The sequence below is a fragment of the Erythrolamprus reginae genome, chromosome 8 (genome assembly GCF_031021105.1).
Source record: "Erythrolamprus reginae isolate rEryReg1 chromosome 8, rEryReg1.hap1, whole genome shotgun sequence".
Lineage (NCBI taxonomy): Eukaryota > Metazoa > Chordata > Lepidosauria > Squamata > Dipsadidae > Erythrolamprus > Erythrolamprus reginae.
In genome coordinates this window covers 11,678,228-11,749,994 of record NC_091957.1, presented here as the reverse complement: position 1 = coordinate 11,749,994, position 71,767 = coordinate 11,678,228, and the positions used below count along the sequence as shown (strand labels likewise).

Genomic DNA, 71,767 nt, shown 5'->3' with positions numbered 1-71,767 from the left:
TTTAGTTTTAGTTTTAGTTTTAGTTTTAGTTTTAGTTTTAGTTTTTGTTTTTGTTTTTGTTTTTGTTTTTGTTTTAGTTTTAGTTTTTGTTTTTGTTTTTGTTTTTGTTTTAGTTTTAGTTTTAGTTTTAGTTTTAGTTTTTGTTTTTGTTTTTGTTTTTGTTTTTGTTTTTGTTTTTGTTTTAGTTTTTGTTTTTGTTTTTGTTTTTGTTTTAGTTTTAGTTTTAGTTTTTGTTTTTGTTTTTGTTTTTGTTTTTGTTTTTGTTTTTGTTTTTGTTTTTGTTTTTGTTTTTGTTTTTGTTTTTGTTTTTGTTTTTGTTTTTGTTTTTGTTTTTGTTTTTGTTTTTGTTTTTGTTTTTGTTTTTGTTTTTGTTTTTGTTTTTGTTTTTGTTTTTGTTTTTGTTTTTGTTTTTGTTTTTGTTTTTGTTTTTGTTTTTGTTTTTGTTTTTGTTTTTGTTTTTGTTTTTGTTTTTGTTTTTGTTTTTGTTTTTGTTTGTATGCCGCCCCTCTCCGCAGACTCGGGGCGGCTCACAGCAATCATAAGAACAATATATAGTAACAAATCTAATATTAAAATCTAAAATAACAATTTTACATTAAAAAGCCTAAAACCCCCAGAATATAAAAAACATACACACAAAGATATCATACATAAAACTACATAGGCAAGGGGGAGATGTCTCAGTTCCCCCATGCCTGACTCTCTCTCTCTTTCTCTCTCTCTCTCTGTGTCTGTCTCTCTCTGTCTCTCTGTCTCTCTCTCTCTCTGTCTTTCTCTCTGTGTGTCTCTCTGTCTCTCTCTCTCTGTGTCTTTCTCCCTCTCTATGTCTCTCTGTCTTTCTCTCTGTCTGTCTCTCTCCCTCTCTCTCCCTCCCTCTCTCTCCATCGTCCATCTCAGCATCCCCCTCCCCCAAACCCCCTCATAAACACACCCTGAACTTATGTTCCTGAGTTGATCTTTAAACAATCCCCTGGGTGGCAATAGAGACTTCGTTGAGTCTCTCGGTAACTTAAGCCGGCAGTAGAAACTGGTTAGAAATTGAGGGACAGAAAAGGTAACATCTGGACAGGTTTTTCCCACCACAAAAGGTTTTGATTTTCTGACTTGGTGCCCCTCCAGTAAACAATTCCCTCGGGGTCCATTTGTGTGCAACCGGAGCAGAGCCATGGTGGCTGTGACACACAAGAAGGAAGTATATTTCAAACAAAGCCCTGATTCCCTTTCATGCAAGGTGTGATTCTTTTATGCCAGCACTTCTCTAGAGGTGTGATGGTGATGCAGGAGCTTAAATCATCCTCTTTTAACACCAACACCGCCCCAATAAACCCTTGCGGGGAGGAGTCTGGGCAACTGAATGGAGCTAGCCTAGTGTTTACTGGCCCATTGCTCTTCCTGTCACCAATGCGGAGTTTTGTTCAGCAGATATATTCTCATTGCCCAAAGAGAGAAATATCTGCCTCTACTTAGGACTGAACCCACAACCTCCTGACGGTGAGGTGAGAGCTCCACTTCTGGGTCACTGAACCGCGCATGACAGAGCTTAAATGATGTGTTCTGTCCCAGCGCCGAGCCTTCCAGAAATCAGATGGACACAGTGAAGGGCCGCTATTTCCTGGCGCTCCCGGCCCAAGATGTTTAGAAGTCAAATCTCGGGCAAGATTTCACCAATTTTCAGCATTTTTTACTCCCACGCTTGCGCGGAAGCAAAAAAACCAGCTGAAACATGTTGTACATACTCCTGGTCAGTTGGAGGATGATGAAGATATTGAGGACTCGGATTCAGATAATGTTTATGAAAGTGGGGGGCCCGGGGTTACAGGTAGTGGAACAGGTGGGAGGCCAGCCACAGGATGGGGCTATGAGTTCAGGATCTAGCGAGGGAGAATCAGATGCTCGCTGGGTTAACCCTAAATTCAGAAGGGCCCAAAAAGGTAGAGAACAGGTGTCTGGAAGAAGATATTAAGGAGACGAATGGGTTAAATACTGTAGTGATGTATTTGGCACGTCAGGGGGTCAGTGGGGAAGAAGGATGGAGTTTCAACGTTGCCGAAGACAAAAATTGAGGTTTTTCTTGCCGCTCCCAAGTAAGCAAAAGTATTCTGTGTTGATTAACAGTCAGAGCTGCTGTTTTTAGAAATCATGTTGTTAGGAAAATAAATCTTGTTAAGTGGAGAAGGAGAAGGAATGTGAGAAATGCAGTTAAGGGAGATAACGGACCAACAGATAAGTGCCTGTATGAAATGTGTTTGAATTCCAGAAGAGCAGAGAAATAAATGGAGTTTCTTTATTCATGAAATAATGCATTTAATAAGAGTTATTTGTAATTGCTAAATTTCTATCAGAAACCAGAACAAAAAACAGCAAAAAATGGCTGCTGATGCAGCTCGGAGGCCTCTCGGAGCAGAAAAGCCTTCTCCTCACAGGTAAAAGACCTCCGGTCACCCCTGCCACTCGTTCTGGCCACACCCGACTGTTCCCCTCCATGTCTCCATCGTTTGTTCCAGCTGCCCCCACTCATTTCCTGCTGTGTCCCCACCACTACTGGAGCATAGCACCTGATAATTCCAGTAGCAGCCCATCACTGGAGTGGGCATCCACACCGAGGAAAAAAGGTTCACCATCACTGGCATAGGATTTCCTTCTAGAGCATGGAATGAACGAATAGAATAGAATAGAATGGAATGGAATGGAATAAATAGAATGGAATGGAATAAATAGAATTAAAAGAATGGAATGGAATGGAATAAATAGAATGGAATGGAATGGAATAAATATAATGGAATGGAATAAATAGAATGGAATGGAATGGAATAAATAGAATGGAATGGAATAAATAGAATGGAATGGAATGGAATAAATGGAATGGAATGGAATAAATAGAATAGAATAGAATGGAATGGAATGGAATAGAATAGAATAGAATTATTTTATTGGCCAAGTGTGATTGGACACACAAGCAATTTGTCTTGGTGGAGATGCTCTCAATGTACATTAAATATATAGAGAGATTTGTCAAGAAACATGTGTTACAACAATTAGTGATTGTCATGGGGGTCAAATAAGCAATGAAGCAATGAATCAATATTAATAAAAATCTTCGGACACAAGCAACAAGTTACAGTCATACAGTCATTAGTGGGAGGGAAAGGATGATAGGAATGATGAGAAAAAACTAGTAGTAATAATAGTGCAGACTTAGGGAAAAGTTTGACAGCGTGGAAGGAATTATTTGTTTAGCCGAGTGATGGCGTTCGGGGAAAAAACTGTTCTTGTGTCTAGTTGTCTTGGTGTGCAGTGCTCTGTAGCGACGTTTTGAGGGTAGGAGTTGAAACAGTTTGTGTTCAGGATGTGAGGGGTCAGTAAATATTGTCCCCGCCCTCTTTTTGACTCATGCAGTCTACAGGTCCCTAATAGAAGTCAGGTTGGCAGCATTGTTTTTTCTGCAGTTCTGATTCTCCTCTGAAGTCCGTGTTGGTCTTGTTGGGTTGCAGAACCAAACCCAACAGTTATAGAGGTGCAGATGACAGACTCAATTATTCCTCTGTAGAACTGGATCAGCAGCTCCTTGGGCAGGTTGAGCTTCCTGAGTTGGCGCAGAAAGAACATTCTTCGGTGTGCTTTTTTGATAACATCACTGATGTTAGGTGACCATTCTATGTCTTGAGATATGCCACCAAACCGGAAGAGAGATAATAATGACAGATCCCAAGTTTGTTTTCAGGATGTGAGGGGTCTGTCAATATTTTCACCACCCTCTATTTAACTCGTGCAGTCTGCAGGTCCCCAATGGAAGGCAGGTTGGCAGCCATTGTTTTTTCTGCAGTTCTGATTCTCCTCTGAAGTCCGTGTCGGTCTTGTTGGGTTGCGGAACCAAACAAGACATTTCTAGAGGTGCAGATGACAGACTCAATGACCTCACAAGGTCCCTTCCAACTCGGTTACCCTGATCGCTCGTGCCTCACGGAGGAGAAACCCCCCCCCCCGGTTTCTGCTAGCTTCCCAGCCAGCACCTCCACCCCACGCGCCTTCAATTAAACCAGCATCCGTTTGGCGTCGCGCAGCGGAAGGGATAAACCAGGGGAACGACTCTGCCTTCTGCCAACGTATCCACAATATCGCTGACACCGATCTGTAGCCGTGACTGTCTGTTTTGAATAAACATGATGTCACTCACGTTCCATTCATCCACTTTTTGGACAGCTGCTGTCAAGCACAGCCAGAGAAAAATGCCACCTTCCCAGTGACAGCTGCCATTGCCGTTGCTTTGTGGTGGAGCCCTCACTAGCAGACGAGAGGAAGGAGGGACCGGGTGGGAGGAGCAGGGGGCTCCAGAGATGATATTTAAAAGAGGCTGTGTTGCTGGCTGAGGCTTATGGGAACCCGGGCTCTACCAGCTTCCAAAAACATCTGGCTGGATCGGGCGCTCTCTGGCAGGCAAAAGGACCCTTTTCCTTCAAGCGGTGGCCTTAAAAGTCAGAAGACATAAAATAGAATGTCTGAATTGGTCCCCCTTGTTTCGATTTCAATCAGAATAAAGCTGGAAGGGACCTTAGAGGTCTTCTAGTCCAACCTGCTCAGACAGGAGACCCTTTCTTTCTTTCTTTCTTTCTTTCTTTCTTTCTTTCTTTCTTTCTTTCTTTCTTGAAACATAGAAACAAAAAAGATAGATAGATGATAGATAGATAGATACATATATGATACATAGATAGATAGATAGATAGATAGATTAAATAGATACATAGATACATAGATACATAGATACATAGATACATAGATGATACATAGATAGATAGATAGATAGATAGATAGATAGATAGATAGATAGATAGATAGATGATAGATAGATAGATAGATATGCAGACAGATAGGCAGGCAGGCACACAGACAGATAAACAAACAAACAAACAAACAATCCAACCTTCCAAGTGTGTTCTTCTATTATTCTATTATCCATAATCAAGGATTTTGGAAACGCTACGCTGAATCCAGCAGGCCAGATCTGGTCCAAGGGTTGGTAGCTGCTGCTCGGAGGGGGGACTTGAACTCGCTGCAGAAGGATTCGCCATCCAGCAGGGCCCTTCTGCTAATTGCTTTGCCCCCGATTCCCAACAGACCAGGGTCTGGCAGTTCCCCCAGTCCTCCTCACCCTTTCTACTTCCGTGCAAACCTTTGCGGGTTGGAAGGGAGCCTCAAACCGAAGAGGTGGTGAGCCAAGTGCCAGCTTGGCTCATTTCCAAGGAACCTTTTTAAACTCCCCCGTCCATGCCAAGAGCCGTAGCAACTCTGCAGGATAGATGTGAAACCAACTCTTTTTCTCAAAGTAGAGTTCAGGGCCAACAAGCTTTAGTGGGCAAAAAAAAAGCAGCGGCAACACCCCAAATTTCATAGAAACATAGAAAATAGAAACATAGAAGTCTGACGGCAGAAAAAGACCTCATGGTCCATCTAGTCTGCCCTTATACTATTTTCTGTATTTTATCTTAGGATGGATATATGTTTATCCCAGGCATGTTTAAAATCAGTTACTGTGGATTTATCTACCACGTCTGCTGGAAGTTTGTTCCAAGGATCTACTACTCTTTCAGTAAAATAATATTTTCTCATGTTGCTTTTGATCTTTTTCCCAACTAATTTGCCCCCATCTTGTCTGCCCTTATACTATTTCCTGTATTTTATCTTACAATGGATATATGTTTATCCCAGGCATGTTTAAATTCAGTTACTGTGGATTTACCAACCACGTCTGCTGGAAGTTTGTTCCAAGGATCTACTACTCTTTCAGTAAAATAATATTTTCTCATGTTGCCTTTGATCATTCCCCCAACTAACTTCAGATTGTGTCCCCTTGTTCTTGTGTTCACTTTCCTATTAAAAACAATTCCCTCCTGAACCTTATTTAACCCTTTAACATATTTAAATGTTTCGATCATGTCCCCCCTTTTCCTTCTGTCCTCCAGACTATACAGATTGAGTTCATGAAGTCTTTCCTGATACGTTTTATGCTTAAGACCTTTATGCTCATAACCCAGAAAGTTGGCTTTCGTATAAAAAATAAACTGGAATCACTCTATAATGATAATATAATATAATCACTCTATACCTGTAAACTGTGCAAGTCAAAAAGGGGGCGGTGAAAATATTGACTGACCCTCACATCCTGCACATAAACTCTTTCAACTCCTACCCTCAAAATGTCACTACAGACCACTGTGCACCAAGACAACTAGACACAAGAAGAGTTTTTCCCCGAACGCCCTCACTCTGATAAACAAATAATTCCCTCAACACTGTCAAACTATTTACTAAGTCTGCACTTCTATTTCTACTAGTTTTTTTATCATCATTCCTACCCCCCATTTCCTCCCACTTAGGACAATATGACTGTAACTTTTTGCTTGTATCCTAAATTTTTTATTAATATTGATTGTTTCTTCATTGATTATTTGACCCCTATGACAGTCATTAAGTGTTGTACATCATGATCCTTGACAAATGTATCTTTTTCTTTTATGTACGCTGAGAGCATCTGCACCAAAGGCAAATTCCTTGTGTGTCCAATCACACTTGGCCAATAAAATAATTCTATTCTATTTGTAAATGTGGTAATGTTCTTGGTTTAAAATAATACTAAAAAGTAGACCTTCATTTTGGTGGAGGGGTCAAAATGAATTATGTTGAGTGGTGGGAGCACACATTTATGTAGTGTGTATCGGTTATTATTAAAAGGAACAACGGCTGGAAGCTGACCAAGGAGAGATTCAACTTCCTGACGGTCAGAACGATCAACCAGTGGAACAACCTACCAGCGGACATTGTGAACTCCAATACTCTGGACATTTTTAAGAGGAAATTAGAGTGCCATTTGGCTAGGATGCTATAGGGTTCCTGCTTAGGCAGGGGGTTGCACTTGATGACCCGCATGGTCCCTTCCAACTCTAACAATAAATAAATAAAAAATAAAAAATAAAAAATAAAAAATAAATAAATAAATAAAATAAATAAATAAATAAATAAATAAATGAACGAGCGAGCGAACGAACGAACGAACAAACGAACGAACGAATGAATAAATAAATAAATATTAATAAAATTAATTTTAAAAAAGAAAGAAATTTGGCATTCCAGGATTAAAGACTGCCAAACCGTAGAGTCGAACATGCCGAGTTTCCTCCTCTATACTTTCTAGCAGGGAAACAGCTGCAGAACTGGAGGCCAGCCAGATGTGCATTGAACATAGAAATTTTGGGAATGGCAGCAATGGAGCAGCCCTGCCAAGCCAGGCATTTTCCTCTACGTGAGCAAAGAAGGGAAGGATTTGCCCTCCGTCCTGAATCAAATTCCTCGACCGATTCCTTCAAAATCACGTGAAGTGTTAGTACCGCTTTGATAACGTTGTTTGTCCATTGTGTTCATCCTGATATTTAACAGGTGGTGGGCTACCCACAATGTGTCCGCAAGTGGCTGGATGAGGCCACAACAACACAAGAGCACACAACAGATTTAAACTTAATATTAACCGCTCCAAACTTGACTGTAAAAAATATGACTTCAGTAACCGAGTTGTCGAAGCGTGGAACTCATTACCGGACTCCATAGTGTCATCCCCAAACCCTCAACACTTTACCCTTAGATTATTTACGGTTGACCTATCCAGATTCCTAAGAGGTCAGTAAGGGGCGAGTACAAGTGCACTAGAGTGCCTTCCGTCCCCTGTCCTATTGCTCTCCTATATCTCCTATACCTTTCTTCTATTCCTATATCTCTTCTTCTATTCTTTCATTGATATGTTCTATTACTATACCTTCTTTTCTATTCTTTCTTAGATATATTTTACTATGAGAGATACCTTCATCATGTATTTTACTATGTGTATATAGATATATACCCACTAAAACCCTCATTCTGTATTGGACAAAATAAATAAATAAAATAAATAAAATGTTCTGCCACATGTTGGGCAAACCCAGTGAAGGGCTGCAAAAAATTTTACTATCACACTGTGGGCATGGCTTATTTTACGGGTGTGGCCTTGACGGCCATGTGACCAGGTGGGATTGGCTTGTTGATCATGTGACCAGGGGTGGCTTAAAGGTCATGTGACTGGCTGAAAAGTGGCCAACTTGGCCGTCACTCATGTCAAGGGTTAGGGTTAGGGTGACCGACCTCTCCTCGCCTCCAAGAGATAAAATTCCCCTTTCTATTTACTACTACTGAACATCCAAAATATACTGTTTAATTCTATGTCTATATGCCATGTGTGTACATACATATTACACACAGGCACACAAAAATAAACAGTATCTACTATATAAACTGTATGTGTATGTACACACACACACAAACACACAGCTCTTCTAAAATTATACACGTTCAACCTCATTGACTGCGATAGGAAAAACATACCCAGAGCCCAGAAGGGGAAAAAAGAATTTTTTTTTTAGAATTCTGGTAAAAATTACCATTTTTTTTTTTGCTGATGGAGGAGTGCTCGGGAGGGGAAGCGGTGGGGGGAAATGGGCAGGGCAGGTGGGGGGAATTACTTACCTGCTTTTTGCTGTTTTGGGCCTTTTTTGCTTCTGTGCATTCGTGGAAGCACCATGAAGCAGGATATTAGTCTAAATGCTAATGCTATCTTCCTTCCTTCCTTCCTTTCCTTCCTTCATTCCCTTCCTTCCCTCTTTCCTTCTTTCCTTCCTTCCTTCCTTCCTTTCCTTCCTTCCTTCCCTCCATCCCTCTTTCCTTCCTTCCTTCCCTCCATCCCTCTTTCCTTCCTTCCTTCCCTCCATCCCTCTTTCCTTCCTTCCTTCCCTCCATCCCTCTTTCCTTCCATCCTTCCTTCCTTCCCAGTGATTAGAATGCAGAATTGCAGGCTAACTCTGCCCACTGCCAGCAGTTCAATCCTGGCTGGCTCAAGGTTGACTCAGCCTTCCATCCTTCCCAGGTGGGTCAAATGAAGACCCAGATTGTTGGGGGGCAAGAGGCTGACTCTGTAAACTGCTTAGGAAGGGCTGTAAAAGCACTATGTAAAAGTGGGATATAAGTCGAAGTGCTATTGCTACTTCTCTTCTTGAAAACCTGCAGGGATGAAGCTCCCACAAATTCTCAACAGCCTTAAGACTGTTCTCATTGTCAGAGAATTCCTCCTTATTTCCAGGTCGAATCTCTCCTGGTTCAGTTTCCATCCATTATTCCTTGTCTGGTTTTTGGGTGTCTTGGAAAATGACTTGACATCACACACACCCTCCTCTCTGTGGCAGAAGTGACCACGTTAATCGCCATTCCTGGGGAAGGGGATTTCTCTTCCTCTGGAGGCTTGTTTGAAGAGTTGCAAGGTGCCAAAAAAAGAGAAGGTTGTCAGGTTAGTGATGCAACCCCGAGCTGTTGTTTCAACAAAGTCCGTCGGCTACAAAAGCCTTCAGGGCTCCAGGCTGGTGTGGGTGGGGAGGCTGTAGCAGTCTTATTCCTGGAGCTGGGGGTCTCCCGGGAGAGAAACGAGACAATCAGAACCAGGAAAGGGACCACGTCAGGAAGGAAAGCAGGTGGCTTTCAAAAATGAGGCAAGAGATGATTAGCGAAGGCAAATCCCAGGGGACCCTAAAAGAAGCAATCAGCCCCGGCTACAATTTCACTCGCCCGAATCTCAGTCCCTCTCACTTCCTGCTCTTGGTAGCAATAGCATGTGGATTTATATCCCGCTCCACAGTACTTTTACAGCCCTCTCTAAGCGGTTTAGAGTCAGCCTCTTGTCCCCAACAATCTGGGTCCTCCTTTGTCGTACCAAGGAAGGAAGGAAGGAAGGAAGGAAGGAAGGAAGGGAGGGAGAGAGGGAGGAAGAATGGAAGGAAGGAAGGAAGAATGGAAGGAAGGGAGGGAGGAAGGAAGAATGGAAGGAAGGAAGGAGATAGAGAAAATGAAATTCAAGAGGAAAGAAGGAAGGAAGTGGTTTATACAGTCAGCCTCTTCGCCAAACAATCCGGACCTTCATTTGACCCACCTGGGAAGGATGGAAGGCTGAGTCCACCTTGATTCAGCCAGGATTGAACTGCTGGCAGTGGGCAAAGTTAGCCTGCAATCGTGCATTTTAATCAGTGGGAAGGAAGAAAAGAAAGGAAGGAAGGAACAGAGGGAGGGAGTAAGGGAGGGAGGGAAGGAAGGGAGAGAGGGAGGGAGGGAGGAAGGGAGGAAAGAAAGGAACGGAGGGAGGGAAGGAAGGAAAGAAAGAAAGAAAGGAATGGAGGGAGGGAGGGAAGGGAGGGAGGAAGGAAGGAGTAGCAATAGCATTTGGACTTATATACCGCTTCCTAGTGCTTTTACAGCCCTCTCTAAGCAGTTTACAGAATCAGCCTTGCCCCCAACAATCTGGGTCCTCATTTGACCCACCTCGGAAGGACAGAAGGCTGAGTCAATCTTGAGCTGGTGGTGAGATCTGAACTGGTGAACTACAGCTAGCAATTAGCTGAAGTAGCCTGCAGTGCTGCACTCTAACCACTGCACCAAACTAGCTCTCCCCATCCAACCCTGGGTCTCTCCCACCCTGGTGGAGAAGCAACCTCCCTCGCCTCCACTCTCAAAGACACAACTCTTTCTTCCACGTGTATCTTTAGGGTTGTTAATAGCCCTCTGTGGATGTTCTCAAATGGGTTGAGTTCAGTTGCTGGTGGGAGTTTTTTGGAGGGGGAAATCATGAAACAAAACTAAAAAAATATATAAGAAAGATGGTGAAACACCAGCAGGGATTCACTTAGGACATAGAAACATAGAAGCAATTCGTCAAATAAAAGAATATTCAAGGACAAGGGAAAATTCTCTGATCGAACATTCAAAAAAGAATTGGGGAAACTTTTGTTTCCCAAATGTTGTATTTATATGTTTTGTTGTGTATTTATTGTTATGTGATACTTATTGTATTCTTTCCTCTTTTTGTTTTAATTCTGTTTACTTGTTATTTGGTTTATTTATCTATGTCAAAATAATAATAATAATAATAATAATAATAATAATAATAATAATAATAATAATAATAATAGAAACATAGAAGATTGACGGCAGAAAAAGAGCTCATGGTCCATCTAGTCTGCCCTTATACTATTTCCTGTATTTTATCTTAGGATGGATCTATGTTTATCCCAGGCATGTTCAGTGACTGTGGATTTACCAACCACGTCTGCTGGAAGTTTCCTCCAAGCATCTAATACTCCTTCAGTCAAATAATATTTTCCCACGTTGCTTCTGAGCTTTCCCCCAACTGACCTCAGATTGTGCCTCCTTGTTCCTGGATTCACTTTCCTATTAAAGGACATTACGTGAATAAATGTATGCAGAAGCTGTGTTTGGATGGCTGCAGTTGCACACACCCGGTGCGATCCTGAGCGACCTGGCAGCAAACGGATCCAGAAGGCACCCCTGAGGAATGGTGTTCACTTACCTTACTTACTGGTTCGCAAAGGTGAGCGTGCGCCTTCCATGTGAAAACATGGATAAATGGGACTTGACCGGGTGTTCGGGTGGGTGGCGCTACCAGTTTGCCTGAACTGGATAGAACTGGCTGATGTTTTGGCCTAGCCTGATGGGTGTTGTAGTCCAAGGATATGAAGGGCATCAGAGTGTTGAAAAAGGGTAAACATTCCATCAGAATGAAGATCTCTCTGTTTGGGAAGTGAAGAATGGGGGAAAGTCCTAGCTTCTTCTCAATCTTAGGGTGGAGAGTGGTCCAAAAATGATTCCTGGGGGTTTCTCCATCTTTTCCTTCTCTTGCCCTCCCCCCTTTCCACCATTTCTTCCTCTTCTCTTTCTCCTCAACCTTCTCCTCCTCTTCTTCCTCCCTTTCAACTGTTCCTTCATCTCCTCCTCCCCCTTTTCACCATTCATTCATCTCCTCCTCCATTTCCACCGTTTCTTCCTCTCTTCCTTCCCCTTCTCCTCCTCCTCCCTTTCTTCTCCTTCTCCTCCTTCTCCTCCCTTTCCACTGTTCCTTCCCTTCTTCTTCCTCTTCCTCCTCCTCTTCCTCCCACTTTCCACCATTCTGTGATATCTCATTGTGTTGAGTTATTTTACTGGGAAACATTCATCTCGTATCAGCAAAGTAAAAAGTGGTTGAATCGTCCCCGGTTCTACATGTTGCTTCTACATGCTGGGTTACTCAGTGGAGAACAAAGCCCCTCTGGAATGCTCTCTCCAAATACCCATCATCCCAGGTCAGAGCCAATAGGAATACACAGAAGTGTCACAAATAAAACTACATAACCCAGAGTACATTTTGCCTAATGCAATGTCTTAAAGAAACATGTCTAAATACAATCTAACTATTTCTGCCTGTGGTGACAGCACACTTTCCCTTCTCTTTCTCCTCAACCTTCTCCTCCTCCTCTTCTTCCATTGTTCCTTCCTCTCCTCCTCCTGCTTTCCACCGTTCCTTCCTTTTCTCTTTCTCCTCAACCTTCTCCTCCTCCTCCTCCTCTTCTTCTTCTTCCTTTTCCATTGTTCCTTCCTCTCCTCCTCCACTCTTTCCACCATTCCCCCTCTTCTTCCTCCTCCTGCTTTCCACCATTCCTTCCACTTTCCTTCTCCTCAACCTTTTCCTTCTTCTTCCTCTCTTTCCACCATTCCTCCTCTCTTCCTCCTCCTCCAGCTTTCCACCATTCCTTCCTCTTCTTTTTCTCAACATTCTCCTCCTCCTTTTCTTCCATGGTTCCTTCCTCTCCTCCTCCTGCTTTCCACTATTCCTTCCTTTTCTTTCTCCTCAACCTTCTCCTCCTCCTCTTCTTCTTTCTCTTCCTTTTCCATTGTTCCTTCCTCTTCTCCTCCACCCTTGCCACCATTACTCCTCTTCTTCTTCCTCCTCTCTTTTCACCATTCCTTTTTCTTTCTCCTCAACCTTTTCCTCCTCTTCTTCCTCCTCTCTTTCCACCATTCCTCCTCTCTTCCTTCTCCTCCAGCTTTCCACCATTCCTTCCTCTTCTCTTTCTCCTCAACCTTCTCCTCCTCTTCTTCCATTGTTCCTTCCTCTCCTCCTCCTGCTTTCCACCATTCCTTCCTTTTCTTTCTCCTCAACCTTCTCCTCCTCTTCTTCTTCTTCTTCTTTCTTTTCCATTGTTCCTTCCTCTTCTCCTCCTCCCCTTCCACCATTCCTCCTCTTCTTCTTCCTCCTCTCTTTTCACCATTCCTTCCTCTTTCTTTCTCCTCAACCTTTTCCTCCTCTTCTTCCTCCTCTCTTTCCACCATTCCTCCTCTCTTCCTTCTCCTCCAGCTTTCCACCATTCCTTCCTCTTCTCTTTCTCCTCAACCTTCTCCTCCTCTTCTTCCTTTGTTCCTTCCTCTCCTCCTCCTGCTTTCCACCATTCCTTCCTTTTTTCTCCTCAACCTTCTCCTCCTCCTCCTCTTCTTCTTCTTTCTTTTCCATTGTTCCTTCCTCTTCTCCTCCACCCCTTCCACCATTCCTCCTCTTCTTCTTCCTCCTCTCTTTTCACCATTCCTTTTTCTTTCTCCTCAACCTTTTCCTCCTCTTCTTCCTCCTCTCTTTCCACCATTCCTCCTCTCTTCCTTCTCCTCCAGCTTTCCACCATTCCTTCCTCTTCTCTTTCTCCTCAACCTTCTCCTCCTCTTCTTCCATTGTTCCTTCCTCTCCTCCTCCTGCTTTCCACCATTCCTTCCTTTTCTTTCTCCTCAACCTTCTCCTCTTCTTCTTCTTCTTCTTCTTCTTCTTCTTCTTCTTCTTCTTTCTTTTCCATTGTTCCTTCCTCTTCTCCTCCTCCCCTTCCACCATTCCTCCTCTTCTTCTTCCTCCTCTCTTTTCACCATTCCTTCCTCTTTCTTTCTCCTCAACCTTTTCCTCCTCTTCTTCCTCCTCTCTTTCCACCATTCCTCCTCTCTTCCTTCTCCTCCAGCTTTCCACCATTCCTTCCTCTTCTCTTTCTCCTCAACCTTCTCCTCCTCTTCTTCCTTTGTTCCTTCCTCTCCTCCTCCTGCTTTCCACCATTCCTTCCTTTTCTTTCTCCTCAACCTTCTCCTCCTCCTCCTCTTCTTCTTCTTTCTTTTCCATTGTTCCTTCCTCTTCTCCTCCACCCCTTCCACCATTCCTCCTCTTCTTCTTCCTCCTCTCTTTTCACCATTCCTTCCTCTTTCTTTCTCAACCTTTTCCTCCTCTTCTTCCTCCTCTCTTTCCACCATTCCTCCTCTCTTCCTTCTCCTACTGATTTCCACCATTCCTTCCTCTTCTCTTTCTCCTCAACCTTCTCCTCCTCCTCTTCTTCCATTGTTACTTCCTCTCCTCCTCCTGCTTTCCACCATTCCTTCCTTTTCTCTTTCTCCTCAACCTTCTCCTCCTCCTCTCCTTCTTCTTCCTTTTCCATTGTTCCTTCCTCTTCTCCTCCACCCTTTTCACCATTCCTCCTCTTTCCTTTTCCTCAACCTTTTCCTCCTCTTCTTCCTCCTCTCTTTCCACCATTCCTCCTCTCTTCCTCCTCCTCCAGCTTTCCACCATTCCTTCCTCTTTCCTTCTCCTCAACCTTCTCCTCCTCCTCTTCCATTGTTACTTCCTCTCCTCCTGATTTCCACCGTTCCTTCCTTTTCTCTTTCTCCTCAACTTTCTCTTCCTCCTCCTCCTCTTCTTCCTCTTCTTTTTCCATTGTTCCTTCCTCTTCTCCTCCACCCTTTCCACCATTCCTCCTCTTCTTCCTCCTCCTGCTTTCTACCATTCCTTCCTCTTGCCTTCTCCTCAACCTTCTCCTCCTCCTCTTCTTCCATTGTTCCTCCTCTCATCCTCCTACTTTCCACGGTTCCTTCCTCTTCTCTTTCTTCTCAACCTCCTCCTCCTCCTCTTCTTTCTCCTCCCTTTTCACTGTTCCTTCCTCTCTTCCTCCTCCTCCCGCTTTCAACCATTCCTTCTCCTTTTCCTCCTCCTCCTCACCGAAATCCAGATTCTCTCATCTTTCATTGCAAGGGCAACTAATGTGGAGGTAGTTTCCATTAAGTGGCTTTATTACTGGTTAGAGATTTTTTTTCTTTTTTTTCTTTTTTTACAAATTTTGATAGCGGAACAAACATGTCACTTCTTTTTGAGTTTAAATTCTAAGATATCAGAACGACCGGTTGAAAGGTGGGTTGTTGTTGGGTTGGTTTTTTCCCCCAAACCCTGAAAGGTTGAAGGACTTAATTTAAAGTAGCAAAACTCGTATTAACATTTTCACTCCTCTCCCCCGCCCCCTCCCGCTCCCCGAATTATTATTTTTTTTGTAGTTTTGCAAGTGGTCTCGGACGTTGTCATAAATATACAGAGAGAGAGAGGGAGAACAAAAAAAATGAAAAAGAAGAGAGGCCGGGGCAGGAGAAAAGGAATGGACGGTAAATAAGGCACGTGGCAGTCTCTGGAAAAATTACACAAGCTTCAGCCAACTTAAATTAATTGCCATTTCCCTGGCCCAATCCATAAAACTGTACATTGACACAAATGTTGTGTGGGCAGTTGTCATTCCAAGTCACGACTCCTCCAATCCACGGGTGGCTTTTCAGACCCGGCTGGACTTGAGCATGGAGCTCCAACCCAACGCTGAAAATGTTCCCAAAGTTTGTTCGTGGGTTTATTATTATTTTTTTGTTTTTTAAAAAAATCCATTTGGAATTTGACTAAGGATATTTTCTCTCCTTTCCAAAGGAGACTCCCGGGAGAGAGGGAAATTGAGTGGTCATCAGAAAAGGTTGGTCAGCGTCGTCTGTGAAGGGCTGCGGGATTCGTGGACGTCCAAGCTGCCGGAAACGGAGCTCAAGACCGAAGTCACGGAAGGCATGCTAGGGTTCGTCAGATCTGTGAGGGTGGTGGGCGTCCTGGAGGGGCTCAGGGAGGTGTTGGAGATCTCCGAGGCTGGTCCTGATGGGGTGCCCACTTGGAGGGTTGGATCGGAGGACTTGTCCACTCCCGTGTTCTCCTGGCGTAAAAGGTTCCGTCGGAATTTGGCTCGGGCATTCTGGAACCAGACCTAGAAGCATTCCATGGGAAGGAAGGAAGGACGGAAGGGAGGGAGGGAGGGAGGAGGAATAAAAAACAGGAAAGGTAAGAGAGAAAAAGTTGGGAAGGAGAAAAGAAAGGGAGGAAGGAAGGAAGGAAGGAAGGAAAGAGGAATAAAGAAAAGGAAAGGTAGGAGAGAAAGAGTTGGGAAGGAGAAATGGAAGGAAGGGAGGAATAAAAAACAGGAAAGGCAGGAGAGAAGGAGTTGGGAAGGAGAAATAGGGAAGAAAAGAAGGAAGCAGATGGGAAGGAAGGAAATGGGAAGAAGGAAGGAAGGAGATGGGAAGGAAGGAACGAAGGAAGGAGATAGGAAGGAAGGAAGGAAGGAAGGAAGGAGATGGGAAGGAAGGAAGGAGATGGAATAAAAAACAGGAAAGGAAGGATGGAAGGAAGAAAGGAAGGAAGGAAGGAAGGAAGGATGGAAGGAAGAAAGGAGATGGAAATGAGAGGGAAGGAAGGAGGAAAAGAGAAAGGAATGTGATGAAATGAGAAGCAGGGAGGGAAAGAAAGGAAGAAAGAACAGAAGAACGGAAGAAAGGAAGAAAGAAAGAAAGAAAGAAAGAACAAATGAATAAATGCAAGGTAGGTAGATAGGTACATTTAACATTGGCCCCCAACCTTTTGGGCACCAGAGACTGGTGTCTGTCCATGTACCGGGGGTTGGGGGGCCCTGCTTTTAAAACATGTAAAAATTGTCCCATTCCCACTATAGATTGATTGGCATTGAGATCCTCCTTTATTCCCCAAGAATAAACCAGACTTTCTGGTTTTTCTTTGAAAATGTTTCGCTTCTCATCCAGAAAACTTCTTCAGCTTCTTATTTACCTGTTTTCAAGTCTTAACGTCTTGAAAAATCTCATGTCGACCAATACCATCAGCGGTGGGATTCTGCCGATTCGGGAGTAGCGACCCGCTCGAGCACAATCCCATCCTATATCGCTGTGGTTTTGATTCCATACACAAGTGTGGACAGCGTGCACAAGTGGATTTCTGTGTTGTTTCACATCGCACACATGCCCAGATGCACAAACTCACATTTCTGGTGCTGGGCGAACCAGCAGGTATACAGTACTGTATTTTTTTTGGACGATTAGACGTGCCGGTGTATAAGACACACCAAGATTTGAAAGAGGTAAGTAAGGAAAAAAGTTTTTGTCTTCTCCAGGCCAGCCAGGGGCTGCCACTCCCATGCTCCACATCTCCAGTGAGTGCGCATATGCCTCCAAGCAAGATTTTGCTTCTGTACATGCACAGGAAGCAAAATCTCTCGAGGGGACGCGTGCGAGAGAGAGATTTCAGTCCATGCCCAAGCCCAGTTCAGTGAAGGGGTAGCATCAGGACGTATTAATATAAGACAACTGGCAGTCAAAACAGAGTACTTTTCAGGTGGGGAGGGGAAGTAGAACATCTAATTCCTTAGCATCAGAGCACACTAATATAATACTGTATAAGAAATACTAGTGATTTGATGGTCATTTTGAAAAATCCTTTCTTAGCAAGCACCTAGAAGCCAGGAGGGAGATATATGCCAAGTTTCAGGTTTGTAGGTTTTACAGTTGTGCAGATTCCGTGATGATGCATGAGTGGTATTTGGCTTTTATATATATAGACTACCTGATACCCATGCTTCACTACAAAACTATGTGATTGGGCCTGATAAAGTGACAGTTAAAGCCTGAAAATTAATGAGTAGCTATGATTGGGCTTGATACATTGACACATAAAGCGTGAAAATCTATGTAGAATGTATAACCCCTTAGCATCACAGTGTGTTAATAAAAGGCAACTGGCAGTTGGAACAGAGTTCTTTTCAAGTGGGGAGGGGGAGTAGAATGTCTAAATTCCCAGCCCGCAGGCTGAATGAGTCATGTACTGGCCTTGTCCACCCTCAAGTTTAGCGAAAGGGTAGCATCATGTTTATATAAGGCAACTGCCAATCAGAACAGCGTTCTTTTCAGGTGGGGAGGGGAAGTAGAACATCTAACTCCTTAGCATTAGAGAATGCTAATATATTACTGTATAAGAAATACTAATGATATGATGGTAATTTTGAAAAATTCTTTCTTAGCAAGCACCTAGAAGCCAAGAAGAACATATGTGCCAAAGTTCAAGTTTGTAGGCTTTACAGTTCTGGAGATTTTGCGATGAGTGGGCGATATTTGGCTTTTATATAGAGAAAGTACATCTTCTGCCCACCTGCTTATCCAAAAGCGATTCTGGGTTCAAATACTGGGCAGCCAATCGTACGATTTTGTAAACTACCAAATGGTGTGAAATGTTTCCTTTTCGTTGCGCTGTTGATCGATATTTAAATATTAATATTTATTTTTTAATGAGTGCATTTAGATCAGGCATCAGATTGTTTTGGAAGAACTGCCAGCCTTACATGCAAAGATAAATTATTAATACTTTAAAAATAATAACACAGAGGGGGGGGGAGAAGAATCATATTTAACATCTGGAGTAGTTCAGAGGAATGCGAGGCGGTGGATCCAATTAAGCGGGATTATTAATAATAGAAACCCTCCAAGTTGCATTCTCAGGGCTTCCCCATAAGGCATTCACCTGCTGCAGAATAAGGATTTTTAAATAAATATGGGTAGTCCTTGATTTGCGACCACAACTGAACACAAAATTTCCGTCGCTAAGTGAGACACTTGTTAAGTGAGATTGCTTTGTTTTACAACCCAGCTTGCCACAGTTCTTAGGTAAATCATTGTGGTTATTAAATTAGTAACCATGTCTAAAACAGGGTATTCCACTGCCTACATCGCTCCATGTAGATGTACAGTGTTTCCTCGATTTTCGTGCGTTCGAACTTCGCGAGAAGCCTATATCACGGTTTTTCAAAAATATTAATTAAAAAATACTTCGCATATTTTTTTCCCTATACCACGTTTTTTCCCGCCTGAAGACGTCATATGTCATCGCCAAACTTTCATCTGCCTTTAATAAATATTTTTTTAATAAACTTTAATAAATAAACATGGTGAGTAATAATCGAAATGGTTGCTAAGGGAATGGGAAATTGCTATTTAGGGGTTTAAAGTGTTAAGGGAAGGCTTGTGATACCGTTCATAGCCAAAAATAGTGTATTTACTTCCGCATCTCTACTTCGCGGAAATTCGACTTTTGCGGGCGGTCTTGGAACGCATCCCCTGTGAAAATTGAGAGAACACTGTAGTTCCATTGAGCATTACACATTGAGTGTGGTTGGTTAGCCAGTTTTTAATCCATCTGGTGGTATTGCTGTCCATCCCACTATTAAGTTATGGTCTACTTTGTCAAAAGCCTTACTGAAGTCCAAGTAACCCACATCAACAGCATTCTGGTCCGATGTGGGACCGCTTTCTGCCGCACGAATCCCAGGGACCGATTAGGTCCCACAGAGTTGGTCTTCTCCAGGTCCCATCGAGTAAATGATGTCGTCTGGCAGGACCTAGGGGAAGAGCCTTCTCTTTGGCGGCTCTAGCCCTCTGGAATCAACTCCCCCTGGAGATTCAAACTGCTCCCACCCTCCTCGCCTTCCACAAGATTTTGAAAACCCATCTATGTCGCCAGGCATGGGATAATTGACGTGTCCCTTTGGCTAGTAAGATTTATGTATGGTTATGATTGAGTAGTATTGTCTGTTTTTTAATAATAAAGGATTTTTAGCCATAGTTTTTAATTATTGGATTTGTTTTACATTGTTTATTGTTGCTATGAGCCACCCCGAGTCTTCGGAGAGGGGCGGCATACAAATCTAATAAATTATTATTATTATTATTATTATTATTATTATTATTATTATTCCCTTAATATTCCACTAATTTTGTCACTTTGTCGAAGAATGCAATAAGATTAGACTGGACCGATGCCATGTAGGGCTTTATAGGTCATTACCAACACTTTGAATTGTCACCGGAAACTAATCGGGAGCCAATGCAGGCCGCAGAGTGTTGGAGAGACATGGGCAAATCTAGGTAGCCCAACGATAGCTCTCGCGGCCACGTTCTGCATGATCTGAAGTTTCTGAGCACTCTTCAAAGGTAGCCCCATGTAGAGAGCATTGAAATAGTCGAATCTCGAGGTGATGAGGGCATGAGCGACTGTGAGCAGAGACTCCCTGTCCAAATAGGGAAGCAACTGTTGCACCAGGGGAACATGGGCAAATACCCCCCTCGCCACAGCTGAAAGATGGTTCTCTAAAGTCAGCTGTGGATCGAGGAGGACACCCAAGTTGCGGACCCTCTCCGAGAGGGTCAATAATTCCCCCCCCAGGGTAATGGACGGACATTCCCTGGAGCAGGGGGAGGGTAAAAGCACCCTCCCTACCCCCTCCGGAGGCTCTCTGGAAGCCAAAAATGCCCTGCCAGGGCCACATAAAGTGTGAAAATTTATGTAGAATGTATAACCCCTTAGCATCACAGTGTGTTAATAAAAGGCAACTGGCAGTTGGAACAGAGTTCTTTTCAAGTGGGGAGGGGGAGTAGAATGTTTAAACTCCCAGCCTGTAGGCTGAATGAGTCATATACTGGCCATGTCCACACCCAAGCCACACCCAAGTTTAGCAAAAGGGTAGCATTGTGTTTATATAAGGCTCTCTGGAAGCCAAAAATGCCCTCCCAGAGCCTCTTTGCCAGCCAAAAATCACTGGCCAGCATACACATGCACGTTGGAGCTGAGCTAGGGAAACCGCTCGCGTTCCAGAAGATGTGGCTCCATGTGCCAACTGTGACACCTGTGTCATAGGTTCGCCATCACTGGAAAGGAAGGACATGACAGCAGTGTCCCAATATTTGAGGGGCTGCCACAAAGAGGAGGGGGGTTAATTTATTTTCCAAAGCCCCAGGTTGAAAAGAAGAAACAACGTATGGAAACTAATCAAGGAGAGAAGAGCTTGGAATTAGAGAAAAACTTCCTGACTGGACAATTAATGGAAACTTGTTTTCAGACGCTTGTGGGTGTTTCATCATTGGAGGTTTAAAAAAATAAATAAAAAAATAGTAACCCGGTCGTTAAGTAAATCCAATTCTCCCCCCATCAGTGTTGCTTGTCAGAAGGTCACAAAAGGGGATCACGGATGCTGCAAACTGTCAAATTGTCAGTTGCCAATCATTGAGTCTATGGAAACTGTCAAATTGTCAGTTGCCAATCAACTGAGTCTACGAAAAGGGGCGGCATACAAATCTAATAAATAAATAATAAATAAATTGGATTTTTGATCCCATGAACTATGGGGGAGTGCGCAAGCCGTCGTTAAGTATGGAAAAAGCAATCATAAATGACATTTATTTTCGTGCCGTTGTAACTTTGAACAGCCACTAAATGATGCGTCATAACTCGAGGACTACCTATATGTGATTCAGGCTGGAAGGAATTGAAATGGAAGGAGTAAAAAATCATAATAATTCTGTTTGAACTTCTGATGCCTGCATGGAAATTCGCAACAGGTTTTTCTATTTTCCAGGCCATCGGCCAAGGTGAAATAAAACAATTTTGTAGGGTTGAATAAATTCTTGGCTTCAGAAAATGCTAATTTTCCTCCCCCCCCCAGCAAGGATGACCTGATAGGCCGGCAGAAAATTTTGTTAAGGCAGTAAAAAAAAAAAAAACATCCCACAAACATCAGAAAAACAACTATTGTTTGGATTTTCTTTGCAGTGGAAAAGCGAATTCAGAAGCTAATTCCAAGGAAGGAAAGAATCCGTCCTATAAATGATCTTCTTTTGAGTTGCATAATATCTTTCCAGCAACATTTCGCAATGCAAACTTTTTCATTTCTTGGGGTGGAGGAAAACAGAATTGTGCATTCGTTTCTTAAAGGGACAACAACTCTCTCTCTTCCTCTCCCTTTCTCTCTCTCTCTTTCCCTCTCTCTCCCTCTTTCTCTCTCTCTTTCTCCCTTTCTTTCTCTCTTTCTCTTTCTCCTCTTTCTCTTTCTCTCTTTCTCCATTTCTTTTTCTCTTTCTCTCTCCTTCTCTTTCTTTCTCTCTTTCACCCTTTCTTTCTCTCTCCCTTTCTCTCTCTCTTTTTCTCTCTTTCCCTCTCTCTCCCTCTCTTTCTTTCTCTCTCTTTTTCTCCCTTTCTTTCTCTCTTGCTCTTTTTCTCTTTCTTTCTCCATTTCCTTTTCTCTTTCTCTCTCTCCCTCTCCCTTTCTTTCTCCCTCCCTCCCTTTCTCTCTCTCTTTTTCTCTCTTTCTTTCTCTTTCTTTCTCCCTTTCTTTCTCTCTCTTTCTCCCTTTCTTTCTCCCTTGCTCTCTTTCTCTTTCTCTCTCCATTTCTTTTTCTCTTTCCCTCTCCTCTTTCTTTCTCTCTCTCTCCATCTCTCCCTCTTTCTCTTTTCTCTCTCTCTCTTTATCTCTCTCTCTTTCTCTCTTTTTCTCTTTCTCTCCCTCTCTCGCTTTCTCTCTCCCCCTCTCTATTTCTCTCTCTTTCTCTCTCTCCCTCTCTTTCTCTCTCTCTCTCTCTCTCAAGAGGTAAATCTCATGTGCAACATTATTCCTCTGGGAGAAACTGAGGCAGGGAAACAAAGCAGCAACGGGAGGAGGAGTTAACCACAGAAGCCTGCATTTGCAAACAAGCTTGGCATTGTTAGATCCTATTTCTTCCCAGGTGCCCCCTTGCAAAATTAGGTGCCGGATCTGAAATGATTAAATAAAAAATCAGGGAACCCTAACCCATAAAACTAACACCATGGCATCCGGCCCTCTCAATTCCTGGCAAATAAGATTGGGGGGGGGGGAACGAAGGTAGCGACAGATTTTATTTCCCTGGGCTCCAAGTTCACCGCAGATGGGGACTCTGCAGTCAAGGAATTAAAAGATGCTTGCTCCTGGGGAGGAAAGCCATGACGAATCTAGGCAGCATATTAAAAAAAGCAGCTCATCACCCTGCCAACAAGAGCGCGTCTAGCCAAGGCTACGGTTTTCCCAGTTGCAATGGATGTTTATTAAGTTTATTACGTATTTATTTATTTATTTATTGGATATGTATGCTGCTCCTCTCCGTGGACTCGTGGCGGCTCACAACAAACATAGAATACATAATAGAACAATTTGATCCAATTAATAACAGTTAAAAAACATCCTAAAAGCTTTAAAACATTCCATTCTCATTCACTCAATCTATAGATTAATCCAAACACATTTGTTGGTCAGGGGGGGGGATCTAATGGCCCCAGGCCTGTTGGCAAAGATGAGTCTTTCAACGTTTTTAGAAAGTAAGGAAGGTGGGAGCAGTGCAAATCTCTGGAGGGAGCTGGTTCCAGAAGGCCGGGGGCCCCCACAGAGAAGGCTCTTCACCTAGGCCCCGCCAGCCAGCATTGTCTGGTTGACGGGACCCTGAGAAGATCAACTCTGTGGGACCTCACCGGATGCTCGGATTTGTGCGGCAGAAGGCGGCCTCGGAGATAATCTGGTCCTAGGCCATGTAGGGCTTTATAGGTCATAACCAATACTGTGAAAGTTGGACCATAAGGAAAGCTGAGCACTAGGATAGCTTTTGCCCACAAATGGAAAGACTTTGAGACCCCAAAAGAAACAGATATATTTAAGAAAGTTTTAGAATGCGCTGAGCTTGATATGATGATGAGAAGGTTGAAAAATCAAGAAGAATCAGAATTTTATGAGGTTTGGCAAAAGGTAGACATCTGGTGGGATACAAAGAAATAGAGATAACCTTATTTTTGCACTATTTTAAATATATTTCTATCTAGTAGTTATATTGTATTAGACAGTGATTATTTACAATATAAAGATAAACTCTTTCTTCTTTTTTCCCCTTCATAGTTCATTTTAGGTTATAATTTTAAAATTTCTATATACTTTTAAATGTTTTAGATGTGTTTCTACTTATTATCTTATAATTGATATATCTAAGTATTTTATAACAATGATAGAGTTAGGTTTCCCCCCCTCTTTTTTAGTTATTACAAATATAATGATGACTTCTACTTTGAGAGGAGCGATTGTTGCTCCACTAAATGTTACATGTAATGTATGTTTTGTCTGTCTTTGCAATTTAATTATATATATATATATATATTGTTCTGAGTTCGGGTTTTGCCCTGTGTAATATTTTGCACGTCTATGCGACGTTTCGGCGAAATCACATTCACCATCATCAGGCTGAAGTTCCAATCTTTGTGTTGTTGTAAAATGGAATGTTAGTAACTGTCATTTCTTCCTAGTATATAGTGTGGGGGTGGAGATTTGTTTTGAATGTAGCAAATAGATTGGGTGATTATGTTTCAGTGATCTGATTGGTTGGTGTAATCATAATTATTAGAAGGAATGACATGGAGATTTTTATGAAGTGTTTTGTTTAAGGCTGATTTCCAAATATAAAATTCTAAAATCATAATTATTAGAAGGATTGACATGCTGATTATTATGAAGTGTTTTTTTTGTTTAAGGCTGGTTTCCAAATTTCTGGTAGGCGGGACGTGTCATCTCTTTTATTTATGCAAAGGGGTCTCCTCTCAATTTCTATAGCTTCTAGAGAAATTCTTCTATATAAATTCTCTGTTTTGTGGAGTAATTTAGTTTTTTCAAAGTCAATTTCGTGCCCTGTTTTTTTAATGTGCTGGACAAAGGAGGAGGTCTTTTCTTCTTTTTTGACTGCATTCACATGTTCTGCTATGCGTTGGCTCACTCTTCTGTTAGTTTGTATATATATATTTAAAGGAAAGCTGAGCACCAAAGCTGAGCACCAAAGAATGGAGACTCTGGTGATGGAGAAGACTCCTGCAAGTGCCTTGGACTGCAAGGGGATCCAACCCGTCAGTCCTAGAGGAGATCCACCCTGACTGCTCTTTAGAAGGCCAGATCCTGAAGATGAAACTCAAAGACTTTGGCCACCTAATGAGAAAGAAGGACTGCCTGGAGAAGAAGAGCCTGATGCTGGGAACAATGGAGAGAGAAGGAGGTGGCTGGACAGAGTCACTGAAGCAACCAGCATGAGATTAAATGGACTCCAGAAGATGGTAGAGGACAGGAAATCCTGGAGGAATGTTGTCCATGGGGTCGCAATGGGTCGGACACAACTTCCCAACTAACAACAACACCCTTTTGCAAAGCTTGTCTGTATATCCACTGTTGCACACAAATGTTCCTCGCCAAACACGTACTGAAAAAGGTTTGCAGCTGATTCTAGCCACTGGACTATAGATAGTCCAGAAGTTATTGGCCTCGCTGAAGTCCAGCCACAGACGCCTTTGAAAATCGTCCCACATTGAAATAATAAGATCCTCAATGTAATCTTTCAGGGTGACCAGCTGCCCAACTTCCAGCTGTGCTGCTAAGCATTCAACCTCAGCCTGACGGACAAACATTTAGCCACTGCGGTTCTATCTATCTATCTATCTATCTATCTATCTATCTATCTATCTATCTATCTATCTATCTATCTATCTATCTATCATCTAAAGTACCTATCATCTGTCTGTCTGTCTGTCTGTCTGTCTGTCTGTCTGTCTGTCTGTCTGTTTATCTATCTATCTATCTATCTATCTATCTATCTATTTATCTATCTATCTATCTATCTATCTCTATCTATCTTCTATCTCTATCTTGATCCATCTATCTATTTCTATCTATCTATATCTTATCTCTCTATCTCTCTATCTCTCTATCTCTCTATCTATCTATCTATGTCTATCTCTATATCTATCTATCTATCTATCTATCTATCTTTCAATCTATCTATCTATCTATCTATCTATCTATCTATCTATCTATCTATCTAATCTATTGCCCCCCCCCCTCCAATCTTACTATAGGGTAACTTTGGGTGGCACAGAGTTACATATCAGCTAAAACATGAAAAGTTAACAACAAATCTTAAAAGCAAAGACGGATGATCTTCAAAATATTTCAGATTGAAACAGACTACAGTTAGAACCTCTGGTCACAAACACTTCTAACTATTGGATCAAATCAGTTCCGACCAAAAAAAAATCCCAATTTTTTCCCCCCACAGCCGATTTCTCTTTTCAAAACTGCCCCCTTTTTTTGTAAGTGCCGAATTTCCAAAATTAGGTTCTGGTCATGACCAGGTGAATTTATGACCAAAGTTATGGAACGAATGATGGTTGTGACCAGAGATTCTACTGTATATACTTTTTGTTTTTAAAGTCCAGTGGTCCCTTGTTCCTGGACCTCTTTGTCATTTCCATCAACATAGCTGCTGGCCAAAACATGCACACACACACCAAAAATGTTTTTCTCTGCAAATCAGTCACACTTGGCTTTTGAGAATAAGCTGAGGACCTTCCATTCTCCTCCAAACACCCCAAAAACTAAACAAAAAGGACCCAGGCGGGGGTTTCTATTTACTGCTTCTACCGATGTGCTCCGCGCACAGCTCCAGATGATTGGCATATGCATGCATGCGTCTGAGCGAGATTTCACTTCTGCGCATGAGCAGGAAGCAAAATCTCACGAGGGGATTGTCAGAAATAAGTCTATTTCTGGAGATAATATTACAATGCAAGTAAATGGTTTGTAACCATAGGAAAGGCTGCTGCAAGCCATAATCAGCATGTAATCATGGGGTTTGCTAACTGTGCTGCAACCTGATTGGCTGTAACCTATATAATAGGAGGAGCACCCTTGCATGGGTGTGGTTTGTTATAGAGTGGTTTGTACTGAGTGGTTTGTTATAGAGTGGTTTTGTGCTGGGTGGTTTGCAGTTAATGGTTAGCGCTTAGTGGTCGCAGTGGTGGATGCATTAAGAGTTATATTATAATAATAATAATAATAATAATAATAATAATAATAATAATAATAATTATTATTATTATTATTATTATTATTATTAACTAGATTTGTATGCCGCCCCTCTCCGAAGACTCGGGGCAGCTCACAACAATAGTAAAAGATAATATAACAGTAAGACAAATCTAATATTTAAAAAAAAGATATAAAAAAACACCAACAATTAAAAAACCATACAAAACATACATACCAAACATAAAATATAAAAGCCTGGGGGAGGTGTCTCAGTCCCCCCATGCCTGGCGATATAGGTGGGTCTTGAGTAATTTGTGAAAGACAAGGAGGGAGTGGGCTGCTCTAATCTCCGGGGGCAGTTGATTCCAGAGGGCCGGGGCCGCCACAGAGAAGGCTCTTCCCCTGGGGCCCGCCAAACGACATTGTTTGGTCGACGGGACCCGGAGAAGGCCAACTCTATAGTATTGTGGATAGTTTATTATGGTGGTTAAATGTAAAAGTGATAGTTTATTTAGAGAAATATTTTGATAAGAAGAAAAGTAAAATAAAATTTTACAAGAAAGTCTGCTGCAGTATATTTCACTGAAGACTTCAATTAGGTATAGTGATGAATTGTGGCTAGTTGGTAAGTTTACCTTCCGTGTGCACAAAACTCTCCCAACAGGGACAAATGCATGCATGAGATTTCAGCATTTTTGTGTGTGTGTGCGTGCATGCACAGAAGCAAAATCTTGCTCGGATACACACACCCACATGCCAGTCACCCAGAACTACATGCGCAACTCCATTTTTGCTACCAAAGCAAAAATGGTGTAGCTCGTATCAGTAGCAACCCACCACTGACAGGACCTCAGAAAAGAATTCCTGTTTCAACACCTCCAGCAATGAAACTTTGGGCCTAGTGTTGTGTTCCTATGTAAATATGTTGTATGTAAATAAGTTATGCTAATAGCGTATGCTAATATACCCTATCTGCATCTTGGCCACCGATTGGTTAAATCACAGGACAGGAAATTCGAGCGGCTGTCAAAGCCACACCTACAGGAAAAAAAAACTTTAAAAGGTGCAACCCAAGCCGCGGTGTTTGTTTTTTGCCGCAAATTTAAATACAGTGTTCCCTCAATTTTCGCAGGTTTGAACTTCGCGAAAAGTCTACATCACGGTTTTTCAAAGTATCAATTAAAAAATACTTCACGGGTTTTTTCCCTATACCACGGTTTTTCCCACCCGATGATGTCATATGTCATCACCAAACTTTCGTCTGCCCTTTAATAAATATTTTTTAAATAAAACTTTAATAAATAAACATGGTGAGTATTAATCTGAATGGTTGCTAAGGGAATGGAAAATTGTAATTTAGGGGTTTAAAGTGTTAAGGGAAGGCTTGTGATACTGTTCATAGCCAAAAATAGTGTATTTACTTCCGCATCTTTACTTCGCGGAAATTCGACTTTCGCGGGCGGTCTCGGAACGCATCCCCTGCGAAAAGCGAGGGAACACTGTATACGCTTGTTACTTGTGTTACCCTACACAGGCCGATTCCTAATAAAAAGAATCAAGCAACCACGTCTCTTGCAAGTTTGTCCAGACTGAACATTGGCGATGAAGGAAACTTGAACCGACACCAAACGAAGTCATGGAAGTATCCTCAGTAGCCCAGGCCCCCAGAATTCTTCGACCCAGAGAAAACCACCTGGGGACACGTACATGGAGAAGTTCAAAAACTTCTTGGAAGCATCCGGCCATGAGGATGCCAGTGACAATATGAAGTGGGCAATCTTCCAGATCGAACACCTAGACACCGTAGAACTTCGCCGTCTTTGATCTGACCTAAGAATATGAGGGTCGGCCAGAAAGTAATGCACCACATTTTTTCTTCAACAATTATTTATGGAACACAATGAAACTCACACACAAGAAAGAATGTTTCTTCTGTGCTCCACGTAATCTCTATCCTGTTCTATGGCCTTCCTACACCGAGACACAAGGGCGTGTATGCCCTGTCGGTACCACTCCTTGTTCTGGTCACGAAGCCATTTCTGCCCTGTGCGAATCACCTCTAATGGCTTCACCCTCTGTGCCCAGCGACTAACCGTACTTCTGTCGACTGCAGATTCTTCATAAAATGTACACAAACGTTTGTGAATGTTCCCAACAGTTTCTTTCTCCGCAGTGAGAAATTCAGTGACAACACACTACTTGTAACGTACATCATTTACAGACGCCGTTTCAAAACACTGCGGCAGCTACGCTGTCTGTCTGAAGAAATGCAAAATTTACACACACACTCCTGACAATTCAAATAATGTACATCTAAAGTTTTGCATCCATACCATTACTGTAGGCTCAGAAAAAAAAGTGATGCATTACTTTCTGGCAGACCCTCATAGTACATAAAATTATCTGCTACAATGTTCTACCCACCAATGAATACTTCAGCTTCAACCACAATAATACATGAGCATACAATAGATACAAACTTATGGTAAACCACTCCAAATTCGAATGCAGAAAATACGACTTCAGCAACAAAGTTGTCAATGTCTGGAATGGACTAACTGACTCTGCCAGAGGGGGGGTTCAGCAGGTTCTGACCAGTTCTGGAGAACCGAGAGTGGAAATATTGAGTAGTTTGGAGGAACTGGGGAATACCACCTCTGATTGGCCCCATCACAGAGGTGGGTTCTAACTTGCCTCACTTCCTGTTCACTTCCTCCCATGCCGTTCAAAAAAAAAAATGCCCTCCCCCCAAAAAAGCCCCAAAAACAAGATACACCCACAGTGCCGGAAACGCGTCTTCTGCACTTGTGCAGAAGAAGAAGAAATGATTTTTTTTTAAAAAAAAATCTTTAAAAAAATTCAAAATGTCTAAATTGCTGTTAGCCACAAAGAGTCCGTAGGGAGTTGGGCAGCATACAAGTTGCAATATTAAATAAACAAACGAACAAACGAACAAATGAATGAACAAACAAACAAACAAACAAACGAATAAATGAATAAACGGATGGATGGATTAAATAAACAAACAAACAAACAAACAAACAAATAAACAAATAAACAAATAAATGTGGCACCCACAGATTGGCACCAACCAAACTGGTTCCATGACATCATTGTGACATCACCAGCCACAAGTTGCAATATTAAATAAACAAACGAACAAACGAATGAATGAATGAATGAACGAACAAACGAACGAATAAATGAATAAACGGATGGATGGATGGATGGATGGAATAAATAAATAAATAAATAAATAAATAAATAAATAAATAAATACATGTGGCACCCACAGATTGGCACCAACCAAACCGGTTCCATGACATCATTGTGACATCACCATCCGATCGCTACCAGTTTGGGCGAATCGGTCCGAACCAGGAAGAACCCCCTTTGCTCCACCACCACCTATTCTCTTCCTCCCAAGTCCCAGGCTGATCTATCAAGAGAAAATGTAGATTTTGCTGTATCCTTCCCCTGCCACACCCACCAAGCCACACCCACAGAACCAGTAGTTTTTAAAAAAATGACTCCCACCACTGGACTCCGTGGTTTCTTCCCCAAAACTCCCCACACTTTACCCTTAGATTGTCTACTGTGGACCTCACCCCATTCCTAAGAGAAAAGAAGGGCCAGGAGGGGACATGATAGCAGTCTACAGGTACTTGAGGGGTTGCCACAGAGAGAAGGGGTGGTCACACTGTTTTCCAGGGCACCAGAAGACCAGACGAGGAACAACGGTTGTAAGCTGACCAAGGAGAGATTCAACCTCGAAATAAGGAAGAACTTCCTGATGGTCAGAGCAATCAACCAGTGGAACGGCCTGCCTTGTGAACTCCCCAACTTTGGACATTTTCAAGAGGAGATTGGACTGTCACTTGGCTGGGGTGCTGTAGGATTTCCTGCTTGAGCAGGGGGTTGGACTTGATGACCTGCAAGGTCCCTTTCAACCCAAACAAACAAACAAACAAATAAATCCCTTACCTGGAGCACCCTTTTGGTTAAACCCGTTTTTTGCGCGAGCTGCTTCAAGTCCTTGGCGTCCGGGTTGTGGTTAATTGCAAAATACGATTTCATTGTCCCGCAGCTGATGGTGTTTGAAGGAAGTCCGCATGCGCTTGGTCTTTTGATTGCTGGGGTAATGGTGGTCTCGATCCAGGGGGCTGCCGTCGTTCTCGTTGCAACTCAGCGCTAGGGGGAGGCACCAAGGTAGAGAAGAGACTGTCAGCACAAGGTCCAGGGCAAAGAAACAGGGGTGGGCTAAAATCAGTTTAACAACCAGTTCGGCAGTGATGGGCCCCACCAGCAATGGGCTATGAGATGCGCTCGCCGCCGCTGCTCGTAAGTTATTGCACGACCAGTGTGGTTTTGCTGCTGCATCTGTGGACGTAGCAAAATTGCACCCAGGTTCCAGCGAGATTTTACCTGCGGCTCTGTGTGTGATTTGATACCTCCACAGCTGCAGCAGCAAAATCGTGCTGGTCCCGCAAGAACTTATGAGCCACCGCAGAGAGCACAATTTAGCATTCTTGATTCGTAGTCCATTGCTGGGCCCCACCCAGTATGAATGGGGTCACCAATCCATTAGGACTTTTTGGTGGGTTCCAGAGGCTGGGCCAGATGTGAATGTGCCCGACATATGTGAATGCACATATGTCGGGCACATTCATGTATTTTGAATTCTGTGTGTAATTCTGTTCAGGAGGGAAGTGTATTTAATAGGAAAGTGAACACTAGAACAAGGGGACACAATCTGAAGTTAGTTGGAGGAAAGATCAAAAGCAATGTGAGAAAATATTATTTCACTGAAAGAGTAGTAGATTCTTGGAACAAACTTCCAGCAGACGTGGTTGGTAAATCCACAGGAACTGAATTTAAACATGCCTGGGATAAACATATATCCATTGTAAGATAAAATACAGAAAATAGTATAAGGGCAGACTAGATGGACCATGAGGTCTTTTTCTGCCATCAATCTTCTATGTTTCTAACCCACCATTGTGGGAATGATAGGAGGAGGCAGGATTGCTCGATTGGTTCACCGCCTTGAATTAACCTTCAGTTGTTTATTAATAAATAAATAAAAATAAAAGTGGGGCTACAAAAATAAATAAATTGCGGCAGATCTGGTGCCTTAAGAAGTCAGGGAGTTAATACATGTCGCCTTATCACGAGGACTCTTTCCCTCCTCCACCCAAATGCCTCGCATACCCGGCATTTAAATCTGGATTCCGACATGCACGATATAAGCCCGACCTCACACCTGATCTCAAGGCCTGCGGGACACCCCCCCCCCATCTTCACCTTCGCTTCTTTCACAAAGTGAGCTGACAGGGGGTAAGGGAAGGGTTGGGGGATGAAGGGAAAAAAGCCTCTTGCTTTCTGCCACTGTTTAATGCATTTACATCTTCAATTGTTCTCTCTCTCCACCCCTCTCCCTTTCTCTCTCTCCTTTCCCTCTTTCTCTCTTTCTTTCTCCTTTCTCTCTCCCTCCATCTCTTCATCTCTCTCTCCCCTCTTTCTTTCTCACACTTATTCCTCTCCCCCTTTCTCTCTTTCTTCTTTCTCTTTCTTTCTCTCTTTCTCTCTCTTTCTCTTTTCTCTCTCTTTTTACCCCTCTTTCTTTCTCTCTCTTTCTCTCTTTCTCTTTCTCTCTCTTTCTCTGTCTCTCTCTCCCTCTATTTCTCTTTCTCTCTCTCTCCCTTTCTCTCTCTCCCTCTCTCTTTCTTTTTTTCTTTCTTTCTTTCTTTCTTTCTCTTTCCCTTTCTCTCTTTCTCTCTCCCCCACTCTCTTTCTCTCTCCCTCTGCCTTCTTCTCTCTCTTTCTCTCTCACTTTTTTCTCACTTGCTCTCTTTCTCTTTCTCTCTCTCTCTCTCTCTTTCTTTCTCACTTTTCTCTGTCTCCCTCTCCCTCTCTCTCTTTCTCACCACTTCTCCCTCTCTCTCTTTATCACCCCTTCTCTCTCTCCCTCTCCCTCTTTCTCTCTTTCTTTTTCTCTTTCTTTCTTTCTTTCTTTCTCTTCCCCTTTCTCTCTCTCTTTCTCTCCACCCCTCTGCCTTCTTCTCTCTCTTTCTCTCTCACTTTTTTCTCACTCGCTCTCTTTCTCTCTCTCTCTTTCTCACTTTTCTCTCTCCCCCCTCTTTCTTTCTCTCTTTCTCTCTCTCTCTCCCTCCCTCCCCCCCCCTCTCTCACACATACAAATACCAAACTTCCACTTGGTGCTCCCTTTCCAGACCCCGGAGAAGTGGAAGAAGAAAAGGAGCTCTTTGCAAAAAAAAAAAAAAAGGAAAATGTTTTCAGGCACTTCAGCTTGTTCAGTGGCACAGCTGCAAACTCCCAGCTCCACTCCAGCCTCAATAGGGGGAGGGAGGGAAAAAAATAGAAACTCATTCAAAGCCTCCCCGCTCTTCCCTCCTTTGAGTTCCCTCTGCAGAATGGGGGAAAAGCAGCCCATTAACTAAGTAAAAGACTCCTTAGAGGAAGGGAGGGAGGGGGAGAGCCCTGGGGGGTGAGGGGTGGGAGGATGTCCCCCCCCCACCTGATGGAAAAGTTGACCTATAATTTGAGGGAAGAATAGAGCAGAAGGTTTGAACTGCGTCAGAAGCCCAGACAGGGGTGGGGGGACTTTTAAAAGTTACTCTCAGTCTTTGCAGGGCCATTCAAAATCCAAAGCTCTTTTAAAAAATAAAATAAATAAATCTGGTTTTGTGTTTATTTTCTCTCTCTGACCCCCTTCTCCACTAACTAAAGATAATTCAACCCCACCCGCCCCCCCAACAACCGAGGAAACCCTTGCAAAGAATCCCCAAATCAACACAGACTATGGAAACCTTTGCATCTCATTTGGAAACCAAGGGACCCAGAGTATGGAGGAAGACTGGAGAGGCACACACTGCAAGATGCTTAAAGTCCAGTGAGACGTTTCCATAGTCTGTGTTGTTTTGGGGAGCCAGGTCATTTGCTGGTGTTGGTCCACTGTGCTTCATTGAGTCCAGGGTCAACGTAGCCATCTACCGGGAAATTTTGGAGCGCTCATTGCTTCATATACGAGCTTTATGGGGATAGTGACTTAAACTTCCCAACAGGACTTGGCACCTGCCCACACTGCCAAAAGCATCAATGATTGCGGGATTCCTATCCTGGATTGGCCAGCAAACTCTCCTGACCAGAACCCCACAGAGAATCTATGGGGCATTGCCAAGAGAAAGATGAGAGACATGAGACCGAACAATGCAGAGGAGCTAAAGGTCGCTATTGAAGCCTCCTGGCCTTCCATAACATCTCAGCAGTGCCACAGGCTAATAGCGTCCATGCCACGACGCATTGAGGCAGTATTTGCTGCAAAGTTGGCCCAAACCAAGTACTCAGTATATATGCATGCTTATACTTTTCAGAAGTCCAATATTTTTCTATGTACAATCATTTTTTTATTGATCGCATGTAGTACAGTATTCTAATTTTCTGAGATGGGGGATTTGGGGTTTTCATGAGCTGTACCACATAATCATCACAATTATGACAATTCATGGCTTGAGCTATCTTGCCTTGCATGTTATGAATATCTCTCATATATTAAGTCACTGCTCACAGTCACTCATGCCCTCATCACCTCGAGGTTCGACTACTGTAATGCTCTCTACATGGCGCTACCTTTGAAAAGTGTTCAGAAACTTCAGATCGTGCAGAATGCAGCTGCGAGAGCAATCATGGGCTTCCCCAAATATGCCCATGTAACACCAACACTCCACAGTCTGCATTGGTTGCCGATCAGTTTCCGGTCATAATTCAAAGTGTACTGGTTATGACCTATCAAGCCCTTCATGGCACCGGACCAGATTATCTCAGGGACCGCCTTCTGCTGCACGAATCCCAGCGGCCAGTTAGGTCCCACAGAGTTGGCCTTCTCCGGGTCCCGTCAACTAAACAATGTCGTTTGGCGGGACCCAGGGGAAGAGCCTTCTCTGTGGTGGCCCCAACCCTCCGGAACCAGTTCCCCCCAGAGGTCAGAATTGCCCCATCCTCCTCGCCTTTCCTAAGCTCCTTAAAACCCACCTCTGTCATCAGTCATGGGGGAATTGAGATACTGTATTCCTTTCCCCCTAGGCCTATACAATTTATGCATGGTATGTTTGTGTGTATGTTTGGTTTTTAATAAGGGGTTTTAAAATTATTTTAAATATTAGATTTGTCATATGCTGTTTTATTAGTGTTGTTAGCCGCCCCGAGTCTACGGAGAGGGGCAGCATACAAATCAAATCAAATCAAATCAAATCAAATAAATAAATAAGCAAACAAACAAACAAATAAATAAACAAATAAACAAACAAACAAGCAAACAAACAAATAAACAAACAAATAAATAAAACAAACAAACAAATAAATAAATACTGAGTATATATGCATGCTTATACTTTTCAGAAGTCCGATATTTTTCTATGTACAATCATTTTTTTATTGATCGCACGTAGTATTCTAATTTTCTGAGATGGGGGATTTGGGGTTTTCATGAGCTGTATCCCATAATCATCGCAATTATGACAATTCATGTCTAGAGCTATCTTGCCTTGCATGTTATGAATATCTCTCATATATTAAGTTTCACCTTTTAGGTTACATTACTGGGAAAAAAATGAACGTTTGAACTAAATTCTAATTTTTTGAGTTCCACCTGTACAATAATTATTCACAACCACCCACCCACCCACCCACCCACCCACAAAAGCTGCATATATGGCTTTTAAAAACTGCTGTGCACATTCGCCTTTTTAGGGGTAGCGAGTAGGAAGGAAACCTGTTCTTTTGGGATCCCACGGCATCGGAATGAAATTTTCTACAACTTCCTGTCTGTGTCCAGATATTTTTTTAAAGCAACGGTGTAGGACCCCACGCAAAGCCTTCGTTGGATTCACTCCCTTGCTAATTATTTATTCATTCTACCAAAAGGATAAAAAACGCACTAAGAAAAAAAGAGAGGGGGATAATATCTCTCGTGGGTGTACTAATGCGTGAATTATCGATCCGGCTGCCTCAACGTATCCACACAGGCTCTTAAAATTGTCCTTCGTCCGATGATCCGGTCTACTTTTGAGGGGTACCTGGAGACTGGTACAGTTAGGTCAAGCGCAGGTGAGAATTTTGGAAGTTCTGAATTAAACCTGTCTCCCAAATGGAATGGAATGGAATATAGAATGGAATGGAATATAGAATGGAATGGAATGGAATGGAATATAGAATGGAATGGAATGGAATATGGAATGGAATAGAGTAGAGTAGAGTAGAGTAGAGTAGAATAGAATAGAATAGAATAGAATAGAATAGAATTCTTTATTGGCCAAGTGTGATTGAACACGGAAGGAATTTGTCTTTGGTGCAGATGCTCTCAGTGTACATAAAAGAAAAAGATACATTTGTCAAGAATCATGAAGTACAACACTTAATGATTGTCATAACCCATCATGCACAGCGCACCACTTTTGAATTGGCTCCAGCCTTGCCTGAGAAGGCCTGATGTACTCAAAAGTAGTGTAGGAAAAATAAAAAAAGAGAGAGATGACTTTAGAATGTAATTCGAGGTAGTCGCAGAGGGAAAGAAAGGGAGGGCGGTTAATGTAAGAGGCGAACCCCGGATTTCTTGCAAGGTTCCAGAACTCATTGAGGAAAAGGTGACCCCCAAATATTTGGAGCCAAGTGATATGAAAAGAACAGGAGGGGTGGCTCTGCATGGTCTCATTAAAGTGATCCATTGAAGTCACCTTTACCTGCACATCTTAAATAACCAGAAGTCGCCTGCCAGTTGTTTGCATGTTCTACACAACTCCCTGAATTAATAAATCCGCTGGAGCCCTGTGCCAAAGCTTGCCCTCTTGAGCCAAGAGAAGAAACAAACATGAAATTAATGTTCACCCGCTTGCCTTTAGGAAGATCCCAATTCAACGTTAGCCACGATCGATTTACAATTTCTTGCAGTCAGCCAAAGCAACCCTCGCCGGAGTTTCCTTACTAACGAGAGCATGATTGGGGATGCGCATGAGTTGGGGAGGAGGAGAAGGAATGGGGCAGCGCCCACCCCCAGCTCCGGAGTGGTGGGGGTCTGCATTCACACCGATTTGGAGCTGGATTAGTTCAGGATGATGGTTTCTCTTTGTCGGTGGCTGAAACGGAGAGTTTTATTTGGGCCTCGCAGGCAGCTGACGCCGCTGTGTCACGCAACAGTTCAAAAACACTCCCGGGGGACGGTGGCACTAGAGAGGAGCAGTGAATTTTCCAGGGTGTGTATTTGTGTGTGCATGTGTGAGTGATTGAGAGAGAGAGAGAGAGAATGTGTGAGAGAGAATGAGAAAGAGACAGAGAATGAGAGAGAAAGAACGAAAGAGTGAGAATGAGAGAGAGTAGAGGGAGAATAAGTGAGTGAGTGAGAGAGAAAGAGAAAGAGAGAGAGAATGAGAAAGAGAGAATGAGAGAAAGAGAAAAAAAGAACAAAACAGGGTGAATGAGAAAAAGAGAGGAGGAAGAATGGGAGGGAGGGAGAAAGAGAATGAAAGAAAGAGAGAGACTGAGAGCAAGAATGAGAGAAAGGATGAGAGAATGAGAGAGAAAGAGAGAGAAAGAGAATGAGAGAATTAGAAAGAAAGAGAGAATGAGAGAGAGAGAGAATGTGAGAGAGAGAGAAAAAAGAGTATGAGAGAGATAGAGAATGAGAGATAATGAAAGATAATGAGAGAGAGAGATGACAGAGAAAGAGAGAGAGAATAAGAGAGAGAGAAAGAATGAGAGTGAAAGAGACAATGAGAGAGAGAGTGAGAAAAAGAATGACAGAATGACAGAGAATGACACAGAAAGAAAGATAGAGAGAGAAAGAGAATGAGAGAGAACGAGAAAGAGTATGAGAATGAGAGAGAGAATGAACGAGAGAGAAACAGAGAGAGGGGGAGAGAGGATGAAACAAGGAAAAGGTCATGCAAATCTTATGAATAGCAGGTAAGGAGTCTCCAGCGACACCCAATCAAGATTTTACAAGTCCAAGAAGATCCATTAAACCAATGCAACGACCCAGGAGCCGAGCTAGAAATATTTATCTCAAACCTTGGCCTTCCTCCATCCTTCATTCCAGCCACAATGATAAACCCCCAAGACTCCCCTCTTCCCCCAAAATCCCTGTCCTTCTGCATCTGCAGTTGAATCCTTAACCAAGCCCAGGTCGTCATAAGACATGAGATAAACATCGGGGTGCATGCACCCCTATTTCGTACCGACCCGCATGGCGTGGCAAATACCATCAGCACCAAGCGAGCAGGATGGACTTCCCAGATCCTGCCACACATGGTGAACATGGGTTGGGGTGCAATTGGGGAACACCGTATATGCGATACGGATTCTCTCCTCTCGCCCTCCTGCAAAGGGCAAGGTATCTTACAAGGGTACAACTAAGTATTTGCCCCATTATGGTGTCGTTCTCCAGCCCTGAACCCCAAAAAACAAGATACCAAGAGAATGGGCTACGGCAGATAGCAAGAGCTTTTAGACTTATATCCTGCTTCACAGTGCTTTTACAGCCCCCTCTAGGCGGTTTACAGAATCAGCCTCTCACCCCCCCAAATCTGACTCCTCATTTGACCCACCTGGAAGGACAGAAGGCTGAGTCAACCTTGAGCTAGTCAGGATTGAACTGATGGCAGTGGGCAGAGTCAGCCTGCAATCCTGCATTCTAACCACTGTTCTATCACAGCTTCCTTCCTTTCTTCTCATTTCCCTTCTTTCTTTCTTTCTTTCTTTCTTTCTTTCTTTCCTTCCTTCTTTTTTTCTTCCCTCCCCTGAAATGAGTAGGGAGCTGCAATAGAAGACCTCCTGCTTGAGGAGGGGGCTGCAATAGAAGACCTCCAAGGTCCTTTCCAACTTCCTTCCTTCCTTCCTTCCTTCTTTCCTTCCTTCCTTCCTTCCTTCTTTCCTTCCTTCCCTCCTTCCCAATAGACTCATATACTGCTTCACAGTGCTTTACAGCCCTATCTAAGCTATTTACAGACTCAGCCGTCAACAACCTAGGTCCTCATTTGACTCACCACAGAAGGATGGAAGGCTGAGTCAACCAGTGAAGATTGAACTGCTGGCACTTCACAGAATTAACCTGCAGTACTGCATGGTAACCATTGGGAAGGAAGGAAGAAAGGAAGGAAGGAAGGAAGGGAGGGAGGAAAGGAAAGGGAGGGAGAGAGGAAGGAAGGAGTGAAGGAGAAGGAGGAAATGAGGGAGGGAGGAACGAATGGAGGGAGGGAGGAGAGAGGGAGGGAGGAGAGAGGGAGGGAGGAACGAATGGAGGGAGGGAGGAGGGAGGGAGGGAATGAACGAAGGAAGGAAGGAACAGAAGATAGCAATAGCGCTTAGACTTATACCACTTCACAATGCTTTTACAGCCCTCGCTATGTGGTTTACAGAGTCAGCCTCTTGCCCTCTTGAGCAATCTGGGTCCTCATAGATAGACCTCAACTTACAACTAGGACAAATAAAATTCCCACTCCTGAAAAAACATTATGCAAGTCGTGCCTGATGGTACCACTTTCCTTCCTTCCTTCCTCCCTCCCTCCCTTCTTTCTTTCTTTCTGCCATAGTTGATAAGCCAAGTGAATTGCATGAAGCACATCCAAATTCCACCCCTCTCTCCCTGGCATGGACTTTGCTGGTTAAATGTTGGCCCCGCAACCAGGTTGCCAATGACAGTCGTTCCAGGATTCTGCAAGCTGTCATAAATTATGTGTGAGTTGCCTGGGCCCCCAAATTTTGATCGCGTGACCACGGGGAATGCTGTCATCGTGGTCATAAGTGTGAGGACTGGTCCTCAGTCCCTTTTGAATGGTCACTAAGTGGCCAATTGTAAGTCGAGATCTACACTGTTAGCCAAGAGGGGAAAGACAGAGTATCACATGCACTTTCTTTCTTTCTTTCTTTCTTTCTTTCTTTCTTTCTTTCTTTCTTTCCTTCCTTCCTTCCTTTATTTATTTATTTATTAGATTTGTATGCCGTCCCTCTCTGTAGACTCGGGGCGGCTAACAACAAAAGTAAAATCAGCATATAACAAATCTAATACAGTATTTAAAATAACTAAAAACCCTTATTAAAAACCAAACATACACACAACTATACCATGCATAAATTGTATAGACCTAGGGGGAAGGAATATCTCAGTTCCCTGATGCCTGATGACAAAGGTGGGTTTTAAGGAGCTTATGAAAGGCGAGGAGGCTGGAGGCAATTCTGATCTCTGGGGGGAGCTGGTTCCAGAGGGCTGGGGCCGCCACAGAGAAGGCTCTTCCCCTGGGTCCCGCCAAACAACATTGTTTAGTTGACAGGACCCGGAGAAGGCCCACTCTGTGGGACCTAACTGGTCGCTGGGATTTGTGCGGCAGAAGGCGGTCCCGGAGATAATCTGGTCCGGTGCCATGAAGGGCTTTATAGGTCATAACCAACACTTTGAATTGTGACCGGAAACTGATCGGCAACCAATGCAGACTGCGGAGTGTTGGTGTGACATGGGCATATTTAGGGAAGCCCATGATTGGTCTCGCAGCTGCATTCTGCACGATCTGAAGTTTCCGAACACTCTTCAAAGGTAGCCCCATGTAGAGAGCATTACAGTAGTCGAGCCTCGAGGTGATGAGGGCATGAGTGACTGTGAGCAGTGACTCCCGGTCCAGATAGGGCCACAACTGGTGCACCAAGCGGACCTGGGCAAACGCCCCCCTCGCCACAGCTGAAAGATGTTTCTCTAATGTGTGCTGTGGATCTTTAACCATGACAGTTACTTCTTCAACACCCACAGCCTAAATTAGAAGTTTGCCAAATGCCCAGATACCAATAAAGGAGAATATTTGTAGATCAGGGTTGAATTGAGGGGTCCTTGGCACTTTCTGAGCTTGGTGGTCTTCTTCTGGACATTTCATGACCCATTTCAGATCGTGCAGAATGCAGATGTGAGAGCAATCATGGGCTTCCCTAGGTATGCCCATGTCACACCAACACTCCGCAGTCTGCATTGGTTGCTGATCAGTTTCCGGACACAATTCAAAGTGTTGGTTATGATCTATAAAGCCCTTCACTACATCGGACCAGAATATCTCAGGGACCGCCTTCTGCCGCACGAATCCCAGCGACCGGCTAGATCCCACAGAGTTGGCCTTCTCCGGGTCCCGTCGATGAAACAATGTCGTCTGGCGGGACCCAGGGGAAGAGCCTTCTCTGTGGCGGCCCCGACCCTCTGGAACCAACTCCCCCCGGAGATTAGGATTGCCCCCACCCTCCTTGCCTTTCGTAAACTCCTTAAAACCCACCTCTGTCGACAGGCATGGGAAAATTGATTCCCCTGGGCCGTTTCCGTTTTATGTATGGTTTGTATGAGATGTATGATTGTTTTTTATATTAAGGGTTTTAAATTGTTTTAATTATTGGATTTGTACTGTTTTTGTTGTTGTGAGCCACCCAGAGTCTTCAGAGAGGGGCAGCATACAAATCTAATTAATAATAATAATAACTAAGTAACGTCATCAGGGCTAGAAGGAGTGAGATTGGGAGGAGGACTACAGGATCCTTGGAGCTCCTGTGGGCTCCTTAGGTTGGTGGTTTTCTTATGGACCTTTCATGACCCAACTAGGTAACACCATCAGTGCTAGCACACCTGGACCTAAGGCTGCTCCTAAATGGGTCCTTCCACTACGCAAAGCCTTTTTTGTTTTTTTGGTCCATGAAGATGCTGTGAGGGTTAAACCCCACCACCGTCAGCTCACCCATCTGGGTAGAAACTTCTTTCTCTGCCAATGCTGTGTCTCTTCATAAAACCTGACCGCCCCCCACTTCACCCTACACCACCCCCAAAGCTAGTTCAGTCTACCAATTTCCAAAGACTGGACATTCCCTCCTAGCTGCCTGGCTGTAGACCTATCCTGACAATATTGTTTAGGACAGTGTTTCCCAACCTTGCCAATTTGAAGATATCTGGACTTCATCTCCCAGAATTCCCCAGCCAGCAAATGCTGGCTGCGGAATTCTGGGAGTTGAAGTCCAAATATCTTCAAGTTGCCAAGGTTGGGAAACACTAGCTTAAGAGGTCTCAGTCTTCTGGGGGGGGGGGATTTATTATTAATTAATTAATTAAAGTTGTATGGCACCGATTCCCAAGGGACACAGGGCGGCTTACACCAATATGAATAATAAAAAACATAAACAATTAATAACAACAATAACAATAATATAAAACTGCTTAAAATCTCATTTATACATATCATGCATCCCAATTCGGAATCAGAAGTGTCAATTACTCACAGCTCCCCATCCAGGTTTTCAAGGCTTTCCGGAAAGCCAGTAGGATGGAGGAGATCTTGTGAGGTAGTTGGTTCCCAAAAGCTGAAGCCGCCACAGAGAAGGCCCTTCCCTGTGACCCCGCCAACCAGCACTGCTTAGTCGACGGGACACGGAGAAGGCTGACCCTTTGGGCTTTAATCGGTCACTGGGAGCTATGCGGCAGGAGACAGTCCCATAAATAGTCTGGTACTGACCCACGTAGGACTTTAAGGTGATAACCAACACCTTGAATTTTGACCGGAGACCAATCGGAAGCCAAGCCAGCACACAGAATGCTGGTGTAATGTGGGTGTACCTAGATATACCCACAATAGCTCATGTGGCTACATTCTGGCATACAAATCTAATAAATTATTATTATTATTATTATTAATTGCCATCTCCGAACACTCTTCAAAGGTAGCCCCATGTAGAGCACATTGCAATACTGTAAATCTTCCACGCTAGGGGCCAGAAGCACATGTAGGAATAGAAATGGATGGGTTTTGCTCTCAAACGCCAAACTATCTATCACTGTCAGTCATTTGAGGCTTTGCGGGATGGGGAGGTATCAAGAAAGTGACCCCAACACTTCCAGGCTCAGTCGAATGGGCCAGCATCTGGAGCAATTGAGTTAAAATGACCTCTGGAACTCAATTCCCTGCCCCCTTATAATCTAGAATCTCTCTCTAGGATCTACCAGCTAAGGAATCACCAAGGAGACCAACTTCTTGAACCCAACCGATCAGGAGAAGATTTCCTGGTAGCCAAAGCCCAATAAAGAGATTTCTGGCTCAGAATTGGCTTTGCCTTCAGAAGTTGTAGCTGGAGGGTTTCCAAGAAGAAAACTGGACAGGCATTTGTCCAGTGGTTCATAGAGATTCTCAGTCCTCCAGGTCATGGTTCTCCCAAAGGTTCCCACACATCCTGGACATAAACTGTTTCAATTCCTACCCTCAAAACGTCGCTACAGAGCACTGCACACTAAGGCAACTGGACACAAGAACAGTTTTTCCCCGAACACCATCACTCTGCTAAACAAATAATCCCCTCAACACTGTCAAACTATTTACTAAAGTTGCACTACTATTACTATTAGTCTTCTCATCGTTCCTATCTCCCATCTCCTCTCACTTATGACTGTATGACTATAACTTGTTGCTTGCATCATTAAGGTTTTTTATTAATATTCTTTCCTCATTGCTTTGCATGTGGATGGACCCACCTGGAGATGGATAGAGAAACAGTGTCTCGGTTCCTAAGACCACCAGAAATATATGTTCACCCAGAGGGTCGTTGGTTGATGGAATACCCTTCCAGAAGAGGTCGTGACAGCTGTCAGCCTTGATAGCTTCAAGGCAGGATTAGAGGGATTCATGGAGGCCAAGTGTATCATGGGTGGTTATTGAAATGGATGTCCATGTGCCGGCTCTATGTTGGTTGAGGCAGGCAGGGTCCCCTTGGGTCCCATTTGTTGGGGGTCAAGGGAAAGGGAGGGTCTTGCCTTCTCTTTCTGCTCAAGATCCCCATGGACAATTGGTGGGCCACTGTTTGACAAAGAATGCTGGACTCAATGGGCTTTGGCCTGATTCAGCATGGCTCTTCTTAGGTTCTTAGGTTCTTAGGTTCTTATGTCTTGGGTGCCCCCTGTGAAAGGGTCATTCGACTCTCCAAATGGGGCACAACCCACTGGTTGAAAATTAGAATTACAGAAGTCTTTATTGGCCAAGTGTGATTGGTGCGGATTCTCTCAGTGTACAATAAAAGAAAAAGATTGATTGATTGATTGATTCATTCATTCATTCATTCATCCATTTACTTATTTATTTATTGGATTTGTATGCCACCCCAGGAGGTAAAAAATACTTAATGATTGCCATAGGAGTCAAATAAGCAATGAGGAAACAATCAATATTAATAAAAATCCTAAGGATACAAGCAACAAGTTACAGTCATACAGTTCTAAGTGGGAGGAAATGGGTGATAGGAATGATGGGAAAAATTAGTAATAGTTGTGCAGACTTAGTAAATACTTTGAAACATTTAGGGAATTATTTGTTTAGCAAAGTGATGGTGTTTGGGGGGCAGAAACGGTTCTTGTGTTTAGTTGTCTTGGTGTGCAATGCTCTGTAGCCATGTTTTGAGGGTAGGAGTTGAAACCGTTTATGTCCAGGATGAGAGGGGTCAGTAAATATGAACCACTGCTCTAAAACAAGACTTCCCAACCAAGAGTGCAAGATGATATTCCATGGTGCAAAAACGTGGTTTTAGAAGTTTTCATCATTCCTGTCACCCATTTCCTCCCATGTTGACTGTATGACTGTAACTTGTTGCTTATATCCTAAGATTTTTATTAATATTGCTTCTTCATTGCTTATTTGACCCCTATGACAATCATTAAGTGTTGTACCACATGATTCTTGACAAATGTATATTTTATTTTATGTACGCTGAGAGCATATGCACCAAGGCAAATTCCTTGTGTGTCCAATCACACTTGGCCAATAAAATTCTATTCTATTCTATTCAACACTACAGGGTCGGTGAACAATTACAGTGGTGCCTTTACTTAAGAACTTTTCTAGATAAGAACCGGGTGTTCAAGATTTTTTTGCCTCTTCTTAAGAACCATTTTCTTCAGGGGGTTAAACTAGAAGACCTCTAAGGCCCCTTCCAATGCTGTTCTTCTGTTCTTCTATTTCTTTCTGTTTTGTTAAGAATCTTCCTACCCTGCGAGATGTAACATCCCCTTCGGTTTTCTATGGAAACATACAAACATATGTAGAAGATTGACAGAAGAAAAAGACCTCATGGTCCGTTTAGTCTGCCTTTATACTATTTCCTGTATTTTATCTTAGGATGGATCTATGTTTATCCCAGGCATCTTTGAATTCAGTTACTGTGGATTTACCAACCACATCTGATGGAAGTTTGTTCCTAGCATCTACTACTCTTTCAGTAAAATATTTTCTCAAGTTGCTTCTGATCTTTCCCCCAACTAACCTCAGATTGTGCCCCCTTATTCTTGTGTTCACTTTCCTATTAAAAACACTTCCTGTCTGAACCTTTTTTTAACCCTTTAACATATTTAAATGTTTCAATCCTGTCCCCCCTTTCCCTTCTGTCCTCCAGACTATACAGATTGAATTCATGAAGTCTTTTCTGATAAGTTTTATTGCTTAAGACCTTCCACCTTTTTTGTAGCCCATCTTTGGACCTGTTCAATGTTATCAATATCTTTTTGTAGGTGAGGTCCCCAGAACTGAACACAGTATTCCAAATGGGGTCTCACCACCACCGCTCTATACAGCAGGATCACAATCTCCCTCTTCCTGCTTGTTATAGCTCTAGCTATGCAGCCAAGCATTCTACTCACTTTCCCTACTGCCTGACCGCCCTGTTCACCCATTTTGAGACTGTCAGAAATCACTACCCATAAATCCTTCTCTTCTGAAGTTTTTGCTAATACAGAACTGCCAATACAATACTCAGATTGAGGATTCCTTGTCCCGAAGTGTATTATTCTACATTTGGAAACATTAAACGGAAGTTTCCATTGCTTTGACCACCTATCTATGGCCTATGAGAGCCCCCCAAATCTCTGTCCCAAAGAGAGGACAGAGTATAAGAACGATTTCATTCCCAAATCCTCATTTATCTGTGTAACGGTGTCAAAGATGTACACATACATCAATACTTCCCATATAAATACAGACAGACTCCAACACAAATTGTGTCCTATTCCATATATGTTTTGCTTCATATGAATCGTATGAATATACAGGGGTACCTCTGCTTAAGAACTTAATTCGTGAGGTGACCAGGTTCTTAAGTAGAAAAGTTCGTAAGTAGAAGCAATTTTTCCCATAGGAATCAATGCAAAGGCAAATGATGCGTGCAAACCCATTAGGAAAGAAATAAAAGCTCAGAATTTGGATGGGAGGAGGAGGAAGAAGAGGAGGAGGACAGTCGCTGCTGAAGGAAGAAGGTGAGGTGAGGGGAATAAAAAAAATCTAAAACTTTAAGGCTTTAAAAAAAAAGAGGGACTCTGAGGCAGCACCTAGAGAAAGGAAAATGCTTTGTTCGCTCTGGACTGCCCAGAGCACAGGGAGCATTTCTTTTCTCTGGGTGCTGGCAGAGGTTTATTCCCTCTCCAAGTGCCCAGAGAAAGGGAAATGCTTTGTTCGCTCTGGACCGCCAAAGCATCCTTAAGCGCCACCGAAAGGCCCCTCTGGCAGCCCAGATGGCCGGGATTAAAGGGGGAATGGCAGGAAACTGGCCTGGCCTGGCCTACGTGCCACTCTCAAATTTTCTTGGAAATTTATCCGGGCTCGGGTTCTTAAGTAGAAAATGGTTCTTGAGAAGAGGCAAAAAATTCTTGAACACCCAGTTCTTATCTAGAAAGGTTCTTAAGTAGAGGCATTCTTAAGTAGAGGTACCACTGTACTGTATAAAGGAGCAAACTGCCTTCTAGTGACCCTAACAGCTGAGATCAGTGTTCCCTCTAATTTTTTTTTGGGGGGGGCGGAAAAGTATAGTGTCTGAGCGGCAGTCCCTTCGGGACTGGGCGGCACAGAAATAATAAATAAACAAACAAACAAACAAATAAATAAAAAACCCACCCTCTTTTGCCTCAAAGAATTTCAAAATAAAATACTGTACTGTGTGTCTATAACAGTGAGCTCATAATAGGGCAACTCTATCAATATCAAAATGCCACTTAAATAGTTGAGCTAGTTTCAAACTAGATTTTGATTTTCTTTCTCTCTTCCTTACTCCCATTCTTTTTCTTTCTCTTTTCCTTCCTCTCCTTTTTCTATCTGTTTCTCTCTCTTCCTCTCTCTCTCCTTCCCTCTCACTCTTTCCCTCTCGGCTTCTGGGCAGGTTTGGAAAACTGAGTTGATGATGATTTTTAAGTGAGCGATTGCTCACTGCTCAGCTTAGAGGGAACTATGGCTGAGATAACTTATTATTGATGATTGGCCTTGAATAGATCTAAGGGAGATATAACTCCACATTTTGCGGTGGGACAAACCCAAATTATTGGGGTGCCACTGCAAGCTAAATAGTAGCAAAGAAGGAGCACTGTAGAGAAACAGCCCAGCCTGGATTATTCCCACCCCTCAACAACCTCCTCCCCCCCCACACACACACTTTAATGTATTATGTAGCCAAGTTGATTTGAACTGAGAACCAATCAAACAAGAAAATAAAAGGCTGGGTTAAAGGAACTCAGGAAGTGAAATGGTAGTTTTCAGAAATTCTTTTCTTGTCCTTTCTGGATAAAAGGGGAGGGGGGTTCCTCAATAGGCTGGCAAGGCTCTTCTACCCTTCCCCCACAAGAAAGAAACCCAGGAGGGGGGAATTCTTAGGGGGCGCAAGCTTAGAAAAGTGGGGAGGGCTGTTTTCCATTGGACAAAGGAAATAGGGGAAAGGGGGATCCCTGAAAAACATGTCTCCCCATTTCTGTTCCTCCCTTCTTCCTGGGGAGATGGTTGCAATCTGGGAAAGGTTTTAGTGGGGGGTTTTGAGGATTTAAATAAAATACTAATAAAATTATGGGAAAGAAGAGAGTCTGAATTAGGTGAGCCCCTCCAAGCTCTGCTCCCAGAAATAAGGAGGGAGGGAACGAGGGAGGGAAGGAAGGAAGTGGGAGGAAGGAAGGAAAGATAGGGTGGAAAGAAAGAAAGAAGGAAAGAAAGAAGGAAGGAAGGAAGGAAGGATAGGGAGGGAGGGAGGCAGGAAAGAAGGAAGGAAAAAAGAAAGAAGAGAAGGATGAAGTTGATTACTACAGGATTACAAGGAAACTGCAGAATAAAGAGAAACAAAGGGAAAGAGAAAGGAAGAAAGGAAGAAAGAAAAGAAAAGAAAGATTAAAAGTTCCCAAATGGGGAAGAGGGAGGGATCACCCGCACAAATCGTTTGGTGCAACGGAGGTGGGGGGAGAAAACATTGTCTTTGAAATCCGCCCCCCCCCCCTCCAAAGCCGTTTTCCGCTTGTCGGACTCGATCCCAGTCCAGGAAAAACGGCTCCCGGGCGCATTTCAATTCGCCCCCTCTCCCCCCAAAAACCCCGGCCCGATTAATCTCCCATTCTTCAGCTTCAGCCTCCAATCAATATCTGCTCTTCTTCTTCCTCTTCCTCCCCTTCTTCCTCTCCTGCCCCCCCCTCCATCCGCCCCCCCGGACCCAACTTTTAAGGCGGAGAGAATGGAACCGAGTTGCGCCTCGCGTATCGTCGGGTCCGGGGCGCAATAACCAGGAAAGGGAGTTTCATTCCGTTCCTGGGTTTGCAGTTGGTGTTGGGGGGTGGCGGAAGAGGGGGGGGCTTTCAGCTAAGCACCCCGGACCTCACTCTGCTCTCCCCCCCAACTTTACTACAGCAACTACCGTTTTTTTTTGAAAATCTTGTCCGATGGGCTTTGTGAACTTTTCACCAAAATGCCAATTGAGACATTTACTTTAACAAAAAAGGACCCCTTCTCACATACAACAAACCCACAGCTTGCAGCCAAAGCACCAAGGTACCATGGTCTGAAACAAATATTTTTAATAAAAAAAGCGACACGTGAAACAGCAAAAATAGCTTTTAAAAAAACCCCTTGTTTAAAAGTTTTTCTACCGCCGTCTTTTAGCTCTAAGCACAAAACACCCCTGTCATCACCAATTTACGTATCCAAACATTCTAAAATAATTTTTCTCCTAAATTCTCTAGGAAAGAAATTTTAAATTGTGTATTCGGGGAATCTCTAGGGAAAGCTGTTCGGTTGTTGTTGTTGTTTTTTTAATAAAACGCGTAGGTAACGCAATTTTACAGTTGGGCGCAGATAAAGATATTTATTTACAACAAGGTGGGCGCCCCGTTGATAGAAAATTAACTTTCCCAGCTGCGGGGCGGAGTGGGAGAAAGTGCTTAGAAAAATGGGGGAGGGGTGTTGTTTGATTTCGAGGGAACGGAAGAAAAACAAATATTGCTTCCTCACTCTCCGCCCCCCAACCCCGACCCTCAAAATACTCTTCGCCACCGGATTCGCCCCGTGCGTTCTTTTTGCTAGAAAGACGCGCGTTCTTGAATTTAAACCGCGCCCGACCCGCATCCGTTGCTCCTTTCTTGTCTAAGAAACTCGGGGTAACCCTCTCGAAGCCTTCCCTCCCCCCGAAAATGTCCTCCGACCTTTTATTCCGGCGAACCGGGCCCTGGAAAGCGGGCCCTGCAACAGCGCGCGCCAAGTTCAACCCGACCTGCAGGAAAGGCGACGTTTCTCACATTCCTGAACCCCGGGACCTTCACCCACTCACTCACCTACCCACCCACTCCTGACCCAGCTCGTCCCTTAGTCAGCTAAAAGACCCAGCAGCTCCAGCGCCGAGACTAAGACAAACTCGGCACATCCGTCGCCAAAACTAAGAGCGGGAACCCGCGAATTCCGAACGTGGGAACGTCCCCAAGCCCCAGGGTAAATGCCCGGGCCTGATGGATGCTTGCCCGTGCCCCCCTCCCCCACTCATCTCTGTGTGTTAACCCTTCGACGCACCCCGTCTCATATAAATACTGTACAGCAACTTATTTGTTACATTTTACTGCGTTTTTTAAATTAATACAAATTGTATGTTTCATTTTATCGACGGTTTACATTTTGATTCCTTCCAGAAGTTGTCGTGGGACGCTGCTTTGCCCGGGGGGGGGGGGGCACCATAACGCTGTTAAAGACCTCCCTGACCAAAGGCCGCAATTTCAGGGCGAGTTAAAGGCCCAGACGCTGGAGGGGACCCACCCACTCAAAAAAACAACCCCTCCAACAGGTTTGCTCTCCCCTAAAATCGCCAAGTCGACAAACGGGGGCGTCTCCAACGCGCCTTTCTTCGCCAAACACAAATTCCTTGCGCGTCCAATCACACTTGGCCAATAAAAAATTCTATTCTAAACCAAGTGCAGCGCAAACCTAAGGAGCGATTCTTTTGCAAACATACAGAGCGATCCTCTACAGAGCGGTCGTTTTGCAAACACAGAGGGATCCTTTTGCAAACACACAGAGCGGTGCTTTTACAAACATACGGAGGGATCCTTTTGCAAACACAGGGAGGACACAGCGCGCGTTCCCCCCCCCCAACCCACTCCCACCGCTGCCTCGCTGGGCCTTTACCTGCGTTGTAGGCGGCCAGCTCGGCGCCGGGTCCCGGGCTCTTCCGTTTCCTGGGCCTCCCCTTCTGCACCGTGCCCACGCCGTTGTAGTAGGGCAGGCCCAAAGAGGCGGCGGCCCCCAGCGCGGGGCCCTTGCCGGCTACCCCCTCGGCGTGGTTGAAGTGGAGCTGGTACTCGTCCCGCAGCAGCGCCTCGAAGTGGAGGCGGCAGTAAACCAGCCCGTCCTTCATGCCGAAGTGGTCGCCCGTGGTCAGCATCTTGGCGCAGGTGGAGCAGGTGAAGCAGTTCAGGTGATAGACCGAATCCCGGGCGCGCATCACCATCTCCGAGGCGGAGATGCCCAGGTGGCAGCGGGCGCAGCGCTGGACCGAGAACCTCCTGCCAGCCAGAGAGAGAAAGAGAGAAGGGGAAGGGGAAGAGAAAAAGAAAGAGAAGAAGGAAGTGGAGGAGGAGGAGGAAGTGGAGAAAGAGAAGGAAGAGGAGGAAGAAAGAGGAAGTGGAGGAGAAGGAGGAAGTGGAGAAGGAGGAAGAAAAGGAAGAGTAAGAAGGAGGAGGAAGAGGAGGAATAAGATGAAGATGAGGAAATGGAAGAGGAGGAAGAAGCAGCAGAAGAAGAAGCAGCAGCAGAAGAAGAAGAAGTAGCAGAAGAAGACGAAGAAGAGGAAGAGAATGAGGAAGAAGAAGAAGAGGAAGAGAATGAGGAAGAAGAGGAAGAGGAAGAGGAAGAAAAAGAAGAAGAGGAGGAGGAGAATGAGAAGGAAGAAGAGGAAGAGGAGGAAGGAAGGAAGAGAAGCCTTTGAGGTCTTGAACACCTGAACAGGTGCAGAGTTCCCCCCTCCACTGCTTTCATCCAGGGGTCGGGGTCGGGAGAAGAAAGGGAAAGTGCCCTCCACCACGCGAGTTAAGGACCCCCCACCTTCGCTCTCTCCCATCCCTCCCGAAAACCCCAGCTGGGCCAGGTGAGCCGGGCAGGTACGTCCTAAAAGAAGGCCGAGCCGGGGAGCTTCCAGTCCTCACCCCCCCATGGTCCCCTTCCCCTCCTTCTCAGCCTCCTCACCTGTAATAGTCCTCCTTGCAGTAGATGCTGCCGTCTTTGCTGAAGCAGGTGAGTTCGGACTCCAGGTTGAGCTTGCACTCGCAGCACTTGAGGCAGCGCATGTGCCACTGCTTGTCCACCGCCAGGAGGTAGTAGCGGTCCGAGATCTTCCCCCCGCAGCCCGCGCACAGGGCGGCCCGCTCGTTGCTCACCGACGGCATGGCGTGCTGCGGGGCGGCAGAAAAGAGGGGAAAACCCGCGCTTAGGAGCCGAAGCAGAAGCCCCGCGCGCCCACCTGTCCGGCGCCGGGGAGCCTCCACCCGCCAAGGGGGGCAGGGGGAGAGAGAGAGGAGGCCCGCTCGCCCGCCCCGCCCAGCCACACCGGCTGCCGGTCCAAGCGCTTTGCTCCCCCCCCCCCCCACTCCCGGGAGTTCGGTCCCGAACGGGGTTCGGCCCGCCGCGAGTCCCCGGATCTTTTCTCCGTCCCGCCTTGGCTGCCGTCTGACAACCCCCCCCCCTCGTCAGACCCGGGTTAGGTGTCAGTCTTTTAAGGGAATACAGCTTGTCTGCGAAGCCGAAACTTTCTCTCTCCCTCACCTTCTCCCTCTCTTTCTCATACTCTCTCTCATTCTCTTGCTTTCTCTCATTCTCTTTCTCTCACACATTTTCTCTCTGTTCTTTCTCTGTCATTCTCTCTCTCTCTCCCTCTCTCTAATTCTCCCTGTACTCTCTCTCCCTCTCCCTCTCTCATTCGCTTTCTTTTTTTCTCACTCACTCCTTCTCTCAGTCTCCCTCTTTCTCGCTCATTTTCCTCATCTCTGTTATCTCTGTTATTCTCACTCTCTCTCTCTCTCACTTTCTCTCTCATTCTCTCTCTCTTTCTCATTCTCTTATTCTTTCTCTTTCTCATTCTCTCTCTCTTTCTCTCTCTCATTGTCTTTCTCTCTCACTCTCCTATCTCTCTTCTCACTCCCTCTCACTTTCTCTCTCTCATTCTCTCTATTTTCTCTCTCTTTCTCTCTCATTCTCTCTCCCTTTCTCTTTTTCCCTTTCTCTTTTTCTGTCTCTCTCATTCTCTCTCTCATTCTTTCTTTTTATCCTATTTCTCTATCTCTCTCATTCTCTCTCTCATTCTTTCTCTCTCATTCTCTCTCTCTCATTCGCTTTCTCTGTCTCTCATTCTCTTTCTCTCTCTCATTCTCTCTCTCTCATTCTCTGTCTCTCATTCTCCCTCTACACACTCTCTCCGTATGTGTGTGTGAATTCGTTAGCCGCGTCCTGAACCCTCTCAAATCCTCCTTGGTTTCTCTGCTCGTGTTGCCTCTCACGGTAACGGGTGGGTGACACGGAAAAGTGGAAACGAAGAGGGGGGGAAACAAAACGGAGGCCCGCGCGGGGTGGGTGGGTGAGCGCGAGGGTGGGATTTTAAAGCCGAGAAAATCAATACGAGTGCTATAAAATCCCTAAAAGTAACATATGAGTGGCGGCCGGGAACGAAAACCAGCGGCGTCTCTGGACGACTCTTTAAAAGAAAGTCAAAATTGGTCATATTTTTAAAAAACCCAAACAAACACGGGTCTAAGGAACTTTTTCCGCTAACAAAACAACGGCCGCTCGGGTTACTCCTCCGAGATTTTTACCTTGTTGTGGTTGTTGTTAAGGAGGAAAAAAATTGCAGAAAATTCAAGCGGGGAGGAGGAAGAAGAAGGGAAGGGCGAGAGCCGCGGGCTTTTTTGGGTTTTCTTTTTGCGCGTTTGCAGAAACTAGCCAGGGCATCTACTTCGGAATGAGAAGCGCCAAAGCATCTGGCTGCGATCAACCCAGCCTGAGATTCTAACGGATTTCAGCGTAAATTTGCTCCGGGCAAGCTCGCTAAAGCGCCTGGCAGACTGGGCGCCTCCGCAAAGTTTAAGTTTGAATTTATCCGAGCTGGGTTTAAAAAAAAAATAATCTCCCATTTCTGCCTCAAACTGGTCGCGAAGGATCTTGTTTTTCCCTCTTTTTTAATATAATTTTTTACAATAAATTTATTTATTTATCTATTTATTGATTGGGACTTTTTATACCGCCCAGCTCCCAAAGGATTCACAGCCAAATACATATAAAACGTAATATTTATCTATTTAACAAGATTTAACCAAAAATGGATTTAATTTGGATAAATTAAAGTGTAAGTTTTAATTTATTCAAACCTCATTTCGGTAGGTATTGGAGTGGGAGGAAAATCCCTTTTCTGACACTTTTGTTTTTTTTTAAAAGGACAAATAATTATTTTAATTAGAAATGGAAGAGACGGATTATTATTATTATTATTATTATTATTGTTGTTGTTGTTGTTGTTTATAGAGATCCCTAAACATTAGATTAATTTCATTTCTCCTGCAAAACGAACAAACAAACCAAAAAAACAATTATTCCTCTAATCTGAAATGAGAAAGTTGGGGGAAATAAACTGGAAGCCTTTGGAAAATCCAAAACGGTTGCGTTCCTATCATTTCATTCCTGCTTTAGAAGCACAAGCTTGAAAACTCCTGCAAAATAAGTGAATAAGATTTTTTTGGATTTCTCTCTTCAAAGCGTTATCTGTGGGAAAACAATTCTAAGGGCAAACCCCCCCCCAAAAATGGCAGGCAATATGGAAAAAAAACACCATAGCAACAACAATAATAAAACAAAACAGGGAGAAAAAACCAGGAGAGGAAAAATGATGATCGTTTTTTCTTTCTCGACTCTGGAGCGCTAAGAAATCTCGTAGAAAAAGAAGAAAACACAGGTAAAAATAATAATAAACAAGGTTCAGGAGGGCAGTGTTTTTAACAGGAAGGGAACCCAAGAACAAGGGGGCACAATCTGAGGTTAGTTGGGGGAAAGATCAGAAGCAATGTGAGAAAATATTCTTTGACTGAAAGAATAGTAGATGCTTGCAACAAATTCCCAACAGACGTGGGTGGTAAATCCACGATAACTGAATTTAAACATGCCTGGGATAAACATAGATCCATCCTAAGATAAAATACAGGAAAGAGTATAAGGGTAGACTAGATGGACCATGAGGTCTTTTTCTGCCGCCAATCTTCTATGTTTCGAAAAAGGCCTTTTTTGTTCCATCCTAATAAATAGCATTTCGCGCCGTGCGTTTTACGCACAGATTATTATTCGCAACAGCGATGGTTATTTTTTATATTATCTACGGCTGGAAAGCGCTTACGGGCAGCATTTTTTTTAAGCTAAAACCGGTGAAAGGAAAAACAAATTCGAGAAGGGGCAAAAGAGGAAAGCAGCGGGGGGAAAAACTATAAATGCTAATCCTCCTATTAAAATGTTGCCGACCGAGGCCACTTGGTTAAGCAAACACGTTCAAGGCGAGGGGGGGGGGGGTAGGTAGGAAAGGAGGAAGGCGAAGCGCAGAGATAGACGAGAGACTTACGATTTGGGGAGCGAAACTACAAATGAAACATTTTAAAGCCTCAAAATTAAAAAATGAAACCCTCCCAGCTCTCTCCAAAAGTCACTTTCTCGGCTCGTTTTCTTTCTTAAAGGTGGGCTAACTTTGCCTTCCCGAGTGATCAACCTGCATTGATTTAATTTTCTGTCTTTCGGTGGGGATAAAAATAGAGAGGAGCAGGAAAAAAAATATACCCGTTAATTAAAAAATTGATTTTGATTAAGGGTGGGAGGATTTGGGTTCTTTATAAACACAGCTTCCTCGGCTTAAAATTCGGCGCAAAACGACGGCTGGCACCGGGTGGAATCGCTCCCAGTTCTGCGAGCCTTCCCCCCCGAGCTAAATCCCACAAGGGTCCGTAATTTCGTCGGAGCCGGCTTTTCCGGAGCTTTTTGGACCCCGATAAGCCGAATCCCCCCCCCCAGCCCAGCCGAACCCCGAGGCTTAAAATGTGGAATTCCGGGCCTGGCACCGCCTCGGGCCCTACCGGTTCGGTTTCGCCGCGGTCAATGACCGATGGGATGGCGGGCGCGTCTCCTTTGCTCCGCCGGTCCATTTCGTCGATGACGCCTTGCATCTCGGAACCGGCTAGGCTGTGGAAGAGCATGGCCGCGCCGGAGGCTCCGGCGCCTCTCCGCCGCTTGTCCGCGATCCGACGCTTCTGGCTCTCCGATTACAGGCGGCGAGGGGGGTAGCATGCCCGGGTCGGGCCGGGACGGCCGCCCCGTCTCTCCTCTTCTTCCCCTTCTGCTTCTGGCCGTCCGCCCGCCGGGGGGAGGCCGCCCCCGGCCAGGCCGGCGGGAGAAGCGAAGGGTGGGACGGAGAGAATTAAAGCATCGCGCGTTCCGCAGGGCCGCGGGCGGCACCGGGCGCACAGACGACCTCCGCTTCTCCCGGTGGGTGCTCGGGACTGCTCCGGGGGTTGGAAGAGGCCTAGGCGCTGCGGCGAGCGGAGGGAAGGGATCCGCGCAAGCGGGAGGCAACCGGGGCACAGGGCAGGGCGCTGCGCCTCCTCCTCCTCCTCTTCCTCCTCTTCTTCCTCCGTCAGGCGCGGCTGTGGCGGCGGTGGCTGCTAAGCCCGGCTGCCGCTTCGGGGACGGAGACAGGGGGGCGGGAACACGAGGCTGGGAGGAGGGGGAGGACCGGGAAGAGGAGGAGGAGGAGGAGCTGCGTTCCGGGCAGCCCCCCCGCCGCCGCCGCAGTCCCAGCCCCGCGCAAGGCTCCGCGCCTTTTCTAGCGCCGCGCTGACATCACGTCGGGCGCTGCGCCCATTGGCTGCCCGCCGCCCACCCGGCTCCGTTCTACCATGTGCTCGCCGGGCGCCGGGAAGGGAGAACGATCCCCCGCCGCCCGGGGAACCCTCCCCGCCCTCGCCTTGAACAGAAAGGCCGGACCGCGCCGTCCAGGCAGCCGCTTGGCTCCCGCCGCTCGCTCTTTCCCTCCACCGCTCCGGCGAGGAAATTGTTCCTGGCAGAGACGTCCTCTGACCCGCTCCGATCTCTTCCCACCCCCCACCCCCGTTCGTTGGTCCCTACCTGCCTCCCCCCCCAGCAAATAATGAGGCAGCGCCGGTCCCCCTCGGGTGGGAAAGGCGTTTTCGGCCCTCCTTTGGAGACTGACTAGGGGAGAGGAATCTGCAGGGGGTAAGGAACAAGTGGACTCTTGGAAAGATGGATGGATGGATAAAAGGGAGGGAGGGAGGAAAAGATAGGGAGGAAGGAAAGGCAGCGAGAGGGAAGAAATTAAAGGAAGGAAGAGAGAGAAAGAAAGAGAGAGAAAAGAGAGAGAGAGAAAGAAAGAAAGAAGAAAAGAAGGGAGAGAGGCAGGGAGACAGGAAAGAGTGAAGAAAGGGGGAGGGAAGAAAGGGGGAGAGAAGAAAGAAAAAGGAAGGAAGAGACGTAGGGAGGCAAGAAAGAAAGAAACAAGGAAGGGAGGGAAGGGGGAGGGAGGGAAGGAGTGAATGAAAGGAAAGAAAGAAAGAATGTAGGACGGAAGGAAAGGAGGGAGGACAGAAAGAAAGAAAAAACAAACGAATGAAAGAAAGAAAAGGAAGAAAAGAAGGTAGAGAGGCAGGAAAGAAGGAAGAAAAGGGGAGAGAAGAAATAGAAAGAAAGAAAGAAAGAAGGAGAGAGGCAGGAAGGAGGGTGGGAGGCAAGAAAGAAGGAAAGAAAGGAGGCAGGGAGGAAAGAAGGATACCCCCCCCCCCAGTGAAGGGGGTGTGTCGGGGAAAACAGTGACCTGGTCCTACCGTTCCGAAGGCGGTGGGGGCCGAGAGCCTTTTCTTATGGGGGGGGGAGAACGCGGGCACACCAGCCTCTGCGCTAGAACGCGGGCCCTGCCTTGGCACAGCTTTGGGGCAACGTAAGGCCTTAGAATGGATGAACCAGGGCACCAGAGAGCCACGAGATCCGCTTTTGGACGGGGGGGGGGGCGCTTAGGAGGAGGGCAGCCTGGGGTGGGAAAGGAGCAGGGAGACTCCAGTTCCGCCCTTCCTTTGGCTGGGGAGGGGAGGCGGAACGGTACTTTGCGCCACCTCCTATAGACGCCCATCGCTTCCAAAGGAAAATTGGGCACGAATGGATCCAGAGCGACTTCCAAGGACCAGGACATCCTGCCCCACCCTCCGCCCGCCACCCTCCCGGATTCAGTCGAGGGTGACCCTGCTTGAGAATATTCCAAGCGGGAAGCAAAGAATCGCCCCCCCCCCTCATCCCCCCCCTACCATTGGTAGTTGAAGCCCATTAAGAAAAATAAAATGCTTCCGTTTGCGCATTTCGGGGCTCTTTTTAAAAAGGGGGGGGGCTGGTCCACTCCTTCAAGCGCAAACACTCAACGCGGAAGATCAGCCCCCTCTTAACAGCATTAGACACCCCCCCCCCTGCCCGGCAAAAACAACGTCCCGGGGTCCCTACGACGACGATTCGCAGGAATCAACGGTGGATAAAATTCAACATATTTTTATTTGCACGTTCGCATTATTTTTTTTAATGCGTTGCGTTGCAATATAATTAACGCGCTGTTGTATTTACATGTTATGTATTTTATGAAGAGTGGCACAGTGGTTAGAGCGCAGTACTGCAAGCTACAGTACTGCTCATCAGCGGCTGCCAATAGTTCGGCAGATCGAATCTCGGTAGGCTCAAGGTCGACTCAGCCTTCCATCCTTCCGACGTCGGTCAAACGAGGACGCAGATTGTTGAGGGGGAATATGCTGACTTGTAAAACGCTTAGAGAGGGCTGGGAAGCAGTGTGAAGCTGTATATAAGTCTAAATGCTATATGATACAAGGTGCATCGAAGGGTTAACATACACGGATGAGGAGGGGGGCTGTGAAGCCCCACCACCATCACCAATTCTCTGTGGGAGAAGGCCCCGGCCTCCCTTCCTACTGGGCGGAGCTTACATCGAGTTGGATGGAGGAGAGAGAAAGAGAGGGAGAGAGAGAGAAAGGGAGTGAGAAAGAGTGAGAGAATGAGAGAAGGAGGGAGAGGGAGAGGGAGAGAGAAAGAAAGAGAAAGAGAGAAAGGGAGAGAGAGAGAAAAGGGAGAGAAAGAGAGAGAGAGAGAGAGAGAAAGAGAGAAGGAGGGAGAGGGAGAGAGAAAGAAAGAGAAAGGGAGAGAGAAAGAGAGAAAGGGAGAGAGATGAGAAGGAAAGAAGCAAACCACCGACACAACTCGGGAGTCGTCGCGTGAGGTTTCCTAGCTGGCTGGGTCTACCTCTTGTCATTAGGGTGGGGGTCTGTCATCGGAGCTTCCCTGGAAGTTTCCTGGAAGAGCCCCGCCCCCCTCCAAGAAATTCGCTGCTTCTCTTATCAAGCGAGGCCGTGGCACTGGCCTGAGTTTAAGGGGGAAGCCGGAGTGACGCCGGATTCCTTTTCTCTGAGCCCCCCCGCCCCAAGGGAATCGGCTTATAACTTGGGGGAAGGAACGGGGTTTGCCTGATCAGTCCTTCGCATCTTGGATGGGGGGGGCAGCCGTGAAAGGCAGCGCAGCGAACCCCCCATCTCCCCCATTCCCTCCAAAAGTGCTGGAAAAGGGCTCCGGAGTGGGGGGGGGGGGGTGCACCAAAAAACCCCGGTGTGGGACAGAGCAGCGTCTCCTGGGGGTTGTATAGCCTCCTCCCGGCTGACCTCCGACTCCGATTTGGGTTCTCTGGTCTGGAGCAAAGCAGGGCCGGAGGAGGGGTTGCGCGGGGGAAGCCCGGACAGGTCCAAGAAGACCCCCCCCATCCCGGCTTGTCCCCCTCCCCTCCCGCCCTGGCGTCTCTCTGCGGTCGGTAATTGGATTGGTTTAAAGCGCCGGGTGTTATCAATCCAAATGAATAAATGAGCGAGTGTGTGAGTGAATAAATAAATAAGTGAGTGAGTGAGTGAGTGAATAAAAATGAGTGTGAGTGAGTGAATAAATAAATGAGTGAGTGAGTGAATGAAGGAATAAATAAGTGAGTGAATGAATAAACAAGTGAGTGAATAAATAAATGTGAATGAGTGAATGAATGAATAAATGAATAAATGAGTGAATGAATGAATAGAGTGTGAGTGAATAAATAAATAAATGAGTGAGTTAGTGAATGAATAAATAAGTGAGTAAGTGAATGAATGAATGAGTGAATGAATGAATGAATAAATGAGTGAGTGAGTGAGTGAGTGAATGAAGGAATAAATAAGTGAGTGAGTGAATGAATAAACAAGTGAGTGAATAAATAAATAAATAAATAAGTGAGTGAACAAATGAGTGAGTGAGTGAATGAATAAATAAATGAGTGTGAGTGAATAAATACATGAGTGCTTGAGTGAGTGAATTTTATTTATTTATTCATTAATTCATTCATTAATTAATTCATTCATTCGATTTTTATGCCGCCCTTCTCCTTAGACCCAGGGCGGCTTACAACATGTTAGCAACAGAGGCAGCATATGAATGTGAGTGAGTGTGGGAATAAATGAGTGAGTAGATGGATGGATGGATCAATCGATCAATCAATCAATCAATCAATCAAAGGCACCCTGCTGGCTTTGTTGGGCAAGAAGAAACGGAGCAGAGTGCTTAGAAACGAAGAGAAATAAGACTTTAAAAACGAGAAACCACCTCCCCCCCCCCGCCCGCCCGCGGCTCCCCCCTCCACCTTCTGGCGTCTTCCCTTCCAGGGACGGGCGGGGAGAAGGCAGGCAGGAAGGAAGGAAGCGCCCCGCCCATCCACCTGTCCCTCTGGGAGGCGACAGGTGAGCGTCTGTCGGCCGGACCGACGCCATCTGCCGCTCCGCCAACCGCCGGCGCCCGCTCAGCCAGGACAAAAGGGGCAAAGCTCCGCCGAGGGAGGGAAGGAAGGAAGGAAGCCGGGCGGGTAATTGCCGGGTTTCAAATGCCCCCGCCGTCTGTCCGACGTTCCGGGGCGGCGAGAGGAACGGAGTTAACGCAGGCCGCATCCCCACCCAACCCAGCCGGAGCAGGAGCGACGAAGCCGCTTGGGGGAGGGGGGGCATGGACTGCCCAACTCCGTAGGACAGCAGCCTGGAAGGGGGTCTTGACTTTCCCGGGAGGCGAACCTTTAATTTGCCGCGAATCTGTTCCAGAGAGGGCGAGATTCGGAAAGTGGGGGTGAAGAGAAGAGGGAGGGGACGGGAGGAGAGAATATAGAATACTGTATATACAATAAGAAAGGATGGAATAGGATAGAATGGAATAGAATGAAGTGGGAAAGGATAGGACAGGTTAGGAGAGGGTAGGGTAGAGTAGAGCAAAGTAGAGTAGAGTAGAATAGAATAAATAGAATAGAATAGAATAAATAGAAAGAATAGAATATAATAAATACAATAGAGTAGAATAGAATAGAATTTTGAACAGAATGGAATTTTGAACAGAATAGAATATTTATTGGCCAAGTGTGATAGACACACAAGGAATTTGTCTTTGGTGCAGATGCTCTCAGCATACACAAAAGAAAAAGCTACATTTGTCAAGAATCATGAGGTACAACACTTAATGATCGTCTTAGGGCGTCAAATAAGCAATCAGGAAACAATCAATATCAATAAAAATGTTAAGGAGACAAGCAACAAGTTACAGATACAGTCATAAGTGGGAGGAGATGGGTGATAGGAAGGATGAGAAGACTAATAGTAATAATAATAATAATAATAATAATAATAATAATAATAATAATAATAATGCAGTGAATAGTTTGACAGTGTTGAGGGAAATTATTTGTTTAGCAGAGTGATGGCCTTCGGGGGGAAAAACTGTCCTTGTGTCTCGTTGTCTTGGTGTGCAATACTCCGTAGCCACGTTTTGAGGATGGGAGTTGAAGCAGTTTGTGCCCAGGATGCCAGGGGTCAGTAAATATGGCCCTCTTTTCTACAGGTCCTCAATGCAAGGCAGGTTGGCAGCAATTGTTTTTTTTTTCTCCTGCAGTTTTCATCTTTTCACTCTCAGACCCGGAAAGAGGGACAGGTTACAAGTGTAATTCTTAACCAGGACTAGAATCCTTCCTTAATCAAGTCATTACAGCAACAAAAACATAGAGGGTCTCCGATTGTTGACTTCGGAGCGGTTTACTTTAAATTTGTGTTTGTTGTGTGCTCGTGTGTTGTTCTCCATGTTTGCAAAGAGGTTCCTTAAAAGAGGGAAGGGGTCGCCTCCTCTCACCCCCCACTCCCCATTTGCTCAAGGGAGGAGGGGGCTGAAGATCGCCTCCCCCTTTCTCTCCGGCGAACTATTGAACCTGAGATGAGCTAATAATTGGCTCTTCCCTCGACCCCCCCCCTTCCTGTTTCCACTCCCCCACCCCCACGCGCGCTACTTTCGATTTTATGTGTGTTTTATTTGTAAATAATTAACCCGAGCTGCCTTTGGATCTCCTTAGCCCTTCCCCAGCACTGCCCGGCTGGAGAAGGCGACGTCGCAATCACTTAAGATCAGGCTTTTAATTAGTCCACCTTTCGCAGGGGGGGAAAAAAAACCACGGCTAAATAATGAGCCTTCCCATTCATCCATCTCCTCCCACGTCTCTCCCCTGGATTTTCTTTCCCTGGGGGGGGGGAGGACCAGCGGTGGCCGGTCCAGATGTGCGGAAACCTTTTTAGGCTGGTTAGGAAAACTGTAAAGGGAGTGGGTGGTGACTATGGAACTCCTTGCCACTGGATGTGGGGGGCGGTCTTTCCCTTCCGCAAAAAAAGGGAAAACGGGTGTTGGGCTGTCACCACAGACACAGTAATGGGCTGCTGCCCCCCTGGGGAGATGATGCAATGGGAATATTATTATTATTATTATTATTATTATTATTATTATTATTATTATTATTATTATTATTATTATTAATTAGATTTGTATGCCACCCCTCTCCGTAGACTCGGGGCGGCTCGAATAGTAGGTTTATGCACTGTTTATTGAATATTTAATAATTTTTTTATTGTCCTTCCTTTTCTAGTCCCTTACTACAGTGTTTCCCAACCTTGGCAACTTGAAGATATCTGGACTTCAACTCCCAGAATTGCTGGCTGGGGACTTCTGGGAGTTGAAGTCCAGATATCTTCAAGTTGCCAAGGTTGGGAAACACTGCCTTAGTATGATCCTTCATTACCTTTAAAATAGGAAATAATGAAATAGTATGGTTTTAACCATAAGTGCTTTAATCATTTTAATCCTTATCTAGAACTGAACTTTCCTAGCAATTCAAGACAATTGAGCTACTTGCCTAATCTGTTATCATACTGAACCTTGTGGGTTGAGTGCTAAACCTTAAAATGTGAATGTGCTCCTCAACCAATGATGCTGTCTATCGTTGGTCCTTTTTGTGGCTATTCAAATAATGGGACTTAATCCACTGAAAAAGAGCCAGGCACCTATTTGAAAACTTATCTTGGTCGGCAAGCCACTCCCACCCAGTCACATGACCTTTAAGTCACCCCCCCGTCACATGATTGTCAAGCCACTCCCATCTGGTCACATGGCCAGCAAGCCACTCCTACCCGGTCACAGGACCATCAAGCCACACCCATAAAATAAACCACACCTACAGTGTGGCAGTAAAAATTTTGGCAGCCCATCACTGGTTGCTGGGCAGGAAAGCTGAAAAGGGAGCAGGTGGTGACTATGGAACTCCTTGCCATTGGATGGGGGGGTTTCTTTCCCTTCCTTTATTGTTACTATTTTTTAAAGGGGGGGAACGGGTTTTGTGCTGTCACCACAGACAGGAATAGTTAGATTTTACGAAGACATGTTACTTTAAGACATTGCATTAGGGGACTCACAGCATAACCGCGAGTTAATGGTGGGAATGCCTGTAATATAATAATCTGTGATATCTCCTTGTGCTGAGTTATCTCACTGGGTAAAGTTCATCTTGCAACAGCAATGGAAGGGTTGCAGGAACTGGGTATGTCTAGTTTAATGAAAAATCTCCCAATATCTCAGGAGTTGCCACAAAGAAGAGGGAGTCAAGCTATTTTCCAAATCATTTGAGGGTAGAACAAGAAGGAACGGGTGGAAACAAAATAAGGAGAGAAGTAACTTAGAACTAAGGAGAAATTTCCTGAGAGTTAGAACAATTAATCAGTAGAACAGCTTGCCTCCAGAAGTTGTGAATGCTCCAACACTGGAAGTCTTTAAGCAGATGTTGGATAACCATCTATCTGAAGTAGTGTAGGGTTTCCTACCTAAGCAGAGAGTTGGACTAGAAGACCTCCAAGGTCCCTTCCAACTCTGTTGTTGTTGTTATTATTATAAAGGCGCGTTTCTCTACCTTCTTTCTTTGCTGCTCGAGGGCTCCCTGGAAGCCTTTGGTTTAAAGAAGGGAAAACCACCCCCCAAAATGGGGAAGGGTGGAATAGGCAGAGAGAGTAAATTAGCAGCTGGCCTGCCAAAGAATCCTGGTTTTTTCCCAAAGTTTTTTTTTAAAAATTCTCCACATTCAACTACAACTTCATTTACCTCATGTACCTCTTCATATACATCTTGATATACATACGTATATCATTATTCAAATACAGTAAACTAGTCCCTGTTCCAGGTCTGTTTTATAATATTTCATCTGTCCAGGTTTCAAACAACCCACAAAGCTGTGGTTGAGAGCGCAAGGCCCTAGCTGCTTCTATGGGGGCCCCCTCTCTGTAGAACTGGGTTGGGCTAGAAGACCTCTAAGGTCCCTTCCAGCTCTATTCTGATTTCTTTCTTTCTTTTGTTCTTTCTTTCTTTCTCTTCCTTCCTTTCTCTTTCTTTATTTCTGTCTGTCTTCCTTCCTGTCTTTCTGTCTGTCTGTCTGCCGTCCTTCCTTCCTTCCTTCTTTTCTCTTTCTTTCTGTCTGTCTGTCTTTTTTCCAAAGTTTGTTTTCTCCATATTCAATATACAATACAATTTCATATATCTTCCATACATTTTGATATACATAAATCATTATTCAAATACAATAAAATGTTTGCTTTATATTATTTCATCTGTATCCAACTTTTTCCACTCTCCACTTACCTCTTTCTATCTCAGAGAAGCTATTCTTCCTCTACTACCTACTTTCTCCCTCCTTCTCCTACTACCCTTCTCCTTCCTCCTTCTTTCTCCTACTCTTTCTCCCCTTTCTCGCCTTCCTTCCTACTTCCCACCCACCCTCTAAATCCCGGGGTTTTTTGATTATATTTTCCTTAAAGGTCGCCGGGATAGACCCCCCCCCTCGCGCGCGCACACCCACGCACTCCCGGACTTTCCTCGGAACTGTGGGGTGGGGGACACAGAGCTTTTGCAACCCGCCGGGATAGCGCAGGTTGGCGGGAGACCGGACAAGGGACTTCTGGCGGTGGGGGGAGGTCTTGGCAGAGAGAGTGGGAGGCAAGGGTCCGCTTGTGACCCACCCCTCCAGCGGAGAGAGATAGAGTGTGTGTGTGTGCGTGCGTGAGGGAGAGGGGGGACAGAGAAACAGACGGCGAGAGAAAGAAAGAGAGACAAACAGAAAGAGAAAAAAGTGTGAGAGAGAATGAGAGAGAGGCACACACACACAGAGAGAGAAACAGGAAGACAGAGGCAGAGAGAAACAGAGACACAGAAAGAAAGAGAGAGAAGAGAGAGAAGAGAGAGAGAGAGAAAGAGAGAGAGACAGAGAAACTGAGAGAAAGAGAAAGAAAGAGAGAAAACAGAGAGACAGACAGAGATAGAAAGAAAAGAGAGAGAGAAAAACACAGAGAGACAGACAGAGAGAAAGAGAGAGGGAGAGGAGAGAGAGAAAGAGACAGACAAAGAGAAAGAGAAAGAAGAGGGAAAACACACACAGAGAGAAAGAGAGAGAGAGAGATAGGGAGAAAGAGACAGACAGACAAACTCTGTTTAGAGAAAGAAGAGAGAGAGAAAGAAAGGAAGAGAGAGAAAGAGTGAGCTTTCTCCGGCCGAGGCGGCCTTTTGCTATAAAACGGGGAGGGCGCGGGGAGGCGAGCGAGTCCGTTTCCCTGCACGGGATCCCACGTGTTTTTCACTCAAGCGCGCGCGTGCCCCCCCCCCGGCTTTCTGCCACCAACCGACGGGGAGGCGCGCGTGTGTAACGGCCGCGCCGCAGGGCGAAAAGAGGGGGGGGGAGAGAAACCCGCCCCACCTGCTGTGAGCTGCGCGTCTTCCCAGAAGGACATAGGATGGAGGGCTTCCCTCCGTCTTTGGGGGTGAGGGCTGCTCTGGATCCTGAGTCCCGCTGCGCCTGTTTTGTCACCCCCCCCAAACAACCCAGGTCGGTTTTTTACTTGGAAGTTGGCTGGCCCGGCGGGAAGAAACGCATCGCTGCCGGTAAAGGCGCTGCAAAACAACCCACGAAGCTGTGGTTGAGAGCTCGCCCAGCCCTAGCTGCTTCCATCGACCCTCTAGCCCTGTAGGACCCGGTTTGGCTAGAAGACCTCTAAGGTCCCTTCCAGCTCTATTCTGATTTTTCTTTCTTTCTTTCTTTCTTTCTTTCTTTCTTTCTTTCTTTCTTTCCTCTTTTTCCTTCCTTCTTTCTACTTCCTTCTTCCTTCACTCTTTCTTTTTTTTCTTCTTCTTCCCTCCCTCCCTCCTTTCCTTCCTTCTTCCTTCCTTTTTCCTTTCTTCCTGCCTTCCTCCCTCTTCCTTCTTCCTTCCACTTCTTCCTTCCTTCCTTTCCCTTCCTTCCTTCCTTTTTCTTCTTCCTTCCTTCCCTCCCTCCTTTTTTCCTTCTCCCTTCCTTCCTTTATTTTCCTTCCTTCCTCTCTCTCTCCCCCCCTTCTTTCCTTGCTTGCTTGAGAGGTTCATGAACCCTCTCGTCTGCAACCCCCGTTAGTGAGCTTCCAGCTTCCAGCATCCCACAGCACACCTACCCACTCCCCCGCCCAAACTTTCTAGCCTGTCACGTTCTTTCTCGACTTTCGCTCATCTCTGCAGCCCAACCAGGCTAAAAATTCCAGAGCACCCCAGTTTCTTACAAGGGACAGCCAGACAAAGTCCAGGACCCCCCAAACCGGAGTCTCCCTTCAACATGGAAAAGAGACCCCCCCCTTTCCCTGTCTTTTGTCTTTTCTCTCACCCGCCACCTTTCTCCGGTGAAATGGGGAGAAGGGGCTTTGCGCAAAAGCCGCCGACAAAGCGAGGAGGGAGACGGGGAAGACGGGAAGAACAACCCCCCCAAAAGAAAACCTCTTCCGAACCTGCCTCCCCCCCAGGGCAACTCGCGGATTAGTGGTGCTCCCCCCCTCCCCGCGCCCCCCCCCCTCCCAGGAAGCCAAGCGCTGGCGGAACTCAGAAGCGAAGGATTGGAGACAAACCCCCCCCCCCCCCCTTGGAAGAACTTGCAGCCTCGTGACAGAGCTGTTCTTTCCAAAAGCGAACAATGCGTCGTTGGGTGGGTGGATTCGGGGAGACGGGGTGGTGGTGGCTGAAGAAAGCGGGGGGTTGGTTGGTAAGGGAGGGGGGGGCGATAGGTCCGAATTGGTCGCCAAGGCAGCCGCTAGAAGAGAGATTAGCTTCTCCGTTGAAGGCGGAAATACGCGTCCTCTCCAAATAGAACGGGAAATCGGGGGCCGGGAGGGGGGGGTAGCTCCAAAGAGAAAAGAGTTCGGCATACAACGTCGAAGGAGCGCAACGGGCGCAGAGGAGACTCCGATCCTTCGCTTGCTCCCCGAGCTCCGGTGGCTGAGGGATCGGAGGGGCGCGAGGTGGTGTGTGGGGGGGGGGGAGGTGGTCTTCTCTTTCCCACCACAACATTTCGAGAGGAGCCACCAAAGAGAGACGCAGGTACTAAAGACAGACGAAAGAAACCGAGAGAGATAGAGATAAAGAAAGACACACAAAGAAAGAGATAGATAGGGAGATAGAGTGAGAGAGAGAGAGGCGGGGAAAGAGAGAAAGAAAGAGACACAGAGAGAAAGAAGAGAGAGGGAGAGAGAGAGAGAGACAGAGAGAGAGAGAAAGAAAGAAAAACAGATAAAGAGAGACACACACAGAGGGAGAAAGAAGAGAGTGAAAAGAGAGAAAGAGAGTGAAACAGACAGAGAGAAAGAAGAGAGTGAAAAAGAGAAAGAGAGAGAGAGAAGGAGGGAGAATGGAGAGAAAAGAGAGAGCGAGAAGAGGGGAGAAAAGAAAGAGAGAGGGGAGAGGGAAGAGAGTGAAAAAGAGAGGGGGGAGAAAGGAGAGAGAGAAAAGAGAAAGACAGAGAAAGAATGAAGAGAGAGAGAAAAAAGATAGAGACAGAGAGAGAGAAGAGATTGCAAAAGAGAAAGAGAGGGCGAGTGAACCAAGAGAGACGCAGAGCCGGAATGCGCCCCGGCAACCTAGGAGAGTTCCGAAAGGGAAAAAAAAAAACAACTCCCGAAGGAGCGGTTCAAAGCATTGCCCGGATCTGTGGATGGGCGCACAAAACCGGGCGCTCTCCCCCTCCCCAAATAACGACAATGGAACGGACACCTCCCCCACCCCGCCACTGGGAGGAGAGGAAAGCAAGCGGAGGAGACCGAACGGACGAGTGGAACCAGACCCCCGCGCAGAAAGACCTACTGAGAAGGAAGAGGAGTAGGAGGGGGGCGCGGAGTTCTGCCGCTGTCGCCTCGGCCGGGGCTCCCTGCGCGGAGGAGCCAGCCGTTGCGGAGGAGGCCGAGGCGCCCCCGCCCCTTTGGCCAGCATCCTAAAAGACAGCGCGCACCTGGGTCGCCGCCCCCCGCCCCCGCCTTACCTGCCCGGCGCTCCGTGGAGACGCCCAGCTTAGCGGGCGAGGAACGGCGTTGCCCCTGCACCCAGGCACGGCGCGCTGGCGAGGGGAGGCGCGGCGGAGGCTCAGGATGGGGACGCGCAAGCCTGCCCCGCGCCGGCGCTTTTGGAGGCTTGCGCCCGGGGAACAGCTGAGCCGAGGCGAGCCGGGACGTCGGAGGAGCCCAGTCCGCGACCTGAGCTTGTCAGCTGGCTTCCACCTCTCCATCACTGCGCCGGAAGGGCAAGAGAAATGGGGGGATCCCTCCCTCCCTCCTTTTCTTTCTTCCTTCCTCTCCCTCCCTCCTTTTTCTTTTTCCCTTCTCCTTCCTTCTTTCTCCCTCCCTTCGTTCCTCCCTCTTCCCCTCCTCCTCTTCTCGGTTTCCTTCCTTCCTTTTCCCTCTTTCCCTTCTCTCTCTCTCTTTCCCTTCCTTCCTTTCCCCCCCTTCCCCTCCCGCAAGTGGTTCTCAACCTGTCAAGCCTTTCCTCCCCCCCCCAAGACAACGGGACCTAATTAGGGTGGGCTTAAGGGCTTACACCCTCCTCATCCTCGATGCTCCCCTTCATGAAGGACATTATCAGCTAATGAGCTTCCATAATGAGCAGCAGTCTATCTCATTATCGGAATCCAGGCACAGACTGGCAGTCACTGCTTGGTTCAGGGAGATTTGTCGGCTGAGATACACATACATACAAACATACACACACACACAAACACACACTTTCTCAATGGAGCCAAAATGAGTTAGAATTTGAAGCTCAGTCAGGGTTGAAAACGGGGAAGCATATCTGCCATGGTCATTTTGGGGGTCAACCCTTTGCCATGTTAGCAAAGCAGGCATAAAACGAGGAGGAAGGGGCTCCCCCTTCTTTGGACAATTCATGGCATTCCAACTGGAACAGGGGTGGTGCAGTGGTTAGAGTGCGGGCTCCTTCAGCTAACTGCTAGCTGTAGTTCAGCAGTTCAAATATCACCACCAGCTCAAGGTTGACTCAGGCTTCCATCCTTCTGAGGTAACAACAACAACAACAACAACAACAACAACAACAACAACAACAACAGTTAGTACGTGTTGGGTTTTGTTGATATAATAAATTTTTATAGTATTGTAGATATTATTATTATTATTATTATTATTATTATTATTATTATAACAACAACAACAACAACAACAGAGCTGGAAGGGACCTTGGAGGTCTTCTAGTCCAGGGGTCCCCAACCACCGGGCCGCGGACCAGTACCGGGCCGCGGGGCATGTTGCACCGGTCCGTGGAGTCAGCAGCTGCCGGCCCTCATGCCGCCACCCCCTCCCTCCAGCGCTTCGCCTCCCGCTGGGCAAGAGGCCTCGGGAGGCAGGTTCTGCCGGCCACAGGACGATGGACGGGACAGAGGGGCGGGAAGGACCGAGAGGCTCAAGCCTCTTTTGGCTTCTGCTGCGGGGCGCTTTTGCATTTTTGGCTGGGGGGAGGCAGGAGGGCCAGCCTGACCCCCTGTCTCCAGCGCTTAGTTCCCGCTGGGCAAGAGGACTTGGGAGGCAGGTTCTGCCGGCCACAGGGCGATGGCGGGAAAGAGGGGCGGGGAGGACCAGCACCCCCATGCTTAATCCCGCCCCCAACCACACCCCTTTCCGCCCCCACCGGGCCATAGAAAAATTGTCTTGCTGAAACTGGTCCCTGGTGGAAAAAACGTTGGGTCCAACCCCTTGCTTAGGCAGGAAACCCTACACTACTTCAGACAGATGGTTATCCAACATCTGCTTAAAAACTTCCAACTCACAACTTCAGGTGGCAAGCTGTTCCACAGATTAATTGTTCTAACTGTCAGGAAATTTCTCCTTAGTTCTAAGTTACTTCTCTCCTTGTTTAGTTTCCACCCAATGAACCAGCCAACATGGGGAGAACTCTTAAAAGTATCACTGGTTATGGCAAACCACCTAAAGGAAACCAGCAACTGGCAGATGACCTGAACGAGTTTTACTGCAGGTTTGAAAGGAAACTACAGCCACCTATCTCCACAATCTCCATCTCTGACACACCAACAACAGCCAAACCTCCTACAACTGATCCCATCCCATTGGGTTCACAAGCCCTGATGATCACCGAAAAGGAAGCACACGATCTATTTCACAGACAAAAGCCAGGAAAAGCTCCAGGCCCAGACAAAATAACTCCTTCTTGCTTAAAAGTCTGTGCTGACCAATTGGCCCCCATCTTCACCCGAATCTTCAATAGATCGCTAGGGATGTGCTATGTTCCTTCTTGCTTCAAACGCTCCACTATCATCCCAGTGCCGAAGAAGCCCTCCATCAAGGAACTGAATGACTACAGACCAGTTGCTCTAACATCTGTAGTTATGAAAACCTTTGAAAGGCTAGTGATATTCCACTTGAAAACCACCACGGACCCACTGTTAGACTCCCTGCAATTTGCATACTGAGCAAATAGATCGACAGATGATGCTGTTAACATGGCTCTGCATTACATCCTACAACATCCTACAGCCCTTCATGGCATCGGACCAGAATATCTCCGGGACTGCCTTCTGCCGCACGAATCCCAGCGACCGGTTAGGTCCCACAGAGTTGGCCTTCTCCGGGTCCTGTCGACTAAGCAATGTCGTTTGGCAGGACCCAGGAGAAGAGCCTTCTCTGTGGCGGCCCCGACCCTCTGGAACCAGCTCCCCCCAGATATCAGAGTTGCCCCCACCCTCCTTGCCTTTCGCAAGCTCCTTAAAACCCACCTCTGTCGTCAGGCATGGGGGAATTGAAATTTCTCTTTCCCCTAGGCTTATAGAATGTATACATGGTATGCTTGTATGTATGAGTGGTTTTTTAAATTGGGGTTTTTAAGATTGTTTTTAATATTAGATTTCTTTACATTGTCTTTTTATATTGTTGTTAGCCGCCCCGAGTCTTCGGAGAGGGGCGGCATACAAATCTAATAAATAATAATAATAATAATAATAATAATAATAATAATAATAATAATAATAATAATAAAACATCTTGAATCTCCAAAGACCTGCGCTAGGGTCCTCTTTGTAGACGTCAGTTCAGCATTCAATTCCATCCTTCCAGACACTCTTCTATCTAAGCTGAGCCAGCTAGCAGTACCTGAACACACTTGTAAGTGGATCACAAGCTTCCTCACAGAAAGGAAGCAGCAGGTGAAGCTAAGCAGAATGACATCAGATACCTGTACAATTAGCACAGCCCCCCCCAAGGCTGTGTGCTCTCTCCATTTCTCTCCTCTCTCTATACCAATGACTGCATCTCTAACAATCCATCTGTTAAACTACTGAAGGTCACAGATGACACAACAGTGATCAGACTCATTTGAGACAATGATGAATCCATCCTATTGCTCTCCTATATCTCCTATACCTTTCTTCTATTCCTATATCTCTTCTTCTATTCTTTCATTGATATGTTTTATTATTTTATCTTCTTTTCTATTATTTCTTAGATATATTTTACCATGAGTATCTCCTCTATAACCTTCATCATATATTTTACTATGTGTATATAGATATATACCCACTAAAACCCTCATTGTGTATTGGAATAAATAAATAAATAAACAAACAAACTAACTAACTAACTAACTAACCTTGTGGTTGCGACTGGAACAATCTGGAACTGAACACACTCAAAACCGCAGAAATGGTGGTTAGACCTTAGGAGAAACCCTCCCATCCTTCCACCTATTACAATACTAGACAACACAGTATCAACAGTAGAGATACTTCAAATTTCTAGGCTTGACCATATCGCAAGATCTAAAATGGACACCTGACATCAAAAATGCACAACAAAAAATGTTCTTTCTGTGCCAACTCAGGAAGCTCAAACTGCCCAAGGAGCTGCTGATACAGTTCTACAGCTGAATAATTGAGTCTGTCATTTGCACCTCTGTAACTGTCTGGTTTGGTCCTGCAACCTAACAAGA

At 45.4% G+C, this 71,767-nt stretch overlaps 1 protein-coding gene across 1 annotated transcript; it reads right to left on the bottom strand.

Annotated features, from left to right (window-relative positions):
* Positions 1-15,252: 15,252 nt before the first annotated feature.
* LHX2 (LIM homeobox 2) lies at positions 15,253-55,322 on the bottom strand. Its single transcript, XM_070758203.1, is given in 6 exon segments — positions 15,253-15,971; positions 30,699-30,794; positions 30,796-30,905; positions 50,183-50,559; positions 51,239-51,444; positions 55,150-55,322. Coding segments are annotated over 6 exon segments (1,197 nt in total). The 5' UTR covers positions 55,270-55,322; the 3' UTR covers positions 15,253-15,683.
* Positions 55,323-71,767: the final 16,445 nt, after the last annotated feature.